General features: G+C 41.9%; 6 protein-coding genes across 7 annotated transcripts; 4 read left to right on the top strand and 2 right to left on the bottom strand.

Annotated features, from left to right (window-relative positions):
* The first annotated feature begins 4,719 nt into the window (after nt 1-4,719).
* On the top strand, nt 4,720-14,851 carry unc45a (unc-45 myosin chaperone A). The gene is made up of 19 exons (XM_080762396.1): nt 4,720-4,855; nt 5,053-5,245; nt 5,753-5,928; nt 6,050-6,139; nt 7,518-7,685; nt 8,012-8,180; nt 8,572-8,742; nt 8,945-9,116; nt 9,856-10,156; nt 10,275-10,369; nt 10,475-10,616; nt 10,803-10,943; nt 11,069-11,196; nt 11,489-11,555; nt 12,228-12,341; nt 12,452-12,567; nt 12,923-13,040; nt 13,213-13,368; nt 13,778-14,851. The coding sequence occupies exons 1-19, from the start codon at nt 4,832-4,834 to the stop codon at nt 14,051-14,053; spliced, it is 2,817 nt and encodes a 938-aa protein (XP_080618522.1). The 5' UTR covers nt 4,720-4,831; the 3' UTR covers nt 14,054-14,851.
* Nucleotides 14,852-15,646: 795 nt separating this feature from the next.
* On the top strand, nt 15,647-18,761 carry rccd1 (RCC1 domain containing 1). Its single transcript, XM_080760985.1, has 8 exons — nt 15,647-15,903; nt 16,021-16,218; nt 16,392-16,557; nt 16,644-16,765; nt 16,934-17,029; nt 17,593-17,760; nt 17,869-17,898; nt 18,202-18,761. Exons 1-8 carry the CDS (start codon nt 15,687-15,689, stop codon nt 18,357-18,359), a joined length of 1,155 nt encoding a protein of 384 aa, XP_080617111.1. The 5' UTR covers nt 15,647-15,686; the 3' UTR covers nt 18,360-18,761.
* cib1 (calcium and integrin binding 1 (calmyrin)) lies at nt 18,528-22,925 on the bottom strand. 2 transcript variants are annotated; one of them, XM_080760987.1, is made up of 7 exons: nt 22,765-22,925; nt 22,344-22,378; nt 21,568-21,667; nt 21,217-21,370; nt 20,730-20,848; nt 20,053-20,141; nt 18,528-18,758 (listed from the first exon to the last, which is right to left on the bottom strand). In XM_080760987.1, exons 1-7 carry the CDS (start codon nt 22,813-22,815, stop codon nt 18,737-18,739), a joined length of 570 nt encoding a protein of 189 aa, XP_080617113.1. In that variant the 5' UTR covers nt 22,816-22,925; the 3' UTR covers nt 18,528-18,736. The 2 variants fall into 2 exon arrangements, with proteins under 2 accessions (XP_080617113.1, XP_080617112.1); XM_080760986.1 differs by lacking the exon at nt 18,528-18,758 and adding an exon at nt 18,774-18,822.
* Nucleotides 22,926-23,251: 326 nt separating this feature from the next.
* Nucleotides 23,252-32,229, bottom strand: LOC308314392 (titin-like). Its single transcript, XM_080762010.1, has 4 exons — nt 32,108-32,229; nt 31,395-31,509; nt 24,689-30,949; nt 23,252-23,581 (listed from the first exon to the last, which is right to left on the bottom strand). The coding sequence occupies exons 1-4, from the start codon at nt 32,126-32,128 to the stop codon at nt 23,562-23,564; spliced, it is 6,417 nt and encodes a 2,138-aa protein (XP_080618136.1). The 5' UTR covers nt 32,129-32,229; the 3' UTR covers nt 23,252-23,561.
* Nucleotides 32,230-35,027: 2,798 nt separating this feature from the next.
* Nucleotides 35,028-37,098, top strand: gdpgp1 (GDP-D-glucose phosphorylase 1). The gene has a single exon (XM_080761282.1). The coding sequence runs from the start codon at nt 35,145-35,147 to the stop codon at nt 36,252-36,254; it is 1,110 nt and encodes a 369-aa protein (XP_080617408.1). The 5' UTR covers nt 35,028-35,144; the 3' UTR covers nt 36,255-37,098.
* Nucleotides 37,099-42,660: 5,562 nt separating this feature from the next.
* Nucleotides 42,661-53,441, top strand: rhcgb (Rh family, C glycoprotein b). Its single transcript, XM_080761550.1, has 11 exons — nt 42,661-42,928; nt 45,703-45,895; nt 47,650-47,800; nt 48,153-48,300; nt 48,756-48,922; nt 49,819-49,956; nt 50,221-50,357; nt 50,466-50,590; nt 50,887-50,960; nt 51,390-51,466; nt 52,407-53,441. The coding sequence occupies exons 1-11, from the start codon at nt 42,706-42,708 to the stop codon at nt 52,435-52,437; spliced, it is 1,464 nt and encodes a 487-aa protein (XP_080617676.1). The 5' UTR covers nt 42,661-42,705; the 3' UTR covers nt 52,438-53,441.
* Nucleotides 53,442-56,313: the final 2,872 nt, after the last annotated feature.

The following is a 56,313-nucleotide window of genomic DNA, read 5'->3' as shown; positions in this document are numbered from 1 at the left end:
AAAAAGTCAATCAAAGAACAAGATTGCTTTACGGATCTCCTCACTGGTCAACAAAAACACCTTGAAGACCTTGAAGCCCTCGTACAAGGTTTCTTCGACTATGCATGCACCTGGTACCACAGCATATCAAAGGCCCTTAAAACAAGGCTCCAGACCTCCCAAAACAAACTGGGCAGGCTCCTACTTGGCCTCACCCCCCGAACCCACCTCACCCCTGCCCACTTTGACAGGCTGGAATGGCTTTGGGTCGACGACAGAGTACAGCATCTTGCAATGGGTCTGGTCCACAAGATTCGATACACCACCAAGATACCCATGTACCTGTCTAAAACTCTAAATACTTCCTTAATGTTATCGAAGTCCACAGTCCACACCCACAACACCAGAGGGAGTGCAACAAACCATGTACAACCCAGATTCGGCACAAACAAGGGACTAAATTATTTTCGCTCCTACTGTATGCCACCAAAATGTGGAACGCCCTACCAACAGTCATTAAGACATGCGAATCCCTTGACTCCTTCAAAACCACTCTCAAAGGGCACCTACGGACGGCTGCAATTCAAAACTGGCCCCCGTAAAATCTGAACCCCCCCCCCCCCCTTACTGTATATGTTTCTTTTCCCTTTTTACGTATTTTCATGTTAACCTAATACTTGTGCAGCAGCTGTAAAAGTGATTTAGGCCTAGTTAGTATGTTTTTCGTTACTACTTCACTGCGTTCGCAATCACATTTGTGTGAAGTGAGGGCCACCTTTGGGGGCACACACAAAGTCCATAGACTTGGCTGCCACATGATGTCACATCACTTCACAAAGCCAGATATTGGATGGGCTAGCCCCTCACTAATATAATAAGTATGGTAATAAATAATGTGTATTGGTAATACATTATTTCCATAATAATGCATCTTGTTCAGGTACATGTTCAGGACATTCTGGCATGTGTCAAACCTAATGGTTCAATGACCACCAGTAAGACGCGCAAACGCGGGAAGCGAACGCAGCTGAGACCCTGCAGATCATGTCTGTCTGTCTGTGTGTCTGTCCCGCTGTTACTGTATATGTGGACCTGGCCCCTTTTGTGCCCATATATGGAGCTGAGTGGACCTGGCCCCTTTTGTGCCCATATATGGAGCTGAGTGATTGCTGATGCAACACACTCTAAAAAAATGAATGAAACAGAATTCCTGAGAGCATTCTCAGTGGGCGGCTGGAATGATTTCTTGCTCAACAATAGAGCCAAATGAACGAGAGCATGTACAGAAGTGCATAGTTCTTACTGTTTATCACTTAATGGTAGGCCTACTTCAAACGGATAGTGAGTTATGTCATATATCATGATGTCACAGGACATATTTTGGATGGTTCTTTGATGTGGGTGTGGTAATCTTGTACCTGTCCGCTGTTGGAACTGGGATACTAACTGTTGTGATTTCGGTTGACCATTGTGTATGAGTGGTCCCTTAATTTGGAAGATAGGGAAAAAAAGAGACTAAATAAATCTTGTATCACAACCTAACAAAATTGTACGATACCAAATAAGAGGAAAACACTTTTTGAAATAATCATCAAGTGACTTATCTCAGTTTGGTATATCCCACGTTCTGACACCAAATTGTTGTGAATTTAGGAGACATTCGGTCCTAACAGTACTGGGTGGTGTGTGACAATTCAGTTGAAGTATTCCAGTGGTAGAGCGGCGGGCCTGGGAGAACAAGATGAGACATAGGCAGTATCACAGGGAATACATACTTCATGGTCACGAAGATATGAGACATAGAACAAACAACATACAACAGAACAAACTAAGAATAAGGATGACCTTACTGGCGGCATCTAATAGATGCATCTCATATCATAATGAACATTCTGTAATTATTAGAACAACGGTCAGCTACATAGACGTCATTAGTTGGCCATGGACAAATCACAACACTAACCAGGGTTATATTGTCCCTGACTGTCCACTGTCCAGGGACGGATTAAAGTGAAAAAGGGCCCTGTCTGAATAGATGTGGATGTGTTGGACGAAGCTCAAATTGAACTTTACTTCGTTATCTAGTTTGTCACTGTCCCACCTTCCTAGTCTGTGTTATTAAAGAAAAACGGGCCAAGGGCCCCCATAAGCTCAGGGCCCCTGTGCACGTGCTCATTTGGCAGAAGCCATAATTCATCCCTGTGACTGTCTCTCTGACACACTTTACTTGAGATATTGCTATTTGCAGGTTCAAACAGTGCTGCCTGCAGTCATGTACCAGAAAAACATGAGCTGAACCACAGCACCTTCTACAATCTAAAGTTTAACCTGAAAAACCCAGTGTCGTATGTCGCAAGATAATGGTATGCTTCTTTGAAGGACAGCCACATTGTTTGATGTTACTGGTGGACTATTTTATAAACTCCTTTAATTTTCTTTTGTGGAAACTGGAGCTTAGCTGTGACTTCAATAATTAATTAGAAAGCTGTTTGTCAGTCAAACAAAGGAAACAGATGGTTTTGTTTGGGGCTTCTTGACTTAGTCACGACAGTGGCACAGTGGCCACTTTTTCAGTGGCACAATTCCTTGGAGCTTAGCTCATTTTGACCTCGCCCTGCTATTGTTTCTTGTCACAAGTGACAGATTGTTGCAGACTCTATGTAGAGTAGAGTCAGTAGACACTCCACAGTCCACACAATTCTGGACAGACAGACATTTTAACGTCATATGTAGGCCTACACAAGCAAATCAGCTAACCAATCACAGGCAACAGGCATCTGATTAACCAGTATGAGATGATTCATGATGATGTATACAGTACGATGATAAGAGCGCCCCTCACTTCACACAGGTGTGTTTTATTTAATGTCCATGCAGGATGCCCATTCCTCAGGATCTCTTGTGGTTCTGTCGAGTAAGATGTCTGACTCACACTGACTTCGTCACTTAGGAAATATTATCGCCTGCCCACGTTGGATATCTGACCTTTACTTCCACCTCAAGTCACAGCGTGGCCATGGTAACTGGACGGACACAGCAGGCACACAACAATAGGGGAGCTTGACAATAAGGGAGGAACACCCTGTCCTAATATAACTCAGAGAGAGAGTGTACACATTTGCATACGCTCTTGAGTTACAAATGGGTTCATTAATAGGATTTTTCTGTGTAGTGACGGAGTATCCCTGCATGGGGACTGGCAGAGTGCCATGCTGGTTCTAAGAAAGGCAGCCTCCTGATGAAAAGACTTTCAACATTTGTAAAGGGTTTAACACCTAGCCTACTGTACATATTGATCACTCTATCTTCTGACTTTATCATTACTAGACCCGTGCCCGGGCTGTAGAGCACAGTCTGTAATGATGGAATTTGGAGATCCATGAGCCACCCGGCAATGCAATACCCGCTGTACCCGTGTCAGAGAACCGGTTTCACCCATCTGTCTGTGTCCCTTTTATGCCCATACAGTATATGGAGATTTCTGTATCTGTCTCTCTTTATTCCTATATATGGAGTTCTGTCAGACATGCCCAAATAGTCAGAATTAACAGGCCACTAAGGCCAGCTCCATATATGGAGATGTGAGATGTCAGAACATATTTGTGATGTCAGAACAGGCCAGCTCCATATATGGAGCTTGGGCAGGGGCTCTGTCCAGAGCCCGGGAAGAGGCCTTTTGTGGTGGTTCTGGACAACCGTGGACCGACTCGACAACGGGCACTGCACTCCCTGTGGGGGTGTGGAACGCGTGTGTCGAATTCCTTAATGCATTATATACCACCATAAGTCGGTCCATATTTATGGAGCTAACTGACACAAGTCTGACAACATATAGGCTCCATCTTTGGGTATGAGTGACATTGGGACTCCATATATGGATATATGTCTGACACTGCAGGGATGACACAAGCACTGCAGCCAACGATATAAAGGCAAGGAAATATTAGAGATGGTGGTGTCAGAGTGTCATCGATCTCCACCACACAAATCTATAACCAGAGTATTTGGCCTTACATCCAGCTTACAAGTAACAACCCAGATAAACTTATGTGCTTTTCTTTCAGCCTCTGCTACATCATCCTGTAACCACTTGGATATCTCGGTTAAAATTCTGCATTGCAGCAGCAGATCTTTCTTGGCCTAGGTTCAAATAACTAGTTGTGCTACGGTAATTTTCAAAATGTGTTCCCTTTCCGGCATAATAATTTGTAAACAGTGTAATTTTCTAACGTCCTCCATTTTGTAATTTTATTTATCTTATTTAATCCTTGTGTTGCTTGTTAACAGTAAAATGCTACACCGACCCATGAGTCATTACTATATTTGGTATATTGGTATAGGCTATATTACTAATATTATACTTGAGTATTTTTCAATACTCAATAGAATTTTGAATATAAATATATTATATATTCATAAATAATAATGAAGTTAAACGAGTGTCAGGCTAGGCCTCTATTGTAACAAACTATTTCTACTCCTATACATAGTAGGCCATTGCTTTTAAAACAAGCAGCCTACTTCTTCCACCACCACTGTGTTGGGAATGATATGGGTCTCTATTCACCAGCAACCCGGAATGAAAATATAACCAAATAGGTCCATGATATGTGAGATAGAGATCCTTCTGTTCTGTTTGTTCTGCCCTGAAGGATGAAGCTACATGCCTTTTAAGGTCTGGTCTGGAGGGGGGGCGGGGCTGCTAGTAAGCGTCATCATCGTGCTGCCGAGCGACACACCAGGAAGCATAACACATTTTGGCAAAAGTTTAATACGTTTCTTTTGTTCACAGAATATAAAATACAAAGTTTGTTCCATCTGGCACACTACTGCGTCCCGAGACACATTGAAAATGAGTGTTGATGAAATACAAAAGGTAAGATAACAGCATACATAGACTAAAAACGTGAAGTCTTTGCGTTGATATATCTCATTACACGTTAGTAACCTAGGCGATCACATACACACATGTTTTTCGTTTATATATCATGTCTTTGTGGTCATGCCATAACGTTATAGCTAGCCTATTAATATATTATATTCCCTCTTTTCTACTTGTGTGTTTCCCTGTAGGATCATGCAGCCTTGAGAGAGGAAGGGAACAGTCTCTTCAAGGCAGGAGACATGCAGGGTGCTATAAGCTGTTACACCAAGGCATTGAAGATCAGTGATAGTGGAACAGAGACTGGTATTCTGCATCGCAATCGCAGTGCTTGTTACCTCAAGATGGAGGATTACAAAAAGGCAGAGGCTGATGCCTCGAAAGGTGAAGTGCATATTTTAGTCTTTATTAGACACAGAATCAGATCAAAATGCAAACCCGGCTTCCCCCAAAATGCAAAACCTGTGTAAGCTTTAGTGTGATGTGATGTACATTCATCTTGTAGATTATACAGTGGCAATCCAGAATTTGTTTTAATGAATAAATTGATACTTTAACCAATCTGTGTAGTAGAGTCTGTTATAGCTCTGGTCCATAGCTTGAAAGGGCTAAAGGCCTGATCATAGTCGAGTTTTCGGTGAAGAGGTGACCACCGAAATGGTGGTTAGTAAAAACAGAGAGATGTGTTGTGTGCCTGTAAGCCTGATATATACACTGGCCGAGGGCAGATTTCCTTTTGCATTGCGGCAGCCATTTGGTTTCCTACACTACTGTAGATACCCGGATTGGGGATTGTAGCTATAATATAGAAGAAGTGATTGCATTATATAATTTGTCTCTGTCAATGTGAAATTCACTTAAATAAACACAACTTGTCTTCACTCCACACAGCTCTGGACAATGACCCGGGTGATGTCAAAGCAAGGTTCCGAAGAGCTCAGGCTTTTGAGAAACTGGGTCGGCTAGACCAGGCATTTATGGATGCACAGAGGTGTGCTCAGCTGGAACCCAAAACCAAAACATTCCAGGATCTCCTCCGGTTGTTGGGAGCTCAAATCCAGCAGAAGGTGATCTTTCCTTTTGAGAGTCGGGTTACTGGGTTTGAAATGGATATGGTGCTTTCTATGATCTTAATAACCATGGATGAGCTTTTGTTAACAACTGTCCCTTTTATCCTTTACCCTATAGTCGTTGCAGCTGAACTCCACAGATGCTAGAGTTCAACAGATGTTCTCCCTCCTCTTGGATGCATCTGCGACAGAGTCTGATAAGCAAAAGGTAAGGTTCCTCCTCAACTCTCACTAGTGTTAGTGTTAACCAACTAACTAACAGTAACCCTAGTAATAGAAACAATGATACTACCGTATAGTCCCTGCTGCTCAGAATAGAACAGTAGTTGTATCACCAACTACAAAACGATGACAAATCAAGTGTTCCTTAGCAGGGGAAAGTTCACTAATGTTAGTGTTAACTCTCAGAGTATACACTTGGAACCAAATGGACCATTTAGGGTCAGTAACTAAAAGACTATACAAATGGAACCAAATAGACCCCTATGGGTCTGTAACTCCCAAGAGTATACAAAACAAATGGAACCAAATAGACCCCTATGGGTCTGTAACTCCCAAGAGTATACAAAACAAATGGGACCAAATAGACCCCTATGGGTCTGTAACTCCCAAGAGTATACAAAACAAATGGGACCAAATAGACCCCTATGGGTCTGTAACTCCCAAGAGTATACAAAACAAATGGAACCAAATAGACCCCTATGGGTCTGTAACTCCCAAGAGTATACAAAACAAATGGAACCAAATAGACCCCTATGGGTCTGTAACTCCCAAGAGTATACAAAACAAATGGAAACAAATAGACCCCTATGGGTCTGTAACTCCCAAGAGTATACAAAACAAATGGAACCAAATAGACCCCTATGGGTCTGTAACTCCCAAGAGTATACAAAACAAATGGGACCAAATAGACCCCTATGGGTCTGTAACTCCCAAGAGTATACAAAACAAATGGGACCAAAAGCGCCCTTACTGGTCCATTTGGTTCCAACGTTTGTGATGAGACTAAATTGTTAGACTAAAACAGAATCCCACAAACTATGGTTTGCAACATTCTAAAAATTGTACAGTCCACATCAAAGCGATGATTTATAGAGGGTATGTGCATAAAGTGGATGGCAGATCGAGTGGCAAAGTGAGTTTAACGTCATTTAATGTCGATTAATTCAATCAGATATGACTTTTCTGTTTGGTTGTATGGGTTGTCAAGGCCGAAAAGTAGTTTTTTGACACTCGGTCAGTAGGCGTTCCCGCATAACTTCCGGCGTGCAGCTGCAGCTCCCAATGTGTATTGATGCTTGTGGATCAACTGTTGCCAAACAACACCAGGTGGATTCAATCGTGGGTCGAAGCGAACTCTGCAGTAATGCTTTTTCTTTTCTTTTCCCCCTCAAAACCGAAGGGAAAAAGAAAGGTGTAAAGGCGTATTGAACCGTGCAAGGAGTACCGAACGGTTCCGTTTTAAACCGTAAACCGCTGCACCCCTACTTCCGGGTTATGATGTATCTCAGGCTTTTACTCTGTCATTGCACTGATTGTGTGATTAGATTTGCACCTCACTTTCATGTCTTTATCTGTTCATTTAGGCTGCGCAGAACCTGGTGGTGTTGTCTCGAGAAGAGGCAGGTGCTGAGCAGATCTTCCGTAATGATGGAGTGAAGCTGCTTCAGAGGCTGCTGGGTTCCAAGCAGGAGGAGCTGTTGCTGTCGGCCTTGAGGACGCTGGTGGGGTTGTGCACAGGACATCAGTCCAGAGTAAGTATTTACTGATCAGAAGTTTGGCATATATCATTATTTTTTTATATATAATTTATTTTGGGGGCTTTATTGTTAGTATACTGTATATACATAGTATACAAACAGGAAATGGGGAGATGGAGATGGGGAGTGACACGCAGAAAAGGTTGTCGGGATCAGGACTAGAACCTACGACACGCTGTCAAGCTACAACTAGGCCAGTGGTCCAGGCCAGACATTTCATTCTAAATGCCCTATTGTATATCTATGTTTTACAAAGTTAAATCGATGTACACTATATACATTTTGATGAACTAATAACACCCCAATTGTCATTTCTCCAGGCCATGGCCATAGTGAATGAGTTGGGAATGGAGCAGCTGTGTGCAGTCATGGGATGTGAGACGTCCACCGTGTCTCTGGCTGCCTGCCATCTGCTGCAGGTGATGTTTGAGGCCCTGACTGAGGGCATGAACCGAGAGATCAGAGGGAAAGACGAGGCCATCCTCCCTGGTGAGATTGGAATCTATTGATAGACACATACATTTAAATATCACAACCTGATAAGTCAGTCGATCCAAATGAGCGAGAATCAAATTGAATCAAGGCCTCAAAATCAAGAAATTGTACCTGCTGTTGGATGTGACACTGCAGCTAAAAAAGAGCCACTCGATTCCAGAAGGGTACATTACAACACACCAGCTTCAGTTTTCTCACCTGATTATAATTGTCTTTTCTTTTAGTTTTTTTAATAGTGTGATTTAAAAAAAAAAGTAAAATCGACTTGTGGATTTGGACTACCCGGAGAATTCTGGCCTTAAACCTATTATAGATGTTTGACATATTTTCTGCATTCTCCATCTGGTATTTATTTAATCAACTGGCCATGTGGATTTTGATACAGAACCATCCAAGGAGCTGCGGTCCATGTTGCGGCACCTGTTGGAGATGATACCATCAGCTAGTGTATCGGGCCCTGGCAGAGACAGCGCCATAAACCTACTGGTCAAACAAGTGCCTCGCAAGTCCCGGAAAAACCCTGACAACTCTGTCACATTATGGGTGATAGATCAAGGTACGAGACAAACCCATCACACATTCTTGAATTCCTAAAAGTTACTTTCTTTGATGAATACAGGGAGTATTCACTATGAGAATATATTGTTTTGTGGGTATATTTAGTATTTTCTAATGTTCTTTATCAAAGATGGATAGTCATTTGGTTGATATTATGAGGGATTACCGTTATCAAAATATCCCTCTGTCTCCTCCTGCAGGACTGAAGAAGATCCTGGTGGTGGCAGGAACAGTCCCTGAACTTTCAGAAGGACCACCTCTCACAGAAAACTCCCACATGAGCTGCTCTGTGTTGCTTAGCAAACTGTATGATGACCTCAACAGTGACAAAGAGAGGGACAACTTCAACAAGCTATCGGAAGAATATGTCCAGTGAGTTTACTGCCCACGATTCCTTGTTATTATATTAGGTATAATATTCCCCATCCACATGGGAAATCAAGCATCTAATGTCTCACTCAGTCAAAGGAGAATCCTCTATTGAGATATTTTAGACTAGGGTGACCAGATGTCCCATTTTGGCCGGGATATCTCTATAACACTAATACTAACACTAAATATCTCTAAAACACTATGTCTTGGTTTTCAACATTTGCTACAAAATTGTCCTGGTTTTTGCCAGAAATAAAATAATAGGTTATTTTCAATTGTTGCATAGACGTAGACTGCTGTTTGTCAGTCAGGGTTGCCTGTATGCAACATGCATGGTGCGTATACATGAATGTGTGTGCACGGCAAACGTGCACATTGATTTAAGGGTCCCGGACTTAGGGTGTTGAAACATGGTCACCCTATTGACTACAGGGTTACTCTGCTGCAATGAATTATGAAATGTTTGGCGACTAATAGAGTTCTAACAAAGAGGTAGGAGCGCACACCAATAGTGGGGAGGTGCTGACCACGGGAGACAAACTTGGTCGCAAACAATGCAAAAAAACTTTTATTTTAAGATGACCAACGTTTTGGCACAGGGTAGGGGTAGATACCCTGAAGAAGGCATTTTGTGCCGAAACGTTGGTCATCTTAAAATCAAGGTTTTTTTGCATCATGACTACGAGTTGTGCGACCTGCTTCTTTTTCAAGACTAATAGAGTTTTGTTGTTCTTTGCAGACAACAATTCAGCAGGCATGATCTGGAGAGCAAGCTGCGGGCCATCCAGACTGTGTCTGTGCTCCTCCAGGGACCCAGCGACGTGGGGAACAGAACTCTGGAGCTGTCGGGCATGATGGATGCAGTCATCGCTCTCTGTGCCTCCAAGGATATAACCCACCAGCAGGTAGCCGTGGAGGCACTGATCCACGCCGCGGGCAAGGCCAAGAGAGCGTCCTTCCTCACGGCCAATGGCGTGGCGCTTCTGAAAGACCTCTTCAAGACGAGTGAGAATGACAGGATACGTGTGAGGGCACTAGTGGTAAGAGCTCCAGAAAGTATTACTGTCCTCAATCGAAGGTTTAGAGCAAAAAATAATAATTATAGTACACGTAGTTGAAGTAATTGTTTTTTTTTTTTTTTGGGTTTGTGTGACACAGGGTTTGTGTAAACTGGGATCTGCAGGAGGGACAGATTTCAGCATGAAGCAGTTTGCGGAGGGATCCACGCTGAAACTGGCCAAGCAATGCAGGAAGTATGTTCTGGATAATATCTAGAAATGTTATTTAATAGATTTCTATGACATGCCATGTCCTGTTTTCTTGGATGTAAAATAAGGGGTTATATGTCTCTGCTTTAGGTGGCTATGTAATGAGTCTCTATCGGCATCCTCTCGTCGGTGGGCGGTAGAAGGCCTGGCATACCTCACCTTTGATGCTGATGTGAAGGAGGATCTGGTGCAGGACAAGAATGCTCTTCAAGCCATGTTTGAACTAGCTAAGGTTGCACAGTCTTTGCATTATGATCATTGCAAGTTTTTTCAATATATATTTCAAATATATGCATTTTGTTCCATTGTGAATGCAGTGTTGCGTGTCATAATTAATACCATCAAGTACTTTTTTCAAGTACATTTTTCTTGACACAGTAATGGTGTGACTAAATATGTGCGCTTTACGTTCTCGCAGTCTGAAGACAAAACAGTACTGTACTCAGTGGGCTCCACGTTGGTGAACTGCTCTAACAGCTATGATGTGGAGAAGCCAGACCCTCAGATGGTGCAACTGGCCGAATACGCAAAGCAGCACATCCCAAAAGAACACCCCAAGGTGCTGTCATTTTTATATTGCTTTTTTATTATCGACACTTGGTTCTCTGTGAGCTCCGTAGTTGATGTGTACAAGCACACGGCGTGTTGCATTGCAGTTTGAACAAGTTCCGTTTCATCCACCAGGACGCCCTTCCCTTTGTGGAGAAGAGGTTGCTGAAACTGCTGCAGGCTGGTGTGGTTTCTGCATTGGTGTGCATGGTCAAACAGGAAAGTCCTGCCCTAACAGAGTCTTGCAGGGAGTGCATCGCCAGGTAGGCGCCACGTAACTGATAATAATAATAATAATGGTTTGCATTTTTATAGCGCTTTTCTATGCACTACGTGCCTACTCAAAGCACTTACAATGGTCCATTCATTCGGTGAAGCGGCGAACAGTCATCGCCAGCGTCCTCACTTCCCACATTCACACACCAAGGGTGTGATCATTGGATCATTGGACGACCTGCTCTACCTCCTGAGCCACAGCTGCCCCAACTGTTACTGACTGTCCTCTCCTTTCAGCTCCGTCTTTGCAGGATTTTATGTTTTCATTTCTCACTGTAGGGTGTTCTTGGCTTTGGTGGAGCAGCAGGAAGAACGAGGCGGGGTGGTGGCAAACGGTGGAGGAAAGGTTAGAGCACCCTGATCCATTATTATGCCACCTACAGTAGGCCTGTCACTTCGTGATGTGATCATCAATAGTTGTGATCAACTATTTCCTCTCTTTTGTAAATGATTTGGAAAGAAATAATTATTAAATGTGTCAGCGATGGACTAGATCTGACTAGTTATGACTTAAGTTGATGTGGCCTCTATCGGACTCTCTCTGATTCATCCAGGGACGTCCGTCTTATTGGGCAGAATTTATGTTGGTTGAACTCAGGTGATATTCTGGGCCAGATCTGACTAGTCTTGGTTTGACTTGATTTGGCCCCAATAGAGACGTCACTAATAAGTCAAGGTCCTGACAATGTTCCAATGTTCAATGCAAAAGAAAACTATTAAATCGTCAACTTAAATTTGTAATCGTGACAGCCCTAACCTACAGTAGGCAATAGGCGTACTACAAGTACACTTTGTTCAACAACGTGGCTAACTGTCAGCATAGACAGAGTAAACAAAGCATGCACAGCCACAACTTAAAAAGCCAGGTGCTGGGCAGAAGCAAACATCACAAAATAAAACAGTCAACACAACGACAAGCTCCAAAGATATGATTTATTACCACAATAAATGATACCTTTTGGAGCTTGATACAGTGTCTGAATAGAGCCTCATTCCTGTATATATTTATCCTCTGCAGGCTCTGATCCCGCTGGCATCCGAGGGCACAGATGTTGGAAAACAAAAGGCAGCGCAAGCCCTGGCAAAACTCGTGATCACCACCAACCCCGAGATTGGATTCCCGGGAGAAAGGGTGAGCGGGGGATGCTGTAATATTTGCCACTTCAGTTAAATAAATGTAGTTACTGTATGAATCCTTCACTGAGACTGAGGAAAACATCTCGCTCTCTCTTGTGTTGTCAGATTTATGAAGTGGTGCGACCCCTTGTCAGTCTTCTGAGTCTGGAATGCACAGGGCTGCAGAATTTTGAGGCTCTCATGGCCCTCACCAATCTGGGTGGCATCAGCGAGAGGCTCAGGTGAGCCACTAGGGGGAGGTCTCTCCTAAGAAAACCATGAAGAAAACACATGCACACACACACACACACACACACACACACTGCAAGCCAATCAAGCCTCCTCTTTGTTCAAAAGTTGTTCATACATACATTACATGCAAGCTATTTTAATTATTATTTTATTACTATTGAAAGAATATCGATAATACATAGTGTACTAAGACGACAACCTGTGTGTAATAAAAACCCAAAAATGTCCCTTCAGTTTAATCTTAATTGTCAATGGTTAAATTTCTCATGGATACATTTTACCACCAACACGATTTAGATAAATATTTAGAGAGCTTGTGTTTAACGTCTGAATCCGGTTTCACAGGCAAAAAATCATCAAGGAGAAAGCTGTACCAAAAATTGAAGGCTACATGTTTGACGATCACGACCTGCTCCGAGCGGCCGCCACTGAGTGCATGTGTAATCTCATTCTTAGCTCAGAGGTAAGACGCAGAAATAATAATAGTAATACATAATCAAATGGCATTTTACATTTGAAACAAATCTCAAGAAATCATTGAGCTTTTGGAGTTTAAATCTGTGGAAAAGGTGCTCACAGTAAAATATGTTGGATTTCTAGTGTGTAGTATAAATGTGGCTGCTCTTGGTTTTCAGGTGCAGGAGCTGTTCCTGGCCAAGGGGAATGACCGTCTGAAGTTGTTTGTGCTCTACTGTGGAGAGGAAGATGAGAGGCTCAGGAGAGCTGCTGCGGGAGGTCTGGCCATGCTGGCAGCTCAGCAGCCTGAGATATGCACCCGCATTCCTGAAACTGTAAGTAAACAGTGAGGGAGTGGGGTACACAATTGGCCATGTTCATAGGGAGGAAAGTCAGGTGGTCTGGACAATCTGTCACTGCACTAGGGACTCTGACAGGTTGTTCTGGTTGCATATTCAGTGGTGGAACTGACAAGAATAGCGTGTACCTCCACATGCGTCACTGTAAGCCCTAGCGTCCCTATTCGGGGTGAACATTCAGCGAAAATTGCAGGTCTACAAGCTAACAACACGTTGGGTGAGCTTGTGGTTCGGCTATTTTCTGTAAAGATATTTAGTGTAGAGCGAAAACAGAAGGGGGCCTATGCTGTAGAGTGTAGAGCCCTGCTGTACTCTGGTCTACTAATTTTTAAGGTTTGTGTGGTTAAGAGTCCCTTGGGAGTTCATTTTGTGTCTTGTCTTTTAGACTAGCCAGTGGATGACGATCCTGCAGGCCCTGCTTCTAGTGACAACGGTGGACCTGCGTCATCGCGGGGTCGCCATTGTTCTCCACTTGATGCAGGCAGACAAGAGTCTGGCTGAGACACTGATGGAGAGCGAGACGCTGGAGATCCTTTCCGTCATGGCCAAGGGAGGACAAGAACAAGAGGCCATCGCCACGCTAGCTCAGAGCTGTCTGGACATGGCTATAGAGTATGGCATCATCAAGAGAACAGAGGGTGAAAATGGAGAGACCAAGTGATGGTGTGTGTGGACATGGGTTATTGGAGTGCACAGATACTGTACTGTAAAAATAACAGAGGAATTATTGTCTGGCTGCCTGGCTACCCTACAGACGCCCGATAAAGCCGGATGCACCACGCTGGATTCGAACCCACAACCTCTGTGGTGGTGGGGTGAGGGACTTTTAACAGCTTTGTGACTCATTCTGGGTGTGTATGAGTTATTCCAATGCTGACATGTCTTATGTCAACAACAAGAACCATGATTTTTGCATAATGAGTATTTTATTGAAAAGTCTGATATTGACGACTGCTCATGCTTGTTTTCACTAGAATCATGTTCATCAACAATAATGTATCACTCGACATGGAGACCAAATACTTAAAACATTGCTTTTTTTTACTTTGTATTCCTGTTCCCCTGATATTACAGGTATTCTTTCTTTGCACAACACTATCCATATTTAGTTTATTTACCTTATTTTCTACGTGACAAATTATTTGGTTTGTTTTATTTTTAAAATAATATATATTCCACACTAGGCAATGGCATGTAATGATTTATCGTAAATTGATTAAAATCGATTCGAACTGGTGACAATTTAAATCGATTTAATTAAAAATGTATCACGATGCAAAAAATACAAAGGATCTTTGTAAGATAATTGATAAGTAATTTGGTACTGTACTGAAAATATGATATGAGAAAACACAGTATTGTAAAAACAATAAGAGAAGGAAATGCCTTCTCCACTCAATTTCCGATATTTACTGTTTGTAAATGTAAACTTGAAGCATAATAAAATGTATGAAGCGGCTATATATTATTTTCATGCTGAACATATCGCTGGTACGAGGCAGAAACCTTGTAACTCCATATTCTAACTTAGTCTGTTTTTATAAATTAATAACCTACTTGAACTTACTACAGCGTCACTCAAAACTAGACAAGCTTGGAACATCGCGAAGCAACACATTTTGAACTTGTAGATCTGTCACTTTTGAATCCTGAAAATAAACTCTTGGACATAATGAGGTTTCTATCCGACAGACAATAAGCATTATAAATGGGTTTACTTAATTAGCTTTTGCAGTTTTTTTGTGAATGTCATCAGGCAATATCAGTTTTTCCTCAAATAAGGATATATGTACCCCTAGGGGTATGTGGAGGTACTACAGGGTTGTACATGAGAGAAAATTGGGAGAAAAAGTTTTTACTCTCAAATGAAAAAACATTGATGAACCTTGTGTGTGAACCTTCTGATATGTAAACTCGTATAGAAAAAAGGCAGAGAGGCACACTTAAGAGTTAAAAAGGAGAAAAACCATTAAACCACAGGGCTGCCCGTGTGTGTGTGTGTGTGTGTGTGTGTGTACACTACTCAGTGGGAACAAACAGTGTCTTATTGTTTATGTTGTGTTGTCGAGGGGCGGGCTTTTATAGCGGAAAAGGCCTGGACCAATGACAAAGAAGGAAATTATGTAGCAGAGACCGTGGAGGTGGAGTTGGGTTTATTTGGCGCGTGCGCAATCGTTAATACTATTCAAAGCGGTATAAACTTTGCGAGAAACTGCGCGATCGTATAATCGCAAAGGAAGTTAAACCAGCGGCTGACGGCTGTATGCAGGAGTTAAATTGCAGCGGATGCACCAATGGACTGGTTTGGATTTGGCTTCAACGCTTTCGGACAAATATGTGATAATAATGAGAAGTTAAAAATAGACCAGCGTTGCACCGTTAAGGTGCTTAATCCAACCAATATTAAAGACTATGTAGATGCATCCAGCTGTCAACAAGACACCAACAAGAGAATAAATATTAGTCTAATCAGAGCAAGTTGGAGCCGGAGAGCATCTTTGTATTCAGAAGGTAACACTATTGTAGCCCTTTAGGGTTAGCTCTTTAATAATAATGATAATAATAATAATAATGCATTTTGGTAAAAGCTAAATATTCTAAAATGTAGCTTATTGAATTTCTATTTAGATGGTGGTGGTGTGTGCCTGTCGGGGTTTGGCTTAGGAGGAGTGACAGATGCATGTTGCCATGGATGCAAGGATGCTCAGATAAGCGAAGAATATGTGACACTGGCTTTCCCAGACAGGATAGAGTCGTGGAAAACGGGGAACAACGACAAGACACCAGTTTGGAGCATGGACATGAAAACACAGTCGGAGGAATCTGGTAGCTTACTCTAATGATATCCTGAAAGTCGAAGACCTGAATGTTAATTTAACTCTGAGTGCACAAATGGAACCAAGTGAACCTGTCCACTTCCACACTGTCTATACATTGAAACTGGAGGTTTTATGATGAATTGTATATACATCTAGCGTCTGTTCTTTTTCTCATTCTAGAGACCTCACTTTATCTCCCATTAGTCCCAGGGGGATACATAGCTGCAAAACCTCCCATCTATCGCCCTATATCTCCTCAGCTGAAGGCAGTCCATCTAGCATTGGGGGCCGATCATGCCTTACTTCTCAGTGCAACTGGAGCTATGTACACCTGGGGGTCAGGCAGGTAAAGGTACAAGCAAAATTAGCCCTGAATGCTTAGCTTTAACTGACTTACCTGCCATCATTTGTGTTTTTCTTTTTTATTCATAGCCACGGTCAGTTGGGACATGAAGTTCTCAGTTCTGAGCAGGAGCCCAGGGCGGTTGAGGCCCTCTGGGGGTTGCCAATGAGCTTTGTGGCTGCTGGGGGCTGGCACTCTGCCTGCATTAGTGGTGAGACTAATCACTAATGCCTCATATATTCTCTGCTCCGTCATATGACGGTGGCATGCACTGAAAAAGGCAGACCTACAGTACAAGTACAAGGTCGGCTATATGCGTAGATCTATGCCCAAAAAGGAATGCATCAGGGGAATTAATGTAGACCAATTTTGTCAACAGCTGGGGGTGACCTGTATGTGTGGGGTTGGAATAAGAGTGGCCAGCTCGGCTTCCCATCACAGACTCTACGAAAAGAGCAGCACGGAAGGAGATCAGGTTAGACTATTCCTTCAATTGCCTATTCTGGGCATGTCTTACAGGGCGAATATTTTGGGGAAAATAGCTGTACTGTGTGTTGTGAGCTTGGGGGACTCTGGGAAACAGGCAGGCAACATTTTGGGGAATATGATCCACATTACCTTTTCCAAAGTTAGAGGAAATCTACCATTGCCAGCCAAGCTGACAATCCTGACAGTGAACATATTCAGTTTAGCTGCTAATCAGAATTATACAACAGAATAAGTCAATCAAATTGTCTGCTTGACGTACTGTACTCACTCTGATCTGCCAGTAGATCAAAAATACATTGTTGCCCATATCTGGTTTAAAGCTTCAATTTAGCATTTTATGTCCGAGAGGTAATTGAATTGTAAAGGTAACAAACAGGATTTGAACCCGGGTCTCCCATGTCGAAGACCAAACATCTACCACTCAACAAAATAATCTTTATAATAAATGTTTTTTTCTTTTTCAAAAACGTATCACTTACTCTCCTTGTGAGTAAGTTACAGTTTTAAGCTTTAACAGTAAACAGAAACTATCTGTACTGTATACAACAGAATTGTGCCAGGATGCCAGCACATCTACATGTGATGAGACTCAGGAAGGTGGGGAGCAGAGCGACGTGTTCATATCCATCCAGGCTTTCCCAGCACTGTTGGACATTGATCCATCATGTGAAGTCACTAAGGTCAGCTGTGGGTCCAGACACACTGCAGCAGTAACAGGCAAGAGACCATCTCACGAGCTGTACTAAATCAGTTACCACATTTGTCAGATCACCATCAATGTCATTTGATCATTCATTTTATGATTTATTTTATTTTGAATTTCAGACACTGGTTACCTCTACACTTGGGGCTGGGGTAAGAATGTATCTTATAAACCATCAAGTAATTTCCTTGTTGTTTCACCACTTCTCGCAAATGTACTATGACTTTGTAGATATAATTACAAGTGCCAACTAACGAAATTATTTGGAAGAAAGAAAACACATTTACCCCTGTATTTACTATAGCAATAAAAGCTGATCTACAAGCTAATAACACGTTGCATCGCAATGCACTAGGATAAAAGTATTCAATTATGACATGCTGCATTCTCAATATAGGGATGCTAAAGTTAGGTGTCTTACTTTATCACTGACCTATTATTAATTGTTGATACAGGTGACTATGGCCAGCTAGGACACAAGACCACACTGAGCTCAGACGAACCACAGCATGTGGACTTCTTCAAGGAGAAAGGATTACGTGTAGTAGATGTAGTATGTGGTGCATGGAACACCTTTGCTGCAGCGATCAATGAGGAAGTGGTTACATCTTAAAATAAATGCTGTGGGAGTTTGATTATTATTTACAAAGGACTTTGGATCTTCCATCTTGTGTTGTGAGCACAATAACCATGTTTTGGATAAAATATTGTGCCTGTTTATTCGCTGAGCCTTACATGAAAGAATAGAAATTATTATGTTAAAGACATACACAACAACATATCTTACACATACACATGTGTTTTTATTTTTCCTAAAAAAAAAGATAGGAAAGGCATTTCATTGCATAGACATTACATAATACAGCTCAGACCATAAAAATCCAGGTAAATATAAATTAAGGCAAATCAAATCTAAAATTGATGTGAAATAGGAAAACAGTAGATTATAGATAGAATTGAGGATACCAGATCCTTTTCCATATCCTGTCTTCACAGCACAATCTTGAAAGAACTGGAGAAAAACAAGTAGTATATCAGTCATCATATCCTGTCTTCACAGCACAATCTTGAAAGAACTGGAGAAAAACTAGTATATCAGTCATACTACCGGTATTTAAGATTATGAATATAATCTCGAGATGCACTATATTGAAATCATGACCGATATCCGATCTCCGATTCTTTGCAGGGTCATATCGGCCAATACTATTATATTATATTTAAATTGTACTCATAGCTTTTAATTATGTTTTTTGTTTTGCTGTTGAAAGTAGATGGTATTAAAGCCCTCCTCTCTACAACAGCTGACAGTTTTAAAAAGACAGAGACAGGCAGAACCCAGGGGGGCAGTCAGACAGATATTTTGTGAAGCCACTAAGGAAATCGGGACTTCCTGAAAGTTCATATAATGGCCTGTTGTGGCGCTGTCATTGGGCCCAAAAAACCCCATAGCTCCATAGAGGTCCATGTATTTGGGCCCAACTTCACCTAGACTGTATACCTTAATAAACATGGTCATGAATACTTTCTGCTTCCAGTCACTAGTTTAAAGTCTCATTTCTCATGTCATAATATTCCTTTTGGAAAATGATGGTCCCATTTATTAAAATAATTACCATTAAGTCGAGTATGTTTTGAGGGGCGTGGCTACCGTTACAGTCTATGATCGGGAGCCACCCCCGTTCGAGTCAAAATAAAAACCAACGAAGAAGAAGGGGGGAAGTCCCGCCTCGTTGTCTGGGCCAGCCAATGGCCAGTTGGGCCCAAACGGATCTAGAAAGATGGCGATTTACAATTCAAGGACTGACAGGCTTCATCTTACGTCCATATCAGACCCGGAGAAAGGAAAGGTACTATGTTTACCCAGGGTAACTGGACTAAGCTCAAGAACTAGTTTACAGCCAGGCCCTGCTCAGAACGCATTGTCCATATTTTTTGAGTATATTAATAGAGACGTCACCGGATTTCTCCTCCCATCCACTTGCATTAAGTTGCTCAAAAGCGCATGAGGCGATTTCACTCCTCTTTCCGGGTAGGAACAGAGTGCATTCTGGGATGGATTGGGCCAAACACATGAACACGCACCAATATTCTCCAGCGCTTTCTCCATGCACACCCACCCTTCTAGACCAGAGAGCACGCTGGCTGGGCCAGGCTACTATTTGCGTCATCAATATCGGTGAAAATAATCTGGATTCGATACCGATATGGCATTTTCATGGCCGACTTCGATATGCTACCGAATACAGTTTATTATCGTGCACCTCAATACACATTTTGTGCAAACAGTAATTTGTTTTATTCACCTGACAAAATCTGGCGATCGTGAAATGACGTGTTGAAACTCTGAGAGATTCACTGTTCCGTCCTTGTCGATGTCTGACTCTTCAAGAATCTAAGATTTGGGCAAAAATATCAATCTGTTAGACCAGTGTTTCCCAAACAGATATTTACAATCCATTTTGGGTCGTGGACCTGTTTTATGGGTCTCAACTTGAAAATAATATCCTGTATATCTGTATATCTTTCTTCTATTTTTTACCTTTCTTACAATTGTGGTTACTTTTTTTCAAAAATAGTTTCAGACGTTTTCAGGACAAAAACAAAATTCCAGAAATGTTCAATATGTTTGCATCACAATGTGTTTTGCGCTTGTAGATCGGTTAAGTATGATTATGATTAATTCATAATGTATTTTTGTAAGTGTGGGTCCCACTCTCTTTTGGGTCTCTGAAAATGTTTTGGAAACTTAGACCAACAGACACAATCATAACTTGTTCACATAGCCTTTCCGAACTACAACTGCTTTATAAGCTAAATAAAATTAAACAAATTTTCTTTAAAAAAAAAAAGGCCCATAGAGAAGTAGTTATATAGAATGTGGAAGTGAAAAACAATTTTGCTCAAAAGCTCTGGGCATAGATTAGTAGATTTGGTTACCCTGCCATTCTGCCAATGTTTCTAGAAGCATCATTGAACTCACATTGCTAATGAGCTGTCTCATTTCATCGGGGGTCAGTCTTGTGTCGTCCGTCTCACCAGTCAGACAGTTTACCAGTTTCTCCAGGTCTCCTTGATCCAGTGTGCCATCGTCATCAAAGTCTAAATAAATAATAGAAACCGGTAGCAACCTTCAATCTGACAATCAACAATGAAATGTACGCCTTTATGGGTACCAAATAATTAATTGAATTGGTTATTTATTTTTTAATAATACAATGAAAGATTTTCGATAATTGGGAAAATAGCAGATCTACAATCGAAACATGTCGAGATTGTAGATTATTTTGTGTGACACCACACCAGGGCTTATATGGTTAAACTAATAAATGTAGTCGATTGTCATTCATTCGTTGATATATACAAAATAAAGGAATATTTAGAAAACTTTGATTAATCGAAAAAGCTAAATAACCACTAAGATGCTAATCAATAGTCGCAGCAATACTGAAATGTATGAACGTGATTACCAAAAATGCGGAACGCATAGTGGGACTTGATTTCCAGAGTAGCTGAGTCACTGAAGGCACTCAGCAGATCCAGGAAGTCCTCAAAGGTGAGACTTCCATCCTTGGCTTCGGATGTCGAGAATACCTGACAGATTCGTTTACGAAAAGGGTTGGACTGTGGGAGTATAAGTTGGCAAAAAGAGTACAAGGGTCAGGCATACCTTATCAATGTTATAAATACCTGTATGCTTCCTCTTTACACAATACCAAACTCAGGTGACGGACCAAGTAAACAATACATAGTCAATTAGCACTTATAATAACCATATGTATTTTTAACCAATAATTAACCACACAATTTATCATTAGTACCTTGAGTTCTGGCAGTGTAAGAATGGTCCCCATTGACACACTGGGAGGGTTTTCGGTTCCACCTTCTTTGATAATCAGTTCATTGAAACGCTTGTGTGCACTAAAGAAAAAGACATATTCTGAATTGCCACCAAGCAAACTTCAAATATTAACATACATAAAATAATAGTATAGGGACGGGTCATCCTTATAGCAGCAAGCATGTATGTTTGCAGACTTGGATCAAAACTGTCGAGATATTTCTGTCAGACATCAGTGATGGTTAAAAGTACTCACATTTTTCTTAAGTAAAAGTATCATTACCTCAATGTAAAAAATACACTGTCACAAGTAAAATTACAAAACTATTGGCATCAATATAAAGGACCAAAGGTAATGTCCCATTTCAAGTATTCAAAATGTATACAAATCTTTAGAAAATAGCAGCTCTCCAAGCTCACAAAGCTGCCGAAATATATAGAGCTTAAAGTTAAGTGGTTAATGTATATTTAGTAATAAAAATCGAAATCTAAAAGGTGAACAGTAACTAAAGTTTTCAAATAATTGTAGGAGTAAAAGTACTTCATTTGTGCATTATAAAAGTAGCCTACTGAAAATTTGAAATACTCCACTAAAGCACAGTACTTGAGTATTGAGTAATGTACTTAGTTACTTTTAGACTACTGCCAATAATGACTCAAACCTCTTGTCTTACAGTCTTGATCCAAGGTTAGTATGTGTGTAGCATAATGATTGTCAACATGTGATGACACGCAGTCACACATTAGCTTACTTACAGAAGAATTTCCTGCTTTGTTAGAAATGTCAACTCCTGAAAATACAAGAAAGCACATCCTATATGACACGCCTAGGCCCAGAATCATGACTTCATTACAAATAACTCAAGATGAAAAATAAACTTTTTCGTGAATGCAGAATTAATTATTTCCTACTGTAATTGGACAGCTGCTACTATGATAGCCATGATTCATGACTCTCGTATAATCATCATGGCAGTCATGTTTCAGGGCTACTACTATGACAACTATCACCACACAGAGTTCTCAAATTTACTTTTGGCAACTTCCAAGCAAAAATCTCTCGTATTCTGTGAGAACAGTGAGTCGTGAGATAATTTTCAGTTGCTTGGAATAGTTGAGCACTGCAGTAAAGTTTTCAGTGTTTAGACACATCATCAACGTTCTGTTTGCTACTTACTTGATATTCATTCAACACATCCTTCCCCATTTGGCTTGCTGATGTTCCCATTGTGTATTTTTCAACTTTAAAAGGCACTTGTGTTGTTGTTGTGTTGTTACTCGAAGTTTACAGCTCCGATGGCTGACTGATTACTTCCTTTTCCTGTAGTTGTACGTATTTGCGTAACGGATTGCCATAGCAATATTTGCATACAGCGCGCCTCTCGTAGCTCAGTACAGGTCGTCCCATATGAGTGGACAGCGCTCCCTGGGGCCCAAAAGGTTGAATGACGTGTGAAATGAGTGACTATAGATTCAATCAAATAAATTCCATTATTTTACGGTTTTGACTTTTCACTTAAATTTACTTGGCTAAATTGGCTTGGTGTTTCAGAGGTATAGGCATTAGAAAAAACAAGGATGCAAATGCAATATGTGTTACCCTGAATCCCTCGTGTGTTTGCAACTGTAAAATTATAACAGAAGATTATTCAACATATTATTATTTTATTTTTATTGCGGTCTACCATGTAGTTGCAAATGGCCTGATAAACAAAACAACAACACAACAACCGTAGACCTTTTTCTTTTTAAATCAATCCATCATCTACACACACATCATATATAGGCCTATATATAAATGATGCCATCTTCATTCAAAGCTTTTAAATTTGACTATGCTGTATACAATATCAAAATACTCGTTTTTCTAACAGTACTACTCAAGACATCTTTATACAAATGACAAAATATGAGGATCGCAGGAACAGATGGTGGTGATTTGTATGGCCTTAGGAAGCTGAGGAGGCCCATTTACTACTCCCAGCTTGCTTTTTCTGAAATTAAAACAAACAATTAAATGGATCAGTCGCATTCTCCATAAAGTGATCAGATAATAAAATCATACATAGTAGTGACCAGTCATAATATCCTAGGGCTTTATCTATCAAGACCACTCACAATAGTAATCCTTATTTGGAATTTGTCTTTGTTTATTTCCAGTTTGAATGTTCCAGTTTGATGATGTGGACATGTAAATAAAGTAACTAAGTACATGTACTCAAGTATACTGTACCTAAAAACAATTTTGAGGTATTATTTAATAGCTTCAGTATTTACAATTTAAATAATTTTACTTCTACCCCACTACATCTCAGATGATTATTGATTGATAATGATTATTACAAAACACTTAAGCCCAATATATATTTCAGCCATTTGACAATTGCAGATCTACATGCTCACAATGTGTCGCAAATTCGCAATGCAACATATTGTGAGCTTGTAGATTTCCTATTTTCAAAATATGTTTTTTTTTACATTTTTTACTTGTTAAACTACATTTACTTTTGGTATGATACTTTTGTACTTGTACACTTTGAATACACAGGACTTCTGCTTGTAACAGAATATATTACAGTACATTGCAGTATTGATACTGTTACTAAAGTAAAGCATGTGCGTACTTCTTCCATCAATGGTCAGACCAGGGTGCCTGGGTTACCTGACTGATGTGGCTGCTGTTATGGGAGAGGCTGATTTGAGGAGTTAGGAAGGAGATGGAATCAGCTCCTCAGGAGTAATTAGCAGATAAATGGAGAAGGCTTAAGGCCTATTAATACTTTTAGGTGATAAGTTCAAGGAGACCACTGAAACGGTGGTTAGTAAAAACACTAAACAGAGATGTGTTGGGGTGAGCGGTGAGTCGCTTATCACTGTGGCGTCATAGTTTTCTGTGGTCACCTTATCACCTAAAAGTATGAACAGGCCTTTAGTGGGGAAACTGCAATCACAGGACTGTGTGGAGATCTTTATAACCATTACCCCTTTTAATGTGTGTGTTAATGTAAGAATGATAGTGAAATTGAAGACAACAACAGCTGATTGAGCAGATGAATCATATTACATGCACTGCAGGTACAGCAAAATTATTTATTACACACCTGTCCTGGTTCCCTCTTTGGTCGACTCAGCTGGAACACCGATGCCGTACTCATTTTCTCCCATGACTCTGAAGAAGTAGATTCCTCCCTCCACCAGGTCAGCCACCTTATAGGACAGGCGGTGGCAGGTGTCAGTGACTCTTGTCCATCCCCTTAGGCTGATCTCCCGCATGTCAACAAGGTAGTTGTTTACAGGAGCGCCTCCCTCGTTCACCGGGGTGTCCCAGGTAACGGTGAGTGAGGTTGTGGTCGCATCTTTGACTGTGACTCGAGTTGGAGGACCAGGGGAATCCAGCACCCTCACGTTCAGGGTCAGGCTAGCCTTTCCAACTGCATTCTGCAGTGTCACTGTGTATTTACCAGAGTCATCTCTTGTTGCCCCTTCGACTGTCAAGGAAGTGGCAGATCTGGTGGTGTTGATGAGACCCCTGACTCTCAGCTCTACATCTGCCTTGTCCCATGTCACACTAGGAACAGGCTTGCCCTTGAAAGGCACGTTCAAAGTGAATGTGCTTCCATCCTTTACAAGTTGTGTTTTCCTCATCTCATTGCTAATGTCAAACACGGGCTCTTCCTCTCTTTCCATGGATACTTGAGGATCTGACTCCAGGCTGGGCTCACTCACACCCATCTTGTTTATGGATCTGATGACAAACACATATTCTTCCCCCGGTGTGAGTCCAGCTACTGTGGCCTCTGTGTTTTCTGTGTTCAGAACACCGACACTCCAATCTTCATCCGTCGCTTTCCTGTATTCAACTCTGTAACAAGTCACAGCGGTGCCACCATCAAACAGTGGCTTGTTCCATGACAAGGTGATGGAGGACCTGGTGGAGTCAACTATGGTGGGCTTTGCTGGAGGGGAAGGCAGAAACTTGGGATCCTCTGCCAAGGTGAGTGGACTTGGATCGCTGGCTTCACTGAGGCCTGCAGCATTTTCTGCAAAGACTCTAAATTCATACTCACTTCCCTCACGCAGGCAGGTGGCTTTGACTCTCAGGTCATACACAGGTTTCTTATTGACTCTGACCCAGCGCAGGCCCTGCTTCTCCCGCTTCTCAATGATGTAACCAGCGATGCTGCTTCCACCATCGGAGGCAGGTCTATTCCAGCAGATTGTCATCGATTCACTGGACGCACTAGTGACCTCCACCTCTGTGGGTGCAGATGGGAGGGTATAGGGATCCACTGCCTTGACAGGCTCACTTTCCATGGTCTCACCTTCACCATACTTGTTCACTGCCCTCACCCTAAATAGGTATTCATTTCCTTTGATAAGCTTAGTGATTTTGCATGTTGTCGCCATCATGTCTCCGTATACCAAAGTCCAGGCTACACGGCTGGTCTCGCACTTCTCGATGATGTAGTACATGATCTCAGCACCACCAGATTCTGAAGGGGCACCCCAGTTCAGTGTGCATTTCTCTGCTGAAATTCCAGACACTTCCAATTGTCCAGCGGGCGGCCCAGGCCTGTCCAGCACCTTGCAGTTGATCGTTTTGGTTCTGGTGCCACCTACATTCTTTGCAGTCAGAACATACTGTCCAGAATCTTTCCTAATGGTGTCTTTGATGAGTAAAGAGGTGTGTGTCTTTGTGGAGGTTATCTCAAGTCTTCCCTTGGTATCAATATTTCTACCATTCTTAGACCAAGACACTGTAGGGAATGGACGGCCTGAGATATCAGCATCTATTCTGAAGAGGTCTCCTGCTTTGACAACCACCACCTGTCTGAATTTGTCCTCCAAGCCAATAGTAGGTGGCTCCACATCATGCTTCACTGTGACAGCTCCAGTGCCCTCAGAGGGTGCACTAAAGAGGTCAGCTGCATTCTTAGCAATAACACGAAAGTCATATTGTGCACCTTCTGTAAGGTCTGTCACTTCCAACAAGGTCTCCAATAAATTGTTGAAGTTGCACTTAAGCCAGCAGCCATCTGGGAGCTCTTTATGCTCAACAATGTAACTGGTAATTTTGTATCCGCCGTCATATTCTGGTTTGTCCCAGGAGAGAGAAACAGTGTCATTAGTTATATTAGACACTGTTAAGTTGCATGGAGGATCACACTGATCTCTAGCAGCGACAGGCTCAGAAGCCTTACTACAGGGCCCGACGCCGGCTATGTTCTCAGCACAGACACGAAACTCATATATTAGACCCTCTTCAATGCTCGCTACCTTGAATTGATTCTCTGACACCAAGACCCGGTTTAACTTTGTCCATAATATACTGCTTTGATCTTTGCATTCAATGTGATAACCAATGACAGGGCTGCCACCATCACTGTCTGGCTTGTTCCAAGCAACCACCATGATGGACTTGGAAGCATGGGCAACATGGAGGTTGGTTGGAGGACCTGGAGGCTTGAATGGATACTGGGCCACAACTGGTTCAGTGTCAACGAAGTGGCTCTTGCCGTAGCGATTCTCCGCTGCGATACGGAAATGATATTCAATGCCTTGTGTCAGACGTGAGATTTTGATTGAGGTTCTAGCAACTGTTGCGGATACAGTCTGCCATGTTGTGGTGGTTGTGTCTCTCTTCTCTACAACATAGTTGTTTATTTGACACCCACCATTATAGACCGGGGGTTGCCATGACAGAGAGACAAAGTCAGCACTCACTTCATCCACAATAATATCACTTGGCGGTCCAGGTCTTTCAAGAATGTTTACAAAGATCTCAGCTGATTTGGTTCCCACTGAGTTGGTCAAAGTTATTTCATACACTCCAACATCCGTCCTGGTGGCATCTTTGATAACAATCTGAGATGATGCATCAGATGTCATCACATTTACCCTGCTTGTCTCCTTTAGCATGTTGCCATCTTTGCTCCAGGTCACCTCAGGCTGTGGTATGCCCTTGAATGGAACGTCAATCTTTAAATCATTCCCTGCCCTCACATCGTATGTGTTGGATTGCAAAGTAATGAAGGGCTCAAAGGCAACGTCCTTTACAGTAACAGGCATGGACAGTGCCTTTGGTTCACTCTTTCCTTTGTCATTAACTGCAGACACTCTAAATAAATACTCCTCCCCTGTTGTTAACCCAGTAATAGTTGTCTCCAGAGCTTTAATCTCAGTGCATACTGTCCATTTGTCATCTCTCTTGAACTGCATCTCTACAACATAGCCTGTGATTTTGCTTCCTCCATCATGGTCAGACTTCTCCCATGAGAGGTTCACACTGTTGTAAGTCATATCACACACTATAAGTTTGCCAGGAGGCAGTGGAGCTTGAGACATCTTGATAGCATCAGTTGTCTCCACTGGAAGTCCCACGCCAAACTCGTTTGCAGCCAGCACACGGAAATGGTAGAAGGATCCTTCCTGTAGATTGTCGATCTTGTATGAGTTTCTCACACAGTTACTACAGACACTTGTGAACGCCATTCTGGCATCCTCTCTCTTCTCTACAATGTAATGTGAGATCTTTGCTCCCCCGTCAATGAGAGGTGGTTCCCAGGAGATGGATACAGAGTCTCTTTTAACATCCTTCACCTCAAGGTTAGTCGGTGCACTGGGGGAGTCCAATATTTTGACACTGATAAACGCTGATTTTGTACCACTGCAATTCTCAAGACTCAACACGTACTTGCCAGTATCAAGTCTATTGACATTTTCGATAAGTAACACAGTGTAGGTGCCAGTTACTTCAATCTGTGCACGCCCACTGAGAGTACCATCCGCCTTTGACCATTTGACCTCAGGTTCGGGCCTCCCTCTGATGTTGACAAAGAGACGTAGCATGGAGCAGGCTCGGACACTCACCATCTTCCTCATATCAGCATCTAACTCAATCTCAGGTGCCTCCAGCTTCTCGGCTACAATTACAGGCCCGGGTACATCCACATGCTCTCCGAGTCCTGTAGTGTTTATGGCACGAATGCGAAAGTTATACTCTGCATTCTGTCTTAGTCCCTTCATGGTGTAATTTGTGTTCTCTACCCCAGTGAGTGGAGTGCACGTGATCCACTCATCTTCCGATTCTTCTTTCATTTCCACTGCGAATCCAGTGATGGTTGCTCCACCGTCGTAGATGGGCTTAGACCAGGCTAAGGACACTGTACTACTAGAGTGGTCTGTCACTTTGGGGTTGGTCGGAGGGCCAGGTGGGTAGGTAGCTTCACAGGCCTTAATGTAATCACTTGCCTCACTCGTTGGGCCAACACCACCCGCATTCTCTGCAGACACTCTAAACTCATAATAATGTCCCTCAGCGAGACCCGTGCATCGGAAACGTAGATCGTTTAGTCTTCTCTTGTTGCATTTGGTCCACCTGACACCATCTTTGTCTCGCTTCTCCAAGATGTAGCCATCAATCTCCGAGCCTCCATCGCTGTCTGGCCGTTCCCATGTCAGTACTATTGAGTCTCCGGTTACAGCGCTCGCTTGAGGAGTTGACGGTGCACTTGGTATTGAAAAGGGGTTTTGTGCAATCATTGGATCTGACTCCAGGGGCTCGCCAGTACCAAATTTATTCACTGCAGTAATTCTGAATACATATTCCTTGCCTGACACCAGTTTTGTCACTTTGTAAGAGGCTGCTTGGATTTCAGGTTCAACTACAGTCCAGGAGACGCGGCTGGTCTCCCTTTTCTCAAGAATGTAGTGGCTAACACTGGCACCTCCGTCATTCAAAGGGGGGTTCCAATAAAGTTGGCACTTCTCTGCGCTGATCACTTTTACCTTCAGATGTCCATCCGGAGGGCCAGGTCTATCCAAGACCTTCACATTAACTGGGTGAGTAGTATTTCCACCAATGTTACTTAGGCTCAAGACAAAGTTTCCCCCATCAACCCGTGCACAGTCTTTGATGATAAGAGTTGTATGAGTGAGGGTGGTTTTGACCTCCATCCTGGGTGTACCTTTGTCAATTTCCTTTCCATCCTTCAACCACCTCACCTCTGGGAGGGGTTTGCCAAAATAATCAGCATCAATAGTGAATGTCTCACCAGCTTGCATAACAGCAGTACTCTTGAATTTAGGATCTATGGATGCTATTGGAGCTTCAATAACGTCTTGAGCCATAATAGTTAAGCTCTGTGAGGGTGCGCTCCAAACACCAGCTCCATTTTTGGCAGTTACCCTAAACTCATAAGTCTGACCTCCAGTCAAGCATGTGACTGTAAACTGAGTTTCAATAACGCTGGTGTAGCTGGCCTTCATCCATCTGCCATCGGGCAGCTCCTTTTTCTCAACAACATAGCCTGTAATAGTGCTTCCGCCATCATAATGAGGTTTAGACCACTGTAGTGTGACATGCTCCCTAGTGATGACAATAGCTTCAGGTGCACCTGGTGAATCGCATGGGTCTCTAGCCACATAGCACTCCGATATCTTGCTAGCCTTGCTAAGGCCAGCAATATTCTCAGCAAAGACTTTGAATTCATATTCAATACCTTCCTCTAGTCCTGCTGTCTTGAAGCGTGTGTCAGGTATGGCGAGCTTGTTCAGCTTAGTCCACAGAATGCTGTTCTTCTCTTTGCGTTCAAGGTGGTAGCCAGTGACAGGGCTGCCTCCATCTTTTGTAGGAGGTGCCCATTCAACTATCATGTTGTACTTTGTTACTGTGGACACAAAGGGGGTGCCTGGAGCTTCAGGTTCACTGAAGGGATACTGTGCAGTGACGTTGGGAGAGCTGATCGAGGTGCTCTTTCCATGCCTGTTTTCAGCAAAAACCCTGAACTGGTACTCTGTGCCTGTCTTCAGCTTAGTGACTTTGATTGTGGTTCTTACTGTAGTTGCTGACACTGTCTGCCACGTTGTTGATGTGGTGTCACGTTTCTCTACTATGTAGTTTTCTAGCTGGCAGCCTCCTGTGTATTCAGGTGGCTCCCAAGAGATGGTGACAAAGTCAGAGCTGACTTCATCAATCCTTACAGGCCCAGTGGGAGGGCCAGGCTTTTCAAGAGTAACTACAGTAATATCTCCTGTAATCGTTCCACTACTGTTGGTTGCTGTGATCGAGTATTGGCCAGAATGCTCCCTGCTCGCATTTTTTATACGAAGGACTGTAGACGTTGCTGTTTTTGAAACATCCATCCTTGATGTCTCTTTAATTGCTTGACTATCTTTTTTCCATTCAACCTTTGGCGCTGGGTGTCCAATCACAGGAATCTCTACTTTAAGTTCTGCACCACCTTTGACGGTGAAAGTGGTGAAAGTTATCTCAAGCTTTGGCTTAATGGCTTTTTCCTTATCTGTGGCAGCTGGGTTTTCTGGTTGTTGTTCTCCTTTCTCTGCAGTATTGGGAAGCTGGTCTGGTGTGAAAAAGAAACATCAATTTAGTGTATAGAATAAATGAGTGAATATCAGGTAATGATACAATAGTATCACTTACCTTACAGTATAATAGATTCAGAATCATACTATATCTTCCAAATCTGCATATGAGCTGTGTAATCTACAGAATACTTCCTCAAGGGGCTATCCTTTCAATAAAATTCTGAGCAAATTCCTCAGCAAGTATTTCAAAAATATTTATTCCGTTAATTTTGAGTAGCCTACTTTATTAATTTTATTTGACTCTCTGAAAACAGACAAAAACTAAATATGCAATTAATAACAAGCTAGAGATTTGTATGTCTTTTAAGGAAGAACAGCTATACCGGTATGTATACAATAAAGTTAAACAACATCAACATGGTATGTTCATCCTGGTTTCAAATGACAACTAAACTACTCAACTGTATCACATTCACATACCATTGACAAAGAGTTTGGATGATGATGACTGGGAATCCTTAGCAGCAGTGAGCTTTTCCTCACTATCCTGTTTCAAGTTTATATTTAGATCTTTGTCATCGGCTTTGGCTCCCGTCTACAAAAATAAGAACAATAACAAATGGTCGATCATTAACTATAGAGAATTATAGTAGCATCTATAGCATTTTATAAGGGCAGGATCTTAAGACACTTTCTTATTATAAAGAGTAGGCCTACAGGTTGATCATAATACAGTAAGTAGTGAAAATGGAAACTCCCAAGCATATTTCAGTTTATTTGGAAGACCAAATAACAAGGTATTAATATATACTAGTACCCAAGAGAGGTCTATTGGTAGCACAAGAGGTAAAAATAACTTTAGAACAGCAGCATGACTAACTAGACTGCCAACTGTTGCCACACATAAAGATCCCTGTCTGTTCTTATATGTTGAAACCATAGCAGTTATTGAACAATAAGTCACTTAATGGGCAAAGAAGAATCCAAACTTGATTATGTTATGTCTCCTCTTATTTAAAATGGAAAGGAGAGGTCGCACAACTCGTAGTCCCGTTTTATTTACCAACGCTTCGACAAACGAGTTGCCTTCTTCAGGGTATGTCTCCTCTTATTATCACCACCCCTGTTAGTAAAGTGTAAACATATTAGGCCTACTGTCATCTGTTATTGCATATAAATAAAACGTGACTTACTTTATCTTCATTTGATTCCATCTTTTCTGTCCTTGTTTAGCCTTCCTTATTGATGTGATTTCAAGATGTGTCTACTGTGTTGAGTAGGCTACAGCAACGCTGAATGGCAGATATACACAGCTCTGCCAGTCTGCCTGTTTTATCTAGGAAGGCATGTATGTGGTGACTAAAATAACCAGGTTGCCTGATTGGCTAGTTGCTGTCCCTCGCAAAGTTAGGTAGTCTATATTATACTGAGAAGTGACTCAGCTTACTGTTATATACATGTTAGAGTTGGGTAAAACTTGAATAATAAACCCTCCTGGGGTTTCTTTCTCTTATTTTCTCATTGAGGTTTAGGAGTTTTTCCATCAGCCATTTGAGGGGTCCCCCAACACAACCCCAAATGATTGAGGGGTTCCCCCCCCCCCACCCACAGGGTTGTGTGTGTGTGTGTGTGTGTGTGTGTGTGTGTGTGTGTGTGTGTGTGTGTGTGTGTGTGTGTGTGTGTGTGTGTGTGTGTGTGTGTGTGTAAGGTGGCCCTTATGGTGTGAACAAACCAGAAGATGTTGACTGTTTCCTTTGTTAAATGGATAATGATAATGAATTTATTTATATAGGATGGCTTAAGGCTAAGCCCTTCAAATTGACTTGAATTAATTGATAATAATTTTGATTTGTTATTTGCGAGGACATGACATCCTATTCGTATGATGTTGGATTTCTTGATAATAATCTAAATGTTATGAATAATAAAAACATGACGAGTAAAAAAAAAAAAAGTAAGTTCCTTCCTGCCTGGTCTGTTAGGGCCTTGGACAGTTGCTGCATCGGCAGAGGAGCAGATGTCATGTCATGAGGGAGCCAGCATACTTCATAGTCTGAGGTTTTGTCTGAGGTTTTGTGAGCAGCAAGCAAATGTAAAATCCTGACTGACTGACTTATCCTATTTCTATCTGCAAAGTGTTTGTTTCATAAAACTCCACCGTAGACATTTTATGAGCTACTTACTGTCAAGAAATTCCTTGCATGTGATTTATTTCCAAGTGTTGGAGTTTGGAAGCGCTCGTTGAATATCACTCAAGCGGCCCATGCGTACCACCTGTTTTGAATTTGCACAGGTTGCTTTACTGTCTGATAACGAGCGCTTATTCCATACTCAGATACTTAGAAAATAATCATCTGCAAGGAATTTCTTGACAGGAAGTAGCTCATAACATGTCTGTGGTGGATTTTCATGAAACAAACACTTTACAGATTGAAACAGGATAATTTAAGCTTTCCCTACAACTGCAATGTTGGTGAGTTTGACGTTTTTTAATATAATTAGATAGGACTTTTCTGTTTGGATGAATGGGCTGTCTATGGGAAGTAGCACCTAGGTAGCACCTTGCTGGCAAGATGACTGCTGTCTGAATAAAGACAATAGAGGCCTCTATGGCTTGTTTCCATTGGGGCCCTGTGTATTCAATTCATTGTGACAGACAAATCTACAATAGGCTTACTGTACAAAAACATAATATAAACGAGTAGTAGGCCTAATCAAAAAGAAAAATATGTAGCCGCCCTAAAGAAAACAGCAGTGCGGACCTCGTGGGGATGTGATAGACTTCAAGGGGCCGTTCAAAATTGCAGCCACCAAGAGCGGGTTTGAAGGGAAAAAAACGTATGACTTATCTCTTTAATTAATACATTATAAGTCCAGACTGGAGTTCAGTCTTACAGGTCAACGTCCTTCTCTCTGTCCAACAATGGTAAGTTAAGATCTTAAACTGTAACTCGAGTTACACCCACAGCATGTTTGTGGTTTGTGACATCTGTTCTTTGGACACATATTGCAGCTGCTGTTGGTCCCAAGCTAGGCTGAAGATTAACATCTATTAATGGCACACAGCTGTGTGATTTTCAAAAGGCAATTCTTATTAGGCTATAGCCTAATTGATTAATTGTCTCCACCAGGCCGAAGGCATGGGGAGAGAGTATGTTTTTAACTCTGTCCATGTGTGTGTGTGTGTGTGTGTGTGTGTGTGTGTGTGTGTGTGTGTGTGTGTGTGTGTCTCAGTGTCTGTCTGTTACCACCAGCTAATCTCCGGCACCGTTAACCCGGTCGATGCCAAATTTTGCACACACTCCCTGGATGCCAACGATGAACCCTTTTCACATTGGCCTGTTATAGCGCCACCAGCAGGTAGATTTTTGCAAAACACATTTTTGGAACAACATGCCTCAAATCCAATTGCCATCCAAGGGTAAGAAGAAATGTCACCCTTTTCACAATGGCCTATTATAGCGCCACCAGGAGGCCACAACCTGACCTGCCCTGGTGGAGACATGTGCCCTGATCTAGGGGCTCATTTTCTAGTTAGCATGTGACTCATGACCATAGACTGTAAAAGCTCATGACTCATGTAGGAGGGCCCTCCCCAAGCCAATGCCCGCCCCCCATGCTCTTTAATTGTATTGCTGCATGCATATGGAATATGCGATATGCCTGTTTTATAGACAGTCAGAAACAAAGATGCACATTGTCTAACTTTTCCTGAAGTAACTAATTTACATTGCTTGTAGTGGCTTTTTTAATTTAATTAATTAATTTTGTGATGTTGAGGAGATGTATAATTACACTAGGTGAATTCTATTTTAATTATTTCACAAATGTAGGCCTATATTTCATTGTAAAAGATGTATCGCAGTGATATTGTAATACAGGCAAAATAGCAAAGAATATATGCGTCATGTTGCTCTGGAAAAAAATAAGAAAGAAAAAACATGCGCGCCTTCCCCTCATGATTTTATTTTGAAAGAAACCAAACCAGGGGGTGTGCAGTTGTCCACCCTCGTATTCGGTCCGACTAGAAGCAAAGTTAAGAGACGCAGTTCTCCATTTCTGAACTAGTAGCTTCCGTGGTGGTGGTCTTTGTAGCGGACAGTGGGTCGGGGATTGGACTCCCACGCTGGCTTCTAGATAGAAGTAGAAGGTCGTCTTGCTTGCTGGAGGGATTCACGACACGTTACGCCGGCCGAGCAACTCCATCGACGAGCATAAACAAACCAAAACATGGAGCAACACTTTAGATACAGCAAACAGGATTTTGTCACAGGCGGCGGTGGTGTCTGTCGGACCAGCGGCAGCTGTTCTGTAACGACATCAGCACCGCAATCCAAGTTCGACAGAACTCTGAAAGCCGGTTGGACGGACAGGACGAGCCGAGGACTGTTCAGGTACCAGCTGGGCGATTTAAAAACCCGAGTTCTACCCGGACCGCACGGCTACGTGGCCCAGCTGAACATACAGAGAGGCACGGAGAGAAGAAAGCCCCAGGAGATACTAAGCATCCAGCAGCAGTATAACGGTAAGACCTTCAACTTCAACAAAATCAACCCAGAGGAGATCATGTTTGAGATGAGGAGACAACTTGAGAGGAATGGACATTCACATGATGATGAAGAACCCTTTACTAGGATGGTTGTGCTGATCAATGTAAGCCCCCTGGAGTTCGGACATTGTCTTTTGGTTCCAGAACCCTCACGTTGTTTTCCACAGATCCTAACCTCCTTCGCCATCCAGACTGGCATTGAATCTGTATTCCTGAGCTCTGATCCAGGTTTTCGTGTGGGATTCAACAGCCTCGGGGCATTTGCATCCGTCAATCATTTACATCTGCATGCATACTATTTGGATTATGAACTACAGGTCGAGTGTTTGCCACTCAAACCACTGGTCCCTGAAAGGGGCTTTTACAGCTTGAAAGACTTCCCCGCAGGATTCTCATTTTACACAGAGCCAGAGGATCTGGAGAAAGTAGCCGAAGCCATTTGTCAAGTCACAGACTTCCTTGTGGAGAGCAATACGGCGCACAACCTGTTTTTCACCAGAGGGTGTCCGCCCTGTGTCAGACAAAATTTGAGGGAGCTTGAGGGCTTCAGTTCTAGGACTGGTGTACGCATTGTTGTCTGGCCCAGAAAATCCTGCTTCGGTGCCAAAGAGGAATCTGCTTTCAACGTTGCTCTTTGCGAGCTGGCTGGACATTTGCCATTTAAGAACAAACAGGACTACGATCACGTTACTGAAAAGGATGTGAAGGATATCATTCAGAGGTATCTTCTACCCGATGAAGAGCTTCTGAAGTTGGAACAGCAGCTCATTGCTTATTTACAGGATTCATAGTCAGCAGCTGATGCCAACTTACTTATTGTCTGCCTGCTGTGTTGAAATACACCTTACCAAGTTATCCTATTACATGATAGCCTATATTTATCATGTTAAGCAAAGTTAGGCTGGCCAGTGGCCAGTAAGCAATACCACACGGAAAGGACTTATATGAAACTTATATGTTAGACATATGTCTAACAATCATTAGACATCACCATACTTGCATCACCATACCAACAATCACCATAATTGCACAAGCAATTCAAAATATTATGAATTGATTTTGCAATTATGGTTGTTAAATAACCCATTGTGAGGTTATTACCCATTGTGAACGCCAAACACATTTTAGTATTATCCTTCATTATTTGAATTAAGGATTTTATTTTGATTAAATCAGCATGATTACACACAAAAAAGGTCACCATGACATTCAGTATGTAGACATTATTAGCGTTATTCTGGATTTTTGGTGGTGAGGTGACCACCGAACTACAACATGACGTCACGAGCCGCAGTGAAGAGCAGACCACCGCCCCAGCCCTTCTCTCTGTTTTTACTCACCACCAGCCGCTCAACGTTATTTCAGCTCCGGTGGTCACCTCACCACCAAAAATCCAGACTATGAATGAGCCTTAACAATAAAGTGTGCAATGCAGTGTATAATAGACTCCTACAACCGGGGCGGGTTGTAGGGTCGGACCAGGCTTTGAAGATATGGGGGTGCCATACCCGTTTGTTGCTTTGTAAGCCAACATCAGTGTTTTCTATTCTGTACAAGCAGTAACTGGGAGCCAATGGAGGGATCCTAACTATATCCTTGCGGTAGCAAGCAACAATTGCTATGAAAACTGTATTACACAAAAATGAACAAATAATAAATGTATTACAAATGGTTTTATTGATTTTTAATCATTAACTACAGCTCCCAGTGCTTTACTTTGATTCACTTTTAATACAATGACGTGGAGATGTGTGTGTGTGTGTGTGTGTGTGTGTGTGTGTGTGCTGCAGTAGTTGAAAGATTTCCAGTTTCCACACAAGCCCTGCTACTCGCCCTATTCTGGGCTTGTCATAATTGGTTAACATTCATCTGATCTACAAGCTCATAACATGCCGCATTGCGACACGTGTAGGTCAGCTTTTTTAAGTGAAGCACTTTGGTGTAGAGAGGAAAACAATCAGGAGGTCAAGTACAGCCTCTAGCTAGGGCAGGGGTTCTCAACGTTTTTGGCCGGGGACCCCTGGAAATGCTTTGGCCATGTCTCGTGACCCCCACCCCCAATACAAATTGACCGGATACAATAACCTTAATTGCGACCAAAGGTCGCAGTTAACTATGGAATTGTGCATTTCCCGTGTGTTGGTTGGTCGGGCACCATATATGCTACCCAGTACCCAGGTCTCATGACATCACGTGACATCATCAGGGATGGAGATGTGGAGACCCTGATGTCGCAGTTAAGCCCATATATGGAGATCCCTGATGTCATCAATATTGGCCAGCAACTCTACATATGACCTCAAACCCTTTGATCTCCATATATGGATATATGTCAGAACCTGTTCTGACATTCCATATGCTGATCCTTCCCCATCCATCCTTCCTCTTCGATGTCTCCCTTTTGACTTATACCTGTCGTGTGTGCAGCTGCGTCTGGCAGCCGGCGAAAACTAGAGTTCTCAACAGGCCCACCTATCCATTCAAACTCTAGACGGGCCTGCCCCAAAGTTATTAGTGCAGCCGCGCCCGGCAGCAGGCGAAAACTAAATTAAATTAAGGCCCGGCCTTACCTGGGCCCTCATCAAACCCTGTACAGTCAAGAGAATGACCACCCTTAGATCTCCATATACTGTATGGAGCTGACCTGTTCTGACTTTGTTGATCTGACCTCATCAAACCCTGTACTCAAAACATGCTCCTTATATGGCCAGCACAGAATTCTTCCGTCAATGAGGTGGATGCATGCACTCAGGCGTGCACTCATGCGGCTTACTGGTAATAGAGAAAATACATCATATATATATACTGAAACCAGATATAATCATTAAGGAAAGTTTATTCATGCATGTGTTCTATGTAAACTCTCAATTCCCATTTTCCAGCCATTAAAAAAATGAACCTCTGCCCTAGGGGACCCCAATCACAAAATGATGTAAGCAACATGGCATGTTGGATCAGAGCAGATTATTCTGTATTTATGTTTCTGGTAGATAGGTAGTCAGATGGAAATAAGCTATACGTTTTAATAGGTTTAAAGAGCAGAAGAAAATGGAATCAGATGAAATGATAATAATAAAACTTTATTTGTATAGCACCTTTCATGACATGAAATGCAGCTCAAAGTGCTTTACAGAGCAATGGAGAAAAAAGCAAGGTATAAAACATAGCAATGCAGTGAGGACATGAATAACAAGGAATATAAAAGATTAATTAAAAGCAAGAGTGTAGAAGTAGGTTTTGAGCTGTGCTTTAAAAATGTCTACAGAGGCTGCCTGTCGAAGGTACAGTGGGAGTTTGTTCCATGACCGTGTTTTTTAATTGCCATTTTTTTAGGCACAGAGAGCAGGCCAGCAGTACAGATTTACTGTATGGGTTATTCTGTATTGATCAATTTCAAATAAATATCCATAATTAATTTAAAAGGTTGCCAGGGCAAAGGCTTATGTGCCACCTGAAATACATCAGCACTCCCACATCATCTGCCAGAATGGCATCACCAAGGTAACCTTGCCAAGCCAAGCAATAAGATCAATGAGCATTGCTACCTGCTCATGCATTCTAACGAGGCTCAATGTTGGTGAGCTGAAAGGCAGAGCAGTGATATTCACGCATATACACATCTTTTACTGCCTCCATTATTACATTTTTCATCTTGGGGGTTTCTTGACAAATAATGGTTTTATGATGTTGACTTTGCTACTCTCTCTCACATGCATCTGCTTTCCTTTGATTTGCTACGTGACCTCACCGCAGGCTGTATGTGCTGTGGGTTACTGGGGCATCTCCCAGGTGTGAATGTGCACAACTGCATGAGTGTGAACTTAAGCAGGATGTTTCTGTGAAAGAACATTTCTGCTCAGCTGACCTACCGAAGTAGAATTAATAGTTGGCCAAACAGGCTGAAACAGCCATGCCAAAGGCATTATGTTTTGGGGTTGTCCAGTCTAATTGGACATTTGGCAGAAATATCCACTTGGACTCAAGGGTGAACTGATAACATTTTAGAAGTGAATTGGATTTATTTTTCTTATTTTCATATTGGCATAAGATTATTTTATGAATGCAAATTTTACGTGACACTTTGAATTAAATAGTTACATTGTGATATTATCAAACATTCAGACAGTCTATGTTTCCCAAACGTAAATGCATGTATTTAATTTGGTCTGACCAGAAGCAAGGATAAATCCTATCCCCCACCAGCCATAAAAATGTGTGATCACAGGGGGGATATCAAAAGCTGAGGCATGGATTGACAGCAGTTATGGGAGTCAGGGGGCCCGGGGTCAAACTGTCTACTTTCCAATATAACATGGTAAAATATGTGACTCTACTGGCTCGCAGACTGATACTGTTGAATTGGAAACAAGCACAGGTTCCGACTCACACTTCACTTATGAGAGATGTTATGCACTACTTACAATTGGAAAAGATTAAATTTGAATTGAGAGGGAATGAAGATAGATTCTACCAGACATGGCAACCCTTCATTGAATATTTCAATAGGTGCACGCTAACCCCTCCTATGCAATAGATAGCACAATAGAAAATTGGAAAGAAGAAAAAAAAGGAAAAAAGTGTTTTTTCTTTATTGTATTTTTTATCATTTAAAAAAGAATGTCTGTAATTCACTTAATTTACAACAACATGTTGGGAAAGTTTGAGAGCAAGAGTGTCTGTCCTGTTGTCTGATTTGTTTGTCTGTAAACTCATTGTTTAACTGTTTTTTGTTTTTTCATGTTTATCACATTTATGTCTTTTTTGTATTGTATGTGTAACATTTACATTGCCTGTTATTTTTTTCATTTTATTTAACTGAACTACTCATTATCATTGTCGATAATATTCTGATGTCATACAAAAAATGCCTAATAAAAACAGTATTAAAAAAAAAAAAAAAGCTGAGGCATGGATTTCCAGCAAAACGACCTTGCAGGCACCTCAGAGAGGGAGTGTCCTTACCATTTCCAATTACCTGAGATGCTCACAGCCCGTGAAAGCTTCTGTCACCTTCTCATGACACAGCGAGTCTCTTAAAACGTATACTATCCATTGGACCCTTCCTTTCTTTATTACTTTATAACATCTAACATGGGATGTGTTCAGAGCTTCAGGGAATGTTGTGACCGTCCAAAGAACACTAACGTTCGGCTCAGTCTTCCTTTGGTTTGTCTCGTGTGGCAAACTATCTTGATCATCTTGTTTGCCATTTTCATCCGTTAGGATGGAGAAACTGACACACGCCGGAGCAGGAACAGAAATAAAAGTGACATGGAGAATGAGTTCTATTACAGATATCCAAGTAAGTTGACCAGCTCTTCAAATATTATCCCCTTTATTTCCATGGTTCTAAGATGATGTAAAAACAAATCTCTACACGACGTCATTGGTAATATTGCGTTACAGATTGTCTTTATTTTAGTCAGTGCAAATGAAACATGCACTAGGAGTCCGAGCACATACTGTCTATCTCTGACAGGCTGGGTTGCCTAGCAGGACTGTCTATGTTAATTGTATAGTTTGCAGACATCAAGGAAGATGGGGGGGTTAGACATACGGTGCAACTTTATGCATTTGTGGTTCCCCTATGGGCAGAAGTGAAAGTTATTTTGGAGGTGTGCTCTGTAGAGGCTTCTCAATTGTGGACGGCCCATATGGCCGGATTGACATAAGTGACTTTAAAACCATTGTTGTACACATGATCTCCTTTAGCAATAAAAACTTCATCAGGGTGAGTAGTTAGTTGCCTAATCAACTGACACCTGGCTGGATGCACAATGTCCTTCGGTTGTGTTTATGGTTCATGATTAAATCCAATTCATCACATAATGTTCCAATCTTTAGAACGTGTTGCTGGTTATATGTCGGGTCTCGACGGTAACCGACAGACAAGCAGAGAAAGCCAACATAAAACACTGCTTCTGGGAGAGCAAAGCTGCTGTGGTCGTGCTGTGCACAGTGCAACGCCATCTTGTCTAGTCTAATAAAGTTCTGACTTTATGCAATATTGTGATTAAACTTTGGGTTAGAGCAGACACTGATTCACAATATAAAAATAACACCCGTGTGAAGTGAGGGGGGTCTCCGGAACATTCAGACCCCCAGGAATGTGCCCAGGGGGGCGGCCCGGTTCCGGCGAGCCGCCCACGTCTGAAATGGAGAGTTATAGTGCTCGGACCAGACTCGGACGGACCCAGGCAGGCAGCCAGGGACGGACCCAGGGACACACATAGCTCTGTACTAGAAAAAAGTTAAATAGGCCCCACCCGCAAACTCCACTCCAGAGATCACGTTTACCGATTTGTGTGAATTTTGGACAAAAGTCTGTGGGAGTATCTTGGCCTACACAATGTGTGTATTGAATAAAATGTGACGAGGCATTAATCCTAGTTCTGTGGAAATGGTTGAGTTGCATCATCATAGTGAATTTCTTTATCGTACGACCTATGGCAAAATTCAACATTTGGTATAGTGCAACCATATGACTGATTTGAGTTTGACGCTGATCAGTCCAGTGCTGGCTGAAATTAGCTGCACAGACAGAAACGAGTACATCAGAGGGACAGCGCGTGTCAGATGTTTTGGAGATTAAGCCAGAGAGGCCAGACTGAGATGGTTTGGACACAGAGGGATAGTATATCGGTATAGAAGGATGTTGAGGTTGGAACTGCCAGGCAGGTGGCCTAGACTCCCTACCTAGAGGAAGACCAAAGAGAAGATTTATGGATGTAGTGAAAGAGGACATGAAGTTAGTTGGTGTGAGAGAAGAGGCGGCAGAGGACAGGACACACACACACACACACACACACACACACACACACACACACACACACACACACACACACACACACACACACACACACACGCACACACACACACACACACACACACACACACACACACACACACACACACACACACACACACCCACACTCTGCCTCCCAGCCTGCATGGCGGCTTGGCGGAGATAATAATCATACAGAAATACAAGAATGTCCCGTGGTGGAGGCATCTCAGAGTGGGAGTGTCCTGACTCCTGATGTTATTCCCAACAGACACACCCCCACAGCCTCACCTATAGTACAGTATGTCTGGGATGCTCACAGCCCGTGAAAGCTTCTGTCACCTTTCATAACTGTCCCCTGCCTGGACCCTCCTGTCTTTATTTACCTTTCATAGCACATAGAGCTTACTGTCCCCTGCCTGGACCCTCCTGTCTTTATTTTAATAACAACATCCAACATGGGATGTGTTCAGAGCTTCAGGGAATTTTGTGACCGTCCAAAAAACCCCAATCTTCGGATGAGTCTCCCTCCGGTTTGCTTTGTGTGGCAAATTTCCATGATCATCTTGTTTGGTGTTTTTATCCGTTATGATGAGGAAGCCGACACGCACTGGATAGAGCACAGACATCATGAAAATATATCAAGTGACATTGAGAATGACTTCTATTTCAGATATCCAAGTAAGTTGACCAGCTCTCTTTTATTTTCCCCTTTCTTGTTTTATGGTTCTGTTTCACAAACTGATTGGTAAATCAATTATCCTTAATTATATATAATTACTTAACCACAAATGCTTTGTATTTACTTTTATATAGGAATATACTTGTAAATCTATAATTTGTTCTAGGCCTAGGGCATTATTCACCAATAAATACATAATTATTTAATATAATTTTAGTATTGCATTGCTGAACAACATCGGACAGCCACAGGTGCACTGTTCCCTTGAGGTTGAACTAATTAATTCCCATTGTATCATGGTCTACCATACGTGTATCCATGTTAACCCTTATTAATATGTTTATAGATAAAAAATCTTGATGATGTTTCCAAATGCTCTCGAAGATGATACATTATAGTGTATCATCTAACCCGATACAGAATGTGTGTGCGTGTATAGGTGTGTGGGTGTGGTTGAACTGTGTACCCCCAAAACCTGCAGTGTCAAATGTCAGGCCATCACAACAGCCCATCTCTGCAGAGGTGTTGGATGGCTGATAAATGAACTAAATGAACTAGTTTTTCAGTTATTGTGCAGAGCAAACCAACACATCTACATGACAAGGGCATGGGATCACATTTACTGTACTTTGTATGACTTCCAAGAGGTACATTAGTCATTATTGCAGTCCCTCCCACAATTTATACGTTGACAGTCTGGGCTGAGTGGGCTCAGCTCAAGAAACTTCAGCCTGATGGAATTAGCCTGGCTAATATGCCATTTGTAGTATTCAGCCTCCAATGTTTCACAATGTAATGGAAATCTGTTGTAGTCAGCGTTGTTCCAGACAGTTATTATGGGTATCATGATGTTTACCTGTTGGCTGTTGTAAATGATAGTGGCTAGTTTATGCTGGTGCTTGGTGATGTACTGATGGTGGTGGTGTGTGCTGGATATTACGTAAATCAAATGCCTCAGGAATGTGTTCTAGTGATGGGCGGTTTGCTGTACCTTACACAGTAAAATCCATAGTATTGATAGTATGGGTCTATTTGGTTAAATTTGTATATAGGCCTACTCTCAGGTTTGAATCAACAGAGATTTTACTATTTATGCCAAACTGTTGAGCCCATGACAAATATTTATTCTTGCTTTAACAAATAGGAGTGTCAAGTCAACCCAACTTTCTAGAATGAAAATAAAATAATACTTTTCTATTTGTAACTCAGAGAATGTAAAAATACATTGGATACACGGATTCACACACTCTGAGTTAAATGAACACTGAGGAGTTTACAGTGTGTACAACAGTCACGTTCATCTGTCAGTAGCATTGTTGCCACAGTTGAACTTGAACTTGAACACGCTCTTGTAGAACGCACCGTAAATAAATGCGTTGTGTCCTTTGGTCACGTTGATGCATTCCCCCGCATGTCTCCTTCCTCACCTCCATGATTCCATTGGCCTTTCTCTTCTATGCACTTATTGTGTACATTCACATTTGATGCACCCTGATGTGCTTCACATATAATTTTACACAATAAAAAAAACACAATGACATGGAGTAAAATAAGTATGTTGTTTTGTTCCCTGATACCCATTGTTGGTCATTATGCCAACTCTCAAATGTCCCCACACGTGTGTACTCACACGTGTGGGGACATTTGTAGTTCCTGTTGCTTCTGACCCGTAACGTGGGTAATGTGGGAGAGTGTGTAGATGACAGTGATGGAAGAAGTACTCACATGTTTTACTTAAGTAAACGTATCAATACTGCTATGTAGATATACTCTGTCCTGTATTCAAAATAAAAGTATCAGCATCAAAATATAGCTTACTTAAAAGTACCAAAAGTAAAAGTACTCAAATGTCCAATTTCACGAGTTCAAAATGTATAAAAATATGTTTTGGGGAAAAAAGCTCACAATGCGTTGCAAAGCAACACATTGTGAGCTTGGAGATCTGCTATTTTCTTTCTTTTTCCCTTTTTCTTTCTTTGCTAGTGTTTTGTAATAATAATCAAAATCTACAAACTAACTAGCAACTAATGTTTTCATATAATTAAAGTGTTATATAGAGTAAAAGTACAATATTTGTCTCTGAGATGTAGTGGAGTAGAAGTAGGCCTAAAAGTATTGAAATTTGCAAATACTGAACAAAGTTAAACAAATACCTCAAAATTGTACTTAAGTACTTGAGTATACTTTCCAGTTCCACCCCTGGTAGACAAACACATGTCTCCTGTGATTCACATGGAGCCCCTAGCCACCTATTTTCACCTGACAGTGAGGATGGTTCATTGCATGTGTAAAGGCTTCACGGTTCAACCAACGCCTTGACTAACCTGTGCTAACTATACAGTATAGTTCAACAGCAGAGATCAGCCACTCCGCCCGGCTTCCCACCCTCTTGGCCAGATGCCAAGATGCACCGTGGAGATTTGTAAAATGAAATAGAATTGTATTAAAAAAAATGAATTGAAACACATTAATAATAACAATCAGCTGTACTCACTTATAGAAAGTGTGAATAGTCAACAAGGGTTTAACTGGGTCAAGGTATAGGCCACATACATTTGGTGTAGCCTACTGTTTATCCCTTACGCAGAAATGCATTGATCAGCACAGTGTCCCTTTACCTTGCCAACCTATGACAAAATAAAGGATTTTTAAGCTTTTCATCATTTCATAATACATCTTTCTTTTCATCCTCTATTCCATCTCTATCTGCTTGGTGTTCCTGACTGCTCCTCTGTACTGTACTGCTCCTCCTATCCCTCCTCCTCATCGCCAGGTTTCCAGGACGTGCACGTGATGATATTCGTGGGATTTGGCTTCCTGATGACCTTTCTGAAGCGATATAGTTTCGGTGCGGTTGGTTTCAACTTCCTCATCGCAGCCTTCGGCCTCCAGTGGGCACTGCTGATGCAGGGCTGGTTCCACTCCCTGGACTGGACTGACGGAAAGATCAAGATCGGAGTTGAAAGGTAAACACACTTCTGTTTCTGAGGGGCGCTAGCCCCTATACAGGTTTAATGTTTGTCTTTAGTTCAATGTTTGTTTTTATAAACGCCATTGACAATGAAGGGAAAACTTACGTCATTTTGTAACTCATTACATCATATTGTCTCTTTATTGTTAATGGCATTTAATGTTTGTGTTGGCACCGTTTGTTTTACATCACCATTACATCACCTAATCAACATGAGTTAGACTTTAATATATTAGCGCCCCTCACTTCACACAGGTGTAATTTTTACTGTGTATAAAACTATGCCCATACTGTACCTATTCACTGATTCTGTTAGCTGCCTGTTTGAGAAGCAATGGTACACTTACTGTATAAAGAGAGTTATTTAAAAAAAAGTACTGATTCAAACCAAATCAATTACTTACAAATTCATTATTCAAAAGGTAAAACTCTTCTGAATAAAAGCTAGAGATTCAAGGTTATATTGGACATATAGCGTATATATATGGACAAGGGCACAACATTTAGAATATTTGTGCTTACAACCAGATTACAGCCACGATATGACAGTATTTACAATTGCATTGTTTCCTTGCACCTTCCATGTCTCCTGCCTCCATCTTCACAGTTTCAATATAAACAAGAAATATCTTGGGTTGGAGGAAAAAGTGGAGAAACTTGTCAGACAGTATCCCACATTAGATACACCCTGCAGGCACACAGTATACTTACTGCAATATATCAAATAAAAAATAACTGGGTATAAAAAGGCAAAGGCAAGAGAGAGAGAGAGAGAGAGAGAGAGAGAGAGAGAGAGAGAGAGAGAGAGAGAGAGCGAGAGAGACTGACACCAACATAACAATAGTTGTCGTGACATGTAAATAGCAATTTGAAGCGTGACAGAATGTCTGACAGAACACGATAGATTAAAGAAATGCACATATATTATAGTGACGGTCCCGGAACAAGTAACAACGGTTTGCTCAACACTCACGTATACACTGAATTTTTTTAATTTAACTCTGAGAGTGTACAAATAAAATGTGGTTACATTTAACATTTGTACTCTCATGCTCTCCCCACAGGCAGACCTTCGCGCACAGCCGCGCACATTCTCGGCTGCGCACAGCTTCAAAACCGGGTTTTTAAACACCTGGTGGAGGGAAAAGAAGCTCCACCTCCACGGCTGACTGACGCGACGAACAGATTCCCGGAAACGCTCTCCTCCGCATCAGTCAGCTGCGGAGGTGGAGCTTCTTTTCCATCCACCAGCTGTCTAAAAACCGTGTGCGCGAAGGGCTGCCTGCGGGGTCTCAGTGTGAGGATGTTTCTGTGACTACCTCTGTGAACTTTAGTGTGGAATTGACTATGCACACACACCATTTTGGAAAGAACTTGGGCCCCTTCTCTACTTTCTTCACATGTGTTTATACCGGCACTGATACTAATGACGGCTTTGTTCCATTCTGGTCAAACAGAGTCAGGGTGCTGATATTGTTCATGTTGGCTCACTGGAAACGCTGTGCTACACCATTGGGTCTCAAAGTGTCCTTGAGTGGGTTCCAAATGGCCCTGTATGGGTGTGTGTAACTTAGTTATGGGGGTCCTTGAAATTAAAACGTTATTGAACTACTGCACACTAAATGGAACAGAGGCTTAATCAATATCATCGGAAATATCTGTGAAGGAAGTTGGCAAGGGGCCTGGAAGTAGGAAGCGTTATTCTGTGTGCATATAACCCATTGACTAGTCTTTGTGTCTTGCTCTCAGCCTGATCAACGCAGACTTCTGTGTGGCAGGCTGTCTAATAGCCTATGGTGCCGTGCTGGGTAAGGTCAGCCCGGTGCAGCTGCTGGTGCTCACTCTGTTTGGGATCACCTTGTTTGCCGTGGAGGAGTTCATCATCATCACGCTCATACATGTGAGATTGTGTGGAACCATGTTATTCATTTCATATCATAGTTTTGAGTGCACGTGCAGTAGAATTCTGTGTTGAAATGAACTAGCCCTATCTGGATGGGGAAAAAACACAAGGCGGTTATTGCCATAAACAGGCTGCACAATGTGCATAGGCAGCGACTCAAATCACGTAGCACGACAACCGGGTGAGAAACAAAGAGACACGGCGAGAGCGAGAGCTAGATAGTCACTTATTGTTTTCGGTTCCCACAACAAAACATGGCATATTTTGGACATAGTTAATCATGATTAATTGGTATGTAATTATGTTGCTGCTTTTTAACATTTGGTGATTTGTAATGACCCTCTTATAGGCCAGAGATGCTGGAGGCTCCATGGTGATCCACACATTTGGGGGTTATTATGGACTGTCCATCTCGTGGATGCTCTACCGGCCCAACCTCGACCAGAGCAGTCGTCTGCAGGGCTCCGTTTATCACTCGGATGTCTTCGCTATGATAGGTGGGCCTGTTTTTACCTCCTCACGGCACACCAGTAATGCAATGCAGCTTGGAACATCAGAATAGCATTTTGTGTGACTTTGAGGTGTTTAAGAATATTTTGAGACTGAGAGGCATCCAACTTCAATAACAATCATGGATAGGCTATCTCTCAATAACAGAAAAAGATATGTATTAAAAAGAAAAAAAGTCCTATCAAAGTTAGAGTGACAAAGAAATGTGTCAAAGAGGCTGTTATATTAACCATCTTTAACATGTCGTCCCTATTTTTATATGCAATAGTAATTCAAAAATCTATTAACAGCAATAGCAGATCAGTAAGCTTGAATATTGGCTATTTTTGTGTGCAACGCCATCAAACGTATAATAGCCTATAGGCTTAAGTATTGATTGTTAAGCAATGTTCAGGAAGGCCTCCAATCATAGCATCCCATCCCACTGTGTGTTGGTGCGTAGGAACCCTGTTCCTGTGGATGTTCTGGCCCAGCTTTAACTCAGCCATCACAGACCATGGTGACGGCCAGCACAGAGCAGCCATCAACACCTACCTGGCCTTAGCCTCGACCGTGCTCACCACCGTTGCCATCTCCAGCCTCTTCCAGAAGCACGGCAAGCTAGACATGGTAGTACTGCACTGTAGAATTATGCATTTACATTTTGCATGGGTGGAAAATACGTACAAGTACATTTACTTCAGTACAGGTCTGTGAGATGGATGGAGGAGGCGCGGAAACTCCGGGGGTGCCTGGTAGCTGAAACACCCACGGTTAAAATAATAAGCCAATATGCACCCGAACACCACCGGGTAAACTCCACGCTCACGCTGATTTGAGCACTCACAAACGTTATACAAAGATTCCGCCCCTGCACACCCAGCTCTGACTGAGTCCAGTTCTAGTTTGACTCAGGCCAGGTGTGACTGCTTAAATCAGTCCTCCTCCATCTCACAAAGTCTTTGGTACTTTTATTAAATATTTCTCTCTCTCTCTCTCTCTCTCCTTCTTTTTTTTTTTTTTTTTACTTTATATGTTTACTCCAACACCTCAGTCAAATATTGTACTTTTTTTACTCAATTATTTGACAGATTTAGTTCCAAAATGTACATTAACTGGTATTGTTATAGTAAACACTCTAGACCTAATTAACTGAGCCTGAGTTATTGGCTTTTCTTTCCGTCTACACACCAAATATCTTTTCCAACAATAGCTCATCTACAAACAAGCTCATGTGAGCTTGTAAATCTGCAATTTTTGGGCTATAATGTTCCCCCAGAATAGAGGGTATGCACATAAATAAAGGTAATGTCAAATCGAGTGGCAAAGTGAGTTTAACGTTTAATGCAATCAGATAGGGCTGTCAAGGCCAGAAAGTAGTTTTTTGCCACTGAGTAGGAGTTCGCACATAACCTCCGGGTATGATGATGATGCTGTCACGCTCATACCCTCTAGTCTAGTCTATATGGATGCTGGGGTTCAAGTGCTTTAAGGAGCCTCTCACATTTCTTGCCACCTCTGCTCAGGTTCACATCCAGAACTCCACGCTGGCTGGAGGGGTTGCGGTCGGCACCGCAGCGGAGTTCATGCTGATGCCCTATGGCTCTCTGATCGTAGGCTTCTGCTGTGGCATCATATCCACACTGGGATACATTTATATTACGGTAGTTAAGCATTTATCTCTTTGTGTATAATATGTTATAATCTATCGGTTAGTTCAGCCCTCATCTCCCCCTTTTGACTTGTGAAATTGATCATCCCTACTCTTTTCAATGTCTGTCTGTCTGTCTGTCTGTAACATTTAGAATATAGACTTCTGCATGTTCATTTAAATTATTTGTAGCTAAAGATTTCTCAATCGTAACATAAACAGCGTACACATAGTAAGTGTGGCCGAACACCACTGACTGGACTTTCTTCCCCCGCAGCCGTTTATGGAGAAGTATTTGAAGATCCAGGACACGTGTGGGATTCATAACCTCCACGCCATGCCAGGTGTAATAGGTGGCATTGTGGGTGCCATCACTGCTGCGGGTGCCACTGAGGCCGTCTATGGCCATGAAGGGTGAGTACTCACAGCTAGTTGCAGTGTTCAGAGTTGTGTGATAACTGATTAATTGCATGCATGGTCAAATTGATCGATGAGCGGCTCGTCCAACATTTTGTTTTGAAGGTTGGTCAACACCTTTGACTTCGAGGGAGCTTGGAAAAACGTGGTGCCAACAACACAGGGTGGCTACCAGGCTGCGGCTCTCTGTGTGGCCATCTGCTTCGGGGTTGGTGGAGGCATATTTGTTGGTAAGGAACACTATACTGGCCAGTCTGTAGTTAGCTACTCCTGTAAAGGGTGTGTGTGTGTGTGTGTGTGTGTGTGTGTGTGTGTGTGTGTGTGTGTGTGTGTGTGTGTGTGTGTGTGTGTGTGTGTGTGTGTGTGTGTGTGTGCGTGTGTGTGTGTGTGTGTGTGTGTGTGTGTGTGTGTGTGTGTGTGTGTGTGTCTAAACTAAACGTATTGACGGACTCCCCCAGGGGTCTATACTATTATGCTAATTCATATTTTATATATTTTGCATACGAAGTCTATCTATTTTCCTCAGGTTGCATCCTCAGAATGCCGATCTGGGGAGATGTAGCTGATGACAATTGCTTTGATGATGAGCCTTACTGGGAGGTGAGAGACTTTGCTATTCAAATAGCAAAGCATCACATAATTCTCAACATTCCAGTATGCTTATTAGATGACCATATTCATCTTCTATTCATTATTTCTATAGGATTCTGAAACGGAACCCAGATTCTGACCACATAAAAACAGAAATCTGCCAAAGATGTTCTTATTCTGAAATCTAAAGTCTGTTGTTTACATGCAGAAAAGTGGCTCTTCGGTTTACTTATCTGTCATGACAGATGTTTTTATAGGCTACTAATATAATGCTAGCAACATGTTCTATTAGTTGATGTATATATATATATATATATTTATATATATATATATATATATATATATATATATATATATATATATATAGCCCATAATGTGGTGTTTATTTTCTTTCTCTGAATAATGATGGATAGGCCTATTTTATTTTATTGTCCACAGCTTCCTGACGATGAAGAGACCATTCCACCCCCCATCCTGGGATACAATAACCATATGGTGAACATGAACAAGGACATGTAAGTGTTGCCAATCTGTGCTACTACTAGTAGGACAATAGTTTTAACCAGAGCCATAGAGTATAGACTAAAGAGACAGAGTTACGCAAACTCTGTTCACTTCATGGGGCCAGTCCAATGTCGGCTCTTCTACATAGACTTCTATGGAAGGCTTCAAATAGGGACAACCGGAAGTTTACGGAATGCATTGGAGTCTATGGGCTCGTGCGAGTACATAAACCACATGACCGTGCTGTTTTCTGCCCCCTCAATATCGCAACTCTTCTAGCTCTGATTTTAACACACATGATCCATGGATGTCTTTGTTCACTTAATAGCGCAGTGCATAAAACGTCCTCACGGTGGCAGCAGGTTATCATTTAGCAATAATCACGTGTGGCTCATTGCAATTCATGTCTTTTCTTTCACTGGAGAGTACATTGATTGAATACAGTGTGAATGAATGGACTTCAGATATGAGTGTGCGGGACACATGGAAACCATTGTTACCACTGCTGGCCCTGTCACAGTTTGTTTATTATGGAATGACGGTGGCCACGCTCCGTGTGCTGTTTGTTGATAGGGGTTTTGTTGTGTCGCTCCCAGCCTCCCACTGTCCACACATACCGGTATAATGTGGCACGTCTCAAAGTGACCTTGTTGTGTAGGCTACTTAGCATTGTGTATTGGGAATGAAAATTAAACGCTCCTGCAAGGTTTTGTTGTGGAAGGGAATTTACACATTTATTTTCGATGTAATTTACCCAGGCTACAAAAAAATCCTAAAAGCATATACACTTGTATTGGGTTGAAGAGCAGGAGAATAGACAATATTTGTTTTATTGTTTGACTGAAACTGGCTTTAGACTATTTATGATTTTTAAAGCAAAATATATTTAGTGTATCATGACCAGTTTGGCAGTTTCATTGTGCTATAACATTATGTTTAATTTTTTTGCAGAGCGGAGTCAAATTTCACTGTGGAGAACTAACTGCAGCCTTGTTGTAATTAAGCCCTATATGTTATAGGCCTGTATACTTTAGATATTAGAAAATAGATCTACAACCTCACAATGCATTGCTACGAGTTATGAGCTTGTAGCCAACATTCATAAAAAACGTTTATAATAATATAATAATAATAATAATTATTATTATTACTATTATTTGAGGGGGTGATTACATATTTTAGGACACCATGGTGGTTACTACTGTGACCTTTATCCTGCTGGACATTCTTTAGTTAGTAGGCTACACCTGTTTGACACACCATGCATGATGATGGATATTTTATTAAAAAGCTCAGACAATTTATACGTAGCAATAAAAACACTTCCTAATTTTGTAAGAGTGTAGGCTACACATTTGCTTATACACTCAGAGCTGCAAATGTATAAATTAAACCTGAGGATTTTATGTATACCTATCAGGACAGTATATATAAGATAGGACTATGGTGCCTTATTCATAGGCTAATAGTTAAACTTTTTTTAGTAGTGCTTTGCTAACAGGTAGGCTATGTAATGGGGAAAGATATGTGTCATTTGATTCCCATCATGTCATGAACAGCATTCTTTTGGCCTGTTGTCAGGGCTTTTATTACTTACATGTTTGATCTATTACATTTGGATCAATTTGATCCAAACTGCACTTTAAGAGAATTGTCTGCATTTAATGGATCTCTGGTCTCTTGTATATTTAAATAGTTGTGTTATAAATATTTTGAAACAAAAGTGCTGTGAAATTGTAATTTTATGTGTGCTGAATGCTTAATGGATAACCTTTACATTAACACTTACTGTGATGTCATGGAATATGAATACATCAATGGAAAAAACAGAACCATTGTATGTAGGATTTACAACATCATATACTTAATCAAACAATTTAATACAAAAATATTACATTTCTGTATTAATAATTGTATATTTTTTTATATTTTGTTTTTATTTTCAAATTTTCACAAAATACACGTACCACCCGCCCACAACCCTCCCACATTATTAATAATTGTATTGATTGTTCTGTATTGACAGCAGTGTATTTCCATCGTTGTATTGAATTCAATTACTTCTTTGTGTTGTGATGTTCTTTATGTGAATTGGATTCAGTCCCTGTTTTTGTTCAGTGTTTAAACAAAATGTACCATAATCACAAGGAATACTCAGTAAAATCCATATTGTTAACGTATCATTATGTCCATATCCGAGTTAGATTGACACACAGAAGTCAGGATACATCGTTTAACGCCTTGTTTCTCAAACATTTTCATGTCAAGGATCCCCAAATTGATATTTATTTGGCCGTGGACCCCCATATACCAATATCTTGTGCCAAGGACCCCCACGCAAGATCTGTGTTGTTTCTCAAAAATGTTCAATATGTTAAAATAGCACATCTAAAGGCTCTGCACAACTCATTGCATCGCGAGATTCGCGATGCATATTGAGCTTGTAGATCGGTTATTTTAAAATAACTGATGAATGTCTGGTTAAACGTTCTGAACCCGATTTTGATGGGGACCCCTGGTGGTCCCCGGACCCCACTTTGAGAACCACTGGTTTAAGGACTTTGCCCCAAACGACCCATGTATTGACCTCACACACTCTCCAGAGACGGCAGACTAAGGGCAAAGGTCACACCCTAAGGGTCTCTTGGGACACTGAGTGACCAGAAACAAACTGGAGACAAGCTTCATCATGGTGACCTCATTGTCAAAGGTTAAGCAAAGAGCGAGGTCACTGGCAGGGCTGTACAGGTATGGTAGCATGCTTCCAGAGACAAAGGAAAAAGTACACGTTTGAAGACAATTAAAAAGAATACTATTGCCTGTGTGTGTGTGTGTGTGTGTGTGTGTGTGTGTGTGTGTGTGTGTGTGTGTGTGTGTGTGTGTGTGTGTGTGCGCGCGTGTGTGTAGGATGAATCGATGTTATTTTGACTTTGACCATGTCATTTCATCATGCAGTTTATTTCTACTGTACATAGCCTGCCCTACACCCAAACTCTACCACTGCCCAGGCTGTCGAACAGTTGACGCACACTGGATAATGCCAACACGCAATTTCCATATTCTCTGTATTCAGTTTTCCCAGCCGCAGCGTTTGATTGGCTGGGGGAGCGGCTCATGGTGGGAGCGTGGACGATTCCCACACATGAGTAGCGGTGAGGAATCCATCTCCTCATCTTTCTTCTCACTAACAAAGGCAGGCTTAGCGCTGTTTCCCTTTGTCATCAGTAACGTGTTTGAGTAAAGGAGGTAATGGTGCCACAAGTGCTCCAATTAAACGAGATGCAGCCCTGCTGGGAAGAAAGGGAGCACATCAGCTCTGCTCACACCCCACCCCACCCATGCATCCATACACACTGGGGCCCCTCTCGGCCCCCAAACTCCGCCACCACACCCCACCGCGGTCCCCGCCCCAATTTTGTGTCCTCATGTTTATTCATCAGCCACTTAAAGGGCGTATGCAGAGGCCTGTTAAAACTAAATCAGAGACCTTTTTACGATACTAGACCTTCCCCTCTGGGGTCAGAGGAGCCTTCCCTTACAGAATCATGACCCGCACCCACCCCATTCCCGGCCCGAGCAATATGGGGCCTCTGGGCTGAGCATTCGAACACCCAATCTTTACCGTATACTTTATAGATATGCTGACCGAAGATCTGACTCCCCAACACATCGTCACTTCCACAGATAAAGACTGAAACAAAACTACTCCATCTAGAGAAAGACAGTGAGACGGAGAGTGCAGCGATGCTCTGTAGAGCACTGGTTCTCAACGTGGGGTCCAAGGATCGCCAGGGGTCCTTCAGAGGTATTGAGTCGCCAGTAAAATGTGCTTATAGAGTTTCAAAAAATGTTAACAAAATGTTGACAAATTGGCAAATCTTCCACGGCCTAATACTGTACATATCAAGTTGGCGGTCCTTGACTTGAAACTGTTTGAGAACCACTGCTTTAGAGAAGGAGGGAGCTTGTTGGGGCCAGGGGGGCGTCAAAGAGGGAGCGAAAGAGGCCTCACTTTCAGGGCTTGATGACTGACTGCTTGCCATCCATCTAGGCTCAATCAGGACCTCTGATTGACAGGGGCGAGAGAAGGAGAAGGGTGGGAAAAGAGGGGTCGGCACAAAAGTTTTAGTATGGACGCCATACAAAACATACTCCAATGCAGGGGGCCACCGGGACGCTCATTAATGAAAAAGAACATACCAGTTTTTTCTCTGTGTGCCGGTGATGTTCGTCAAGGGGCTTTACCTTACAGTTTGTAATCTGCTATACATTGGGTATATGCACATATTGGGTATGCACATAATAGTACGGTAACTCTGTGGGAGGTCATGTTATTGTCTATTCTTGTTTACCGGTAATTGTTTTTGCATCTTGCGGAAACACTTTGCGAGGTGTTGTGAGCTTGCAAAGCTTAAATTTGGGCTAAGTATTTTCACAGAATATTCGCCTACTATGCCCGGAATAGTTTGGGTGTTAGAATCAGCAGAGAGCTTGTTGTAGACTAGTAATTGCCTGACTATTCTGGATAAACCTTTTATGATGTGCCTGTGACGCATCATAGACATCATATGTACATCATCATCATGCTGTATACTTGTTCTCCAGAATTGCGCCTTTAGTTATGATATAGGCTTGCCATCTCAACATACTTTTTTAATTTGATGGTCCGGGACATTTTTAAACCACTGCACCATAAACCCCTTTACAAGAGCCAGAGAGACTGCAAGAAGGCTTATAGATCCATTCAGGGCCGTATGTTCACTCCCTTGTAAAGAGACCTGTAAAACCCTGCCACTGAAAACATCCACAAGTCCATAAAACTGTTTATAAACTATTCAGTTTCCTACTATACTATCCC

The sequence above is a fragment of the Protomyctophum bolini genome (assembly GCF_963924005.1).
Source record: "Protomyctophum bolini genome assembly, chromosome: 4".
NCBI classification, from domain to species: domain Eukaryota; kingdom Metazoa; phylum Chordata; class Actinopteri; order Myctophiformes; family Myctophidae; genus Protomyctophum; species Protomyctophum bolini.
The sequence above is the reverse complement of the archived record's forward strand: the minus strand, read 5'-3'. Positions and strand labels throughout refer to the sequence as shown.

What these genes read in the sequence shown, in the direction of transcription:
- rhcgb (XM_080761550.1), top strand. Translation starts at nt 42,706, where the DNA reads ATGGGATGTGTTCAGAGCTTCAGGGAATTTTGTGACCGTCCAAAAAAC. An exon ending in GGATGTCTTCGCTATGATAG is followed by an intron (nt 48,301 to 48,755) that starts GTGGGCCTGTTT and finishes GTTGGTGCGTAG; the next exon opens with GAACCCTGTTCCTGTGGATG. An exon ending in GCCGTCTATGGCCATGAAGG is followed by an intron (nt 50,358 to 50,465) that starts GTGAGTACTCAC and finishes TTTGTTTTGAAG; the next exon opens with GTTGGTCAACACCTTTGACT.
- rccd1 (XM_080760985.1), top strand. Translation starts at nt 15,687, where the DNA reads ATGGACTGGTTTGGATTTGGCTTCAACGCTTTCGGACAAATATGTGAT. An exon ending in TACACCTGGGGGTCAGGCAG is followed by an intron (nt 16,558 to 16,643) that starts GTAAAGGTACAA and finishes TTTTATTCATAG; the next exon opens with CCACGGTCAGTTGGGACATG. An exon ending in GCAGCACGGAAGGAGATCAG is followed by an intron (nt 17,030 to 17,592) that starts GTTAGACTATTC and finishes TGTATACAACAG; the next exon opens with AATTGTGCCAGGATGCCAGC.
- cib1 (XM_080760987.1), bottom strand. Translation starts at nt 22,815, where the DNA reads ATGGGAACATCAGCAAGCCAAATGGGGAAGGATGTGTTGAATGAATAT. An exon ending in ACAAAGCAGGAAATTCTTCT is followed by an intron (nt 21,668 to 22,343) that starts GTAAGTAAGCTA and finishes CTTTTTCTTTAG; the next exon opens with TGCACACAAGCGTTTCAATG. An exon ending in CTATGCGTTCCGCATTTTTG is followed by an intron (nt 20,849 to 21,216) that starts GTAATCACGTTC and finishes TTATTTATTTAG; the next exon opens with ACTTTGATGACGATGGCACA.
- unc45a (XM_080762396.1), top strand. Translation starts at nt 4,832, where the DNA reads ATGAGTGTTGATGAAATACAAAAG. An exon ending in GCACAGGACATCAGTCCAGA is followed by an intron (nt 7,686 to 8,011) that starts GTAAGTATTTAC and finishes TCATTTCTCCAG; the next exon opens with GCCATGGCCATAGTGAATGA. An exon ending in GCACCCGCATTCCTGAAACT is followed by an intron (nt 13,369 to 13,777) that starts GTAAGTAAACAG and finishes CTTGTCTTTTAG; the next exon opens with ACTAGCCAGTGGATGACGAT.
- LOC308314392 (XM_080762010.1), bottom strand. Translation starts at nt 32,128, where the DNA reads ATGGAATCAAATGAAGATAAA. An exon ending in ATCCAAACTCTTTGTCAATG is followed by an intron (nt 30,950 to 31,394) that starts GTATGTGAATGT and finishes TTTTCACACCAG; the next exon opens with ACCAGCTTCCCAATACTGCA. An exon ending in CAAAGAGGGAACCAGGACAG is followed by an intron (nt 23,582 to 24,688) that starts GTGTGTAATAAA and finishes TTTTAATTTCAG; the next exon opens with AAAAAGCAAGCTGGGAGTAG.
- gdpgp1 (XM_080761282.1), top strand. Translation starts at nt 35,145, where the DNA reads ATGGAGCAACACTTTAGATACAGCAAACAGGATTTTGTCACAGGCGGC.